General features: G+C 52.6%; 3 protein-coding genes and 1 long non-coding RNA gene across 9 annotated transcripts; all 4 read right to left on the bottom strand.

The window, feature by feature from the left end:
• Positions 1-5,882: 5,882 nt before the first annotated feature.
• On the bottom strand, positions 5,883-13,821 carry AQP6 (aquaporin 6). 4 transcript variants are annotated; one of them, XM_077954162.1, is made up of 7 exons: positions 13,655-13,821; positions 12,569-12,770; positions 10,250-10,554; positions 9,568-10,160; positions 8,604-8,762; positions 8,260-8,340; positions 5,883-7,565 (listed from the first exon to the last, which is right to left on the bottom strand). In XM_077954162.1, exons 4-7 carry the CDS (start codon positions 9,967-9,969, stop codon positions 7,353-7,355), a joined length of 855 nt encoding a protein of 284 aa, XP_077810288.1. In that variant the 5' UTR covers positions 9,970-10,160; positions 10,250-10,554; positions 12,569-12,770; positions 13,655-13,821; the 3' UTR covers positions 5,883-7,352. The 4 variants fall into 4 exon arrangements, with proteins under 4 accessions (XP_077810288.1, XP_015007172.1, XP_077810287.1 ...); XM_015151686.3 differs by lacking the exons at positions 12,569-12,770; positions 13,655-13,821 and adding an exon at positions 8,103-8,184; XM_077954161.1 differs by lacking the exons at positions 10,250-10,554; positions 12,569-12,770; positions 13,655-13,821 and having other exon boundaries at positions 5,883-6,757; positions 9,568-10,223.
• Positions 13,822-17,437: 3,616 nt separating this feature from the next.
• AQP5 (aquaporin 5) lies at positions 17,438-21,235 on the bottom strand. The gene is made up of 4 exons (XM_015151684.3): positions 20,723-21,235; positions 19,453-19,617; positions 18,918-19,001; positions 17,438-18,117 (listed from the first exon to the last, which is right to left on the bottom strand). The coding sequence occupies exons 1-4, from the start codon at positions 21,083-21,085 to the stop codon at positions 17,932-17,934; spliced, it is 798 nt and encodes a 265-aa protein (XP_015007170.2). The 5' UTR covers positions 21,086-21,235; the 3' UTR covers positions 17,438-17,931.
• A 3,231-nt stretch (positions 21,236-24,466) lies between these two features.
• On the bottom strand, positions 24,467-33,737 carry AQP2 (aquaporin 2). 3 transcript variants are annotated; one of them, XM_015151628.3, is made up of 4 exons: positions 32,097-33,737; positions 28,828-29,118; positions 28,548-28,628; positions 24,467-27,852 (listed from the first exon to the last, which is right to left on the bottom strand). In XM_015151628.3, the coding sequence occupies exons 1-4, from the start codon at positions 32,454-32,456 to the stop codon at positions 27,643-27,645; spliced, it is 942 nt and encodes a 313-aa protein (XP_015007114.1). In that variant the 5' UTR covers positions 32,457-33,737; the 3' UTR covers positions 24,467-27,642.
• A 2,780-nt stretch (positions 33,738-36,517) lies between these two features.
• Positions 36,518-38,915, bottom strand: LOC144332866 (uncharacterized). Its single transcript, XR_013401063.1, has 4 exons — positions 38,824-38,915; positions 38,579-38,646; positions 37,301-37,389; positions 36,518-36,653 (listed from the first exon to the last, which is right to left on the bottom strand). It is a non-coding gene; the product is annotated as an uncharacterized LOC144332866 (long non-coding RNA).
• Between the last annotated feature and the right edge of the window lie 11,613 nt (positions 38,916-50,528).

Genomic DNA, 50,528 nt, shown 5'->3' with positions numbered 1-50,528 from the left:
CCCTGGTCTGAAAGGAAGTTACAGTATAGGAAAAGCAGAGAAATCAAGGCTCAGTCCAAGACACATAGCATGAAGAAGCAGAAAAGCAATGTGTGGGGCAGCATCAAGATTGGACCCAGTCATGACCCCAGAGCCATCAGGGGAAAGCCACTGTGAATCAGTGATGACCTGACCAAAATAACAGTACATCCTGGGGGATGCCAGGCTGCTTTAACACATGAGAGATGAGAGGTTTTAGACATTCTGTTTTGGCTGGGTTTTGGGAGTGTATGCTGCAATCCTTTGACCATCTTACTCATCAAGTCTAGAATATCAGAGGAAGGTCTTTCCTCTTTTGAAACTGAAAGGCCATGATTTGGGGGAAAAAGGAAGCCTGTCTCATAGGACAGATAGTAAAGATAAGGAATATATTGCCCTGAAATTAGAAGTAGACTAAACATATCATTTTGTTTAAGGAGATATTCCTGTTAGAGGCAGATGTTCGAATAACTATGAAGTCAAGTGTTCAGTGCCGGGATAGAGGTGGTGCAGAGTGCTGGGGGAGCTCACAGAGCTTTAAGGTCCTGACATGAGAGCTAGGACTTGGGCTGTGCCAGGCAGCTAGGGAGGGACAGAGCGTATTTCCAGACAGAGAAAGCCCCTCCAGCCTGCTGCTTCAGAACCAAACGCCCCTAACTGCCATCCTGGCCTCTTCCCTCACTACAGGCTGGGCCCTTGTTCCCGGATCAAACCCAGGGTTGGGATGCTTATTTTCGTGGCCCAATAATGAGACGCAGGTGAACTGGGAGAGAAGGGAGTTTTCTGTAACCGGTTACGGGGAGAAGGCCTGGAAATTGTCACCATACCGACTCAAAATTACAAAATTTTCCACAACTTATATACCTTCTAAGCTAGATGTCTGTCTGTAAGTGTGCATTCATCTAAAGACATAACTTCTTTTAATCTACAACTGGGATCTGAGTCCTGAAGACCTTCTTCCGGAACCTCAGTAAATTTACTTAATCTAAATGGGTCCAGGTGATGGGGTGATTACCCTTCTCTCCTGCTAAATCATGGAGGTTTGGGGAGTTCCTTCAGACCCCCAATGAACTTGTTTAATCCTAAACAGGTCCTGTTAAGAATTCCTTCGTTATTTTGTCATGCTTTAAGGCCTAGGAAAGGCCTAGGCAAAACTCTTTTTTTTTCTTTTTGAGACGGGGTTTCGCTCTTGTTGCCCAGCCTGGAGTGCAGTGGTACGATCTCAGCTAACCGAAACCTCTGCCTCCCGGGTTCAAACGAGTCTCCTGCCTCAGCCTCCCAAGTAACTGGGATTACAGGCGCTTGCCACCATGCCTGGCTAATTTTTTGTATTTTTAGTAGAGATGGGGTTTCACCATGTTAGCCAGGATGGTCTCGATCTCCTGACCTTGTGATCCGCCCGCCTCGGGCTCCCAAAGTGTTGGGATTACAGGCGTGAGCCACCACTCCCAGCAACCTAGGCAAAACTCTTGGCGGCCTTTTGTTATATTCCAGCCTTTGTATAAGGGCACTGCCTCTCTTAGCTTTTAATATTTAACCACTCAGTGAGTACCGAAACAGTTGTTATGGAGGCCTGCGTTAGTGAGACCTGGCCTGCCACACCCTGGCCTGGCTGGAGCTTGTTTCATCTGTCCATGGGGGTGGAGCGGGAGTTATTTGCCCCTGCGTCTGTCTCTGGCCTCCTCCACCTGCAGCTCTGGCAATAGCTGCCGCTTTATGGGTTTTAATCAGAGCTCTGAAACATTGTTTTTCATTTCCCCCTTTTCCGCTAATTAACTGCAGCCTATTAATTAGTGCTATTGGACTCCCCACTCCCATAAACCCCATTCACTAACCATGCTTTGCCTCCCCAGCTTTTGCTAAATACGTGACTGCGCTGTAGTGTAGCTGCCTCTCCCTGAGAAGTGATTACAGATCTTGGCTGAGCTGACCCCCTGCCACAGCTGCCCAGAGAGGTCACAGCTTGGCCGGATGCTTCATCTTGATTAGCCCTTAACTTCTTCCCTCCCTTCTTCCCTCCCCATCTTCCTCTCTGACATTGAGAGGGCCTGCACTAAGCTGTAGGTTAAAATCCCTCTCAGTATAAAGCATTGAGCTCTCTTCTCCTTGGGTCTGTTTCCTGCACTCCCAGGTGTTGCTCCGGGTCACAGAAAACAGCACTGTGGGGCCAGAGGGACTGAGTTGATCCCCTTCCCTGACCTGGTAGAGTCTCCCATCAAAACCCAGATCTGCTTATTTCAGATCACTTGACCTCATTATCGATCACAGTGATTTTGGTCTGTGTTACCCATTTAACTCTCAGCTCTGATGTCAGCTCCCTTTTTGTTTACTTAGCTTTCATGTGAAATTCCAAATCTTCAAAGCTCTGCTTCTTTTCACCTTTTTTCCACTCCAGCCAGACTTCTTACCCCCATTCCCGGAGTCTCCCAACTCTCCCAGTGTGATCACTTCAGTGCTCCACTTCTCCGTTATGATAGGCCCTTATTTCTCACTCTCCTCCTTTTTTTTTTTTTTTTTTTGAGACTGAGTCTTGCTCTGTCGCCCAGGCTGGAGTGCAGCGGTATGATCTCAACTCACTGCAACCTCTGCCTCCAAGGTTCAGGCAATTCTCCTGCCTCAGCCTCCCAAGTAGCTGGGATTACAGGCGTGTGCCACCACGCCCGGTTCATTTTTGTATTTTTAGTAGAGATGGGGTTTCACCTTGTTGGTCAGGCTGGTCTCAAACTCCTGACCTCAAGTGATCCACCTACCTTGGCCTCCCAAAGTGCTGGGATTACAGTTGTGAACCACAGAGCCCGGCCTCTTTCTTGTGTTTAATTCTGATGTTTTAATTATTGACCCTTCTTCTGTCATTCCCCCTTTCCTCCAAATACACACATACACTCTCTCCTCTAGTCCCCCCTCAGCTCACGCTAAGCCTGGGTTATGGGAAGGATGTGATCCCTTCTTTAGTAATAGCCCAGGCTTCATTAGAAACTGCAGGGGAAGTAGCTGAACTTATGGAAGACAGAATGCAATCTACCACGATGATGATGGTGGTAAAAATAGCTACCACTGATTGAGATCTGACTGCACGTCAGGCATGGTGCGAAACACACACATATCTCATGTAGTTCTTCCAGCTCCCTTTTGACTGTACTCCATCCTCCAGATGAGGAAAGTGAGGCTCAGGATCCTTAAGTAACTTGCCCAAGTTCACACAGCTGCTAAGTGCCTGAGCCTATATTTAAACTCTGTTAACCCCTAGTCTACGTTTATGCAGTTTTGTTTTTTTTTTTTAACTTTGGTCTGCACAATCCTTTAGGTGAAAGTTATTTTCTTTCAATGTAAAAGCGCCCAGATCATGGTGTGACTCTGCTATTCCTTCAGTCCTAGGAGACCAAATGTGGCTCAGAGCCTGACCCCTTCCTGGCCTTTTCCCCCTTGCACAGTATGGCCCCAGATGAGGCCTGTCCTCTTTATATCTGGAGGTAGTAGGTTGAAGATGAGCAGTGGGGGTGGGAAGTGGAGAGGGGCTTCCCGCCAGCCAATCGGGACGCGACCGCCCAGACTCCCAGCGCAGCATCATCTGCTCCTGCTAAGACAATCATCAACATAAAAGGCTAATTGTATTAATCACCAAGGCACCCGGCCTGAGTCCCCCTCCCTTTTGGGAGAATTATGAATTGCAATTGCAGATGGCTCCACTGATTGAAGGCAGTGCTCAGCAGGGAGAAGGGTCAGATCAGATTACACACCATTAATTAAAAACTTCCGTGACAAACAGGAGGAAGGGAATGCACACCAAGGGCTGGCCTGGTTGGGTCTCTGTCCTCCCCACGTCCCCTGCCCCCACCCAGGCCCAGGGGCTATGCCAATGAAGCCTGCTTCCCCCAGCTGGAGCCACTGAGATTCAGCTCTCCAAAGGCCAGCCCTTCCCTCATTCAAACAGATGGCCTGCTGTCCTATTAAAGGGCTCCAGAGAAGGGGAAGCGAACCTTTGGTTACTTATTTCCACATCTAACCTTGGATGCTCTTCAGAGGCTAACCTAATTCCCCACTTCTCAGGAACCTTGTTTCCTCCTGCTCTGTCCTGACAGAGAACTGCTTTGAAGAACTGTTAGTGAAAATAGCCCCTTGACTTTCTCTTCAGGCAACCCCTCATATTTTGACCTGTAAGTTCCTGGGACAGACGTTGTGAAGCCTGCTCTGAAATTGTGGGTGGAACAGCAAATATCTGGCGATGCACCCTCTCCCCAGCCCAAACCTGGAAGCATAGGCTTCTCAGCTGCTGTCATACTGGCTTATCTGGAACTGTAACTCCTGAAATTTTCTCCTCTTGATCTATTACTGCCTCCCCTCCTCCCCAACTGCCCAGCCTTATTCATTCATCAAACTTATATTGAGCACCCAGTGTGTGCTTGGCTCTGGGGACAAAAAGCAGTGATCATTTGTCAAGGAGCTTAAGAGCCTACGGTAGGAGCTCCACACCCCCATCCCCTTCAACCCTCCAGTTCCTGTTTCCTTCCTTCCTGGGGCTGCAGCTTATATGAGCCCCCCAGGAGCTCTGTTTTGGAAGATTCTAAACTGGGAGTGGGGAGACCTTAAGTGTTTGTGCTCCTGAACTGGCTGACCTTGAGCAAGTCAATCATGTCCTCCGTGTACACATACGCTCTCATACATGCATACATACAGACGCCCAGCTCTCCCTGCTCATAAAAGGACATAGGCAGCCTTGGGCTCTGAGAGATTGTGAACACGGATGAGTGGGGCCCAGCTTGGAGAGATATGAGTAGCATCTGCATTGATATTACAGAATGCTGAGCACAGCTACGGGGGCCATGAGCACCAGGGATTCAGCTACTGCACTGGTCACAGGCTGGGCCTGTCACGCTGCCCTTGGAAGACTTAGGCAGCCTTTTCCCCATCCCCAGTCCCTCAGGAGATATCATTAAAAAGGATCTATCTTTTGTTTGTATTATAGTTTAATTTTTCATTTTAAATAATAGAGATGGAGTTTCGCTATGCCGCCCAGGATGGTCTCAAACTCCTGGCTTTAAGCAATCCTCCTGCTTGGGCCACCCAACGTGTTGGTGATTACAGGTGTGAGCCGCCACACCTGGCTGTTTTTAATTTTTTGTAGAGGCAGGGTTTTGCCATGTTGTCTAGGCTGGTCTCGAACTCCTGGCCTCAAGCAATCCTCCCACTTTGGCCTCCCAAAGTGTTAGGATTACAGGTGGGAGCCACTGCACCAGGCCAGGACCCATCTTTTTTTTTTTTTTTTTTTTTTTTGTGAGACAGAGTCTTGTTCTGTCACCAGGCTGGAGTGCAGCGGCATGATCTCGGCTCACTGAAACCTCTGCCTTCCAGGTTCAAGTGATTCCCCTGCCTCAGCCTCCCAAGTAGCTGGGACTACAGTCACGTGCCACCATGCCTGGCTAATTTTTTATATTTTAGTAGGGACAGGGTTTCACCATGTTGGCCAGGATGGTCTCTATCTCCTGACCTCGTGATCTCACCCCCCAGCCTCCCAAAGTGCTGGGATTACAGGAGTGAGCCACCGTGCCTGGCCGCCAGGCCCCCATCTTCTATATGAATTTGGCTGCTGCATCTTAGAGTACTGTGGTGATGGGCGTCATAGAGATAAGAACTGATTTTATTGGCTCGCCTCTTCATTCCAGGGCCCTCCCACAGCCCCTCACACCCACAAAGACCCAACCAAGGTCAGCAGACCCAGAGAAGAGGAGACAGGTCCTTGGTTAAGTAGATCCAATGATGTGAGAGAAAACCCAGTCTCTCTTCCCTCAGTCATCTTACTGTCTTTTCCCCTCCTCCCTCTCATTACCAACAGCAATTGTCTTCAAACCCAATAATTACAGTAACAGTAACAATCATCATCATTTATTGGGGTTGTTTTTCTAGCATTTTAACTTCCAAAAAGTATTTTCCAATTTCTTGATTTCACAGCAGTCCCTGGAGGAGGATTGTGTCCACTTTACAGCTGGAGAAGTCGAGATCCAGATAGGACCCCCAAGTTGTGGGCAGAATAAATCTATAGCAGCCTTTAAATATTAAACCAATTGAGACTTTGGTAGTCTTTCAGAGGCACTGAATCTCAAATCTCAGTTTCCTGGGTCCCTCCTGGATTCCTACCACCCTTAGGGCTTATTCAACAGCTTTTTGGGGATCCTGTAATGCTGACAGAGAGGCTGGAGATGGCTTCTTTGACCCAGGTCATGAGTCAATGGCTAGATGGGCACTTCCCTCTAAGGATTGTTCCTGCCTGAGAGTGGGCTGTGGGGTGGGAGCTGGGGCAAGCACCTGGGAGGAGGCTTCCCTGGGAAAGGCCTGCCTGGCTCAAACCTCCCTTCCTCTATCCCACCCCTCTACCAGCCTGAGAAAATGTTCTCTGTGTCAGCTGTTCTCAAGGGTGGGGCCCTCTCCAGAGCATTTGGAGGAGTGAGGAATAAACACCTATTGGGAGAAGACAGGCGCGATGGCTCACGCCTGTAATCCCAGCACTTCGGGAGGCCGAGGTGGGCAGATCGCCTGAGGTCAGGAGATCAAGACCAGCCTGCCAACATGGCGAAACCCCATGTCTACTAAAAATACAAAAAATTAGCTGGGCGTGGTGGCAGGCGCCTGTAATCCCAGCTACTTGGGAGGCTGAGGCAGGAGAATCCCTTGAACCCGGGAGGTAGAGGTTGCAGTGAGCCGAGATCACACCACTGTACTCCAGCCTGGGCAACAGATCAAGATTCTGTCTCAAAACAAACAAATAAAGATCTATTGGTAGAGCAGTCTCTGTCCTCAGGAAGCCCCCAGTCTGAAGGAGGAAATATAGCCCCCAAAATCACACCCAAGGGCAGAGAAATCCCCCCAGAAGCTCAGAGGCTGTCCCAGGGCCTGATTCCTCCAGAAGAGCCTGTCCCCTCAGGACCAAGGGTTTCCTGGGTGGGTACGAAGCTGGGGTTCCCTGAGGTCCCTATAGCTCCAATGTCTAAGCAGAGTGGCTGTCTGGGCTCCCATTCCTTTCTCCCCCAAGACTCGAGCATCTGGGGGTTCAGGACTCCCACAGGGTCCAATGGGTGAGAGGAGGGAAGGGCGGTCCTAAGTCCCCTGCCTTCCTCTGTTCTGTCCCACTGAGAGGCACGGAAGCCCTACGGAGAGGGAATGGGACAAATTCACTCCCAGATTCTACCTAGAAATGTAATGCCAGGGACAGGGCTTGTCCCCTCTGGCCCACCTGGTCAGGACAAGAGGTCAAGCCTCCCCCTCCCACCACCCCCAGGGAGAACCTCCATGCAGGCCCTGCAAGGCAGGAAGCCCAAGGGCGCAGCCAGGCCTCGGCTGTTTCACACACTCTCCATCTCCACGGCTCCCGAACTGGGTTGGGATTCCTTCTTCGGGGGTTCCGCCCCTGCCCCTGTCCCTGTCCCTGTCCCCACCTCTGCAGTGCCTGTGAGGATAGCCAGCCGCTGGGCCAGGGTCTTGGTGTCGGGGAACAGGATGAAGTTGTAGATTAGTGAGGCCAGGAGGGCTCCCATCAGGGGCCCCACCCAGAAGACCTGAGGAGAAGGATGTCGTCACCCCACCCAGGAACTATCAGGACCACAGGGTGGCTCTGGGACCGCTGCCTGCTTCCCTAGTGCCAACTTGATCTCCCAGGTCTCCCTCAACTGTCTGTAAGGTGCTAAATTTGAGAACCACAAGTCATGCTTCCCAAGCCCACAACGTAAGGGGACCTTGCCCCTTGCTCTCCCTGCCCTCCCTGGGGCTGAGCCCAGGCTCTGCAGCCATGGCTGGGGCCTGGGGCCAGTCTCCTTACCCACCCCCACCTCTTTCCTCTCGCTTCCCCCATTTTAGCCATGAGTCCTGGCTATTGCTGTTTCTGTCTCTGCTGGTGTGTGTCTATTTCTGTTTGTCTTTATCTTTATCCAAGTTTGAAAATTGGTCCAGCTGGAGAAAGTGAATAAGGAAACAGCCAGGACTTAAAAGTCTGGGCCAAGGCTGCAGCTCCTGCCCTGGCCCATTTCTTGCCAGTCTACTGGGTATCCCGGGCGACTGAAGCTGAAAAGAATGGAAGTCCCAGCCAGGACACTCACCCTGGCCTTCTGAGCTTAGGGAAGGCTGCACTTCAGGCTCAGAAAGGTCTGGGGCCCCCATCACCCCGTCTGTGTGGACCTGCTGCGAGTGAAAACCACCATCTATCGCCAGCTAAGGCTCTCTCCCTTCCCCAGGGCTGCTGGCAGAGGGGCTCACCCAGTGGACTGTGAACTTCCCAATGATGACAGCAGGGCCGAAGGAGCGGGCCGGGTTCATGGAGCAGCCAGTGAAGTGGATCTGGGGAGCAAGTACAGGGTCAGGGTGGGAGAAGGTTTAAGGCAGGCCTGAGAGGGGACCATTTCTCAGTCCTGGTTCAGAGCCTTAGCCGCAGCCACAGCCTCTGTAGTGCCACATCCTGGGCCTAGAGTGCAGGGGGTACCACTTTGGCTCCAAGGCACGAGGGGCTCATGGAGGGACACTGCCTAGCCTTCAGGGCTCCACAGTTTCCCCAGGGACGGACCCGGTATGTGCATGTGCACAGTGTCCCCTCTGCTCCTTACCCCAATGAGGTGGCCCAGTGCCACAGAGATCCCAATCATGGTGGCCGGGGAGCCCGATGTCTGACGGCTGTCAGTGGAAGCGAAGACACAGAGCACCAGCTGCAGGGTCAGAAGCAGCTCCACTGCCACCGCCTGGCCAGTTGAAACACTGTTCCGGACCTGGGCAGAGGGAGTTACTCTGGACCAGACGTGGGCTCTGCCCACGGACAGGCAGAGAAACCCCTGCCACTGGGCCTGGTCTCCTCAGCTGGAAGTGGGTGACACCTCACTGCTGCCCAGCTTCAGGACTTCAGGAGGTCTGTGCAGAGGACTCCATATCTGCTGTGGACCCTTGCTCCCTGTAGAAGTGAGTGGCACTCCTCCCACCCCACCAGTGGGTTGGTTGGGGCCAGTGGTTCAGGAGGCTTGCTTGAGAGCAGACTGGCAGCAGGTGTGGAAGGAGATTTGAGGGAAGAAGGTGGAACACAGATGGTTAGGAAATGGGGAAGGGGGGAGTGAGGCAGGCCTTGAGGTGGAGGGAAGAACTTGGGAGCAATTGGAGAGCAGAGGACGTGGGTGGAGTCTGGGAGAAAAATGAAGTCCTCTCTCCCCCCGAAAGTCCTCCCCAAAGTCAAGGCGAAGATGCAGAAAGCTTATTTTGCTTTCTCTCAGGCTTTCTCTCTGCCCACAGTCCCCACACTCCCTTGGCCGCGTCTACCCTTAAATGCCTGGTCCTTCTATTCCTTCTCCTTTATGTGGCTTCTTCCTTCTCCACCTGTTCTTCGTGCCACTATCCCATTTCTATTCTGCCTAGACTGAGGTCAAAGTGTCAGTCCTCTGGGTCCTGGGGCCCAGCCTGGGGGGACGTGGAGCCTGCAGCTGACTTGTTTCCTCCTCTGCTCCCTCGCCTCTGTCCTGCCTCCGCCTGCACCACCTGTGCACATTCCCACCTCCTGGCCCTCCAGGTGCCCCTCCCTGCACCTACCACGTTGATCCCAAGGGTCTCTCGGATGTCTCCCGGCATGACTCCATAAAGCAGAGCAGCCCCCACCGTGGCCCCCACCAGCTGGGCAGCCACATAGGCCACAGCACGGGGCAGAGAGATGTGGGAGCCTACGAGGAAGGCCAGCGTCACGGCGGGGTTGGCGTGGGCCCCGCTGGCCTTCCAGGTGACCTGCACAGCCATGGCGGTGACCAGGTTGAAGGTGATGGCAATCTGCAGCACGGAGGGAAGTGCTGTGGGCCAGCGCATGACGGAGCCCACACCAAAGAATACATACAGCCCCGTGGCCAGGAACTCTGCAAACAGCGCCCTGCTGATGGCTTTCCAAAGCCTGCATGCCAACACGTTGGCCCAGCCACATCCCCCTGGATCCACTGCATCCATATCCTGGTGCCTTGGCTGTTCCTTGCTTTGCTCTGAGGCCTCTTGTCTCTTCCTCTGGTCTCTGATCTCCTTTGTCTCTTCTGGTCTTCTGTCTCTGGCTGACCTTGGCTTTTGCTCTCTGTGGAGGCTTCTGTGACCCCCACCTGCAGCTCCTCCACCACGCTCTTGTCCCCAGGAATGGGCTGGTCAGACTGGCAGGGAGCAGATGGATGGGGTTATGCGTGTGTAGAGGGGTGGAATGAGGGGTGTTGCTCATATGCCTGCTCCAGCCTGCGCTTACCTGATGGCGTGGGATGTGGGGGCTGTCTCTGGGCACTGAGCTAGAACCTCCTAGGACGATTTCCAGGGCAGGTTGGGCCTGACTCGTGTTGTAGACAGTCCAGGGTCTGGCCTGAGGGTCGCAGGTTCAGGGCAGCGGGGGTCATGGGATTTCAGACTGTTTATGTTCCAATGCCAGCTTAGATACAGCAAGATCACTCAGATCCCCGGCCTGCTTCAGGGGGTCCTGTGCATTCCCAGGTCCTGTTCGTCTGGCCCCCTCCATATCTAGGCTTTGCTTCCAAATGGGCTGACACCACACCATGCCTGTAAACCCAGAAAGTAAATCCTCTCCTCCACTCCCACCTATACCCGCACTCACAGAATGCAAATGTGAATAGAGTCCACTTTACCAAGGACACTGTGGACACTGCGGCCTGTGGGGTTGCAGAGGGGCAGGTGGAGAAGGGGTTTATTCCACAGCGACTCAAACCACATCAGATCACAAGGCCATGGGCACCTCTGCTGTCCACCGGTGGGAATTTCCACTGGCCCTTCACTCACTTCCTCCTGCCTCCCTGTCCTCCCCCGGCGCTCCCCTCCCTTCTCAGCCCCTCCCTCTCTGCTCTCCTCCTCTCAGGAGCCAAACAGATTTTACTCCTTTCTCACACAAGGCAGCTTAACCATTTTTTTGTGGCTACACTGGCCCTACGGTCACCCATGCCCTAGGCTTTCCCCTTTTAACCCTAGCAGATAGCAAGGTATTTTCTCAAACAAAAGTGTTCTTCCCTAAGAAGAGTCTGCCAAGCTACTGAAATAACAGTCTTCCCCTCTTAACCACAGCTGGGTGTCCTGACCTCATCCCTGGCATATCTACCTGCCCACAGATGTACCCTGGTTGTTCTCAGGCTCCTCAAATGCAGCCTGTCTTCAGATGTGATCTTCCTGTCTCCTGGTACCCCCACCCTCAACCCCCATGTTCTCCTCTTGTTTTCTCCAGCTCAGCTGGTGGCATCTGGGAAGCATCCTTGACCCTTTTCTCCCTCCTTCCCCCATCCAGGAAAAGCATCAAGTCCTGTTGATTTTGAATCCTAAATATCTCCTGACTGTGCCCTCTTTTTGCCACTCCTGCCGCCCTGCAGCCTTTAACCAGTCTCTCTGTCTGCTCCCTTGCTCCGTTCCAATCAATTTTCCATACTGCAGCCCAAGTGCTAAAATGCAAATCTGATCATGCTGCTCCCCTGCTAAAATCCTTTCCAAGCCTCCCATCCCTTTGGAAGCTCTGTGCCTGCCTTCAGGGACCCTGCAGCTCTACCTCACCTCTCCCCATTCCGTTACCCTCTGGTTTCACCAAATGCACACTCTTGCTGGCCTCTGATTGGAGAAAGCTCTCTCCTCTTCTTGGAGATCCCTTGCACTCCCTTTGCTTGGGTAACTCCCATCCCAAAGGTTTAGCTTTGACATCGCTTGCTCCTTTCCTGGGTGGGGACCCTTCTGCGTGCTCCCACCACACCTAAGCATTCTCCTACACTGCAGTCACCACAGGGTGCTGTCATGGTGTGAATGTGTCTCCCCAGTGAGGCAAGGCAGGAAGTTCTTTGCGGGGCAGGAACCAAGTTTTGTTCACCCCTGAATGTAGTGTCTTGCACAGAGATTGGCATAGTAAATGCCCAAGAAATATTTGTTGAATGAATGAATAAATGAATGAACAAAACTTCTTGACTTCCCAGGGCAGATGACTATGTCTGCTCCATTTCAGCCTCATACTCATACCTTCCCCCACCGGGGACTGATCCCTCTGATATCGTCCAGAGAAACATCTCAACTCTGGACCACAGGCTCTGTTCCTCCCCAATCCCTGTCTGAGTCCCAGTAACATCCCTCACCCATTCCCTTCTGTTCTCCCTGCTGTCTCGACTTCACCCTGTCCTCTCCAGGGAACTCCTGGGCATCTCACCCTGAGCAGGCTCTTGCCAGCACCCCATGGTCCTGGCTCCCTGTCCTCTCCACCCCGTCCCTGCTGCGTGTCTCTGTTCTCACCCTCTTCCATGCCTTTCTGTCCTCCATCTGCGCTGCTGAGCACTGCTGGAGAAACTCGCCCAGCCGTGCGGACTGCTGCCATGACAAGTTCATGGTCTCTGGCCCCAGTAGGGATTGCAGCTCTGCTCAGCAATCCTTCCACAGCTCTCCCCCCATTCTTTAAACCTCCCCTACTCTCTTCAAGTACTCGGCTCACTCTGGCTTTCTCTCAGCAGAGCACCCACCCTTGCCTCCCACCCTACCTAGAAAGCCAAGCTACCAGGCCAGACTTCTTCCCATCCTCCCTCCCAGTCAAACTCACCTGCAGCCACCCCGTGTCCTTGCCAGCTGCCCTGTGGCCTTGAAGTAGAGGCAGCCCTTCTCTGGTGTACAATTTGGGGTCGGGGGACCCTCCTTGGACTTCTGGCTCCCTTTGAGTGACTGGGACCCTCTCTTGGCCATTCCCAGTCTCACCTGTGGCTTTCAGGCTTCCCCTTCTCTTGACTTCTTCCCTATAAATGTGCCTGCGTAGTCGCGGAGCAGTGGAAGGTCATGGTTTGGAGTCAAGGTTCCAGTCACATATCAACTGCACAACAGCTCCCAGCCCCCGGCTACTGAAACCGCTCTGGCAAAGGCCAGCATGATTTCCTCTCCAGCCCACTGTGGCTGCCGTCCATCTCCTTCCTGACGCCTTTTTCCCTGCCTTTGAGGCACATCTCCTGGCTGTCCTCCCACCTGTGTGAGGGCATCTCTGCCTCCATGGCTGGCTCCTCTTCTGCTGATCCTTAGGCCCAGGCCTTGTCTACTCCTGGCCAATGGCCCCTCACTCCTGATGAATGTGCCTGGGCAGCCCTGTTCCCACCTGTGACTTCCACACCCTGCAGATACTGTCGACTCTCAACACTGCCTCTGGCCCAGATCTTTCTCCTGAACTCCAGACCCACTCACCTCTCACTGGACCCTCCGGCCTGCTTCTGCTCACCCCACTGTCACTCAGTTGCCCAGGCCAGAACACAGGAATCATCCGATGCTTCCCCTTCCCCCAGCCCGCAGCAAACAGGTTCCTGGTACCAGGTTCCTGGTAGCTCTTTCTCACATTTGACACCTCTTTCCATCCCCACTTGCCACTGGCCCAGTGCAGCCCTTATCATCTCTCCAGGATGACTGCATTAACCTCCTTCCTGAGCTCTCAGACTACACTACATATCTGTGCCCTTCCACACCACTCTCCTTTCCACTCACTGTCAGAGAGATCCTTCCAAAATGCAAAGCTCATCACGTTACTCCTCTGCTCAAAAGCTTTCAATGGCTCCCCATTGCCTCAGAATCAGGTCTGAATACCCATGTTTAACATGCAAGGAAGCCTCCCCTCCCACGGCCCACCCTGCACCCTTTACTCCAAACAGACCAGACATAGTTCCCCAGAACGAGCCCTTTGCTATGGAGTTTGGATGCCTCTCCTTTTTGTCTCTCAAGACTTTGCTCAAGTACAGTTCTTCTGTGAAGCCTGCCCTGATTTCCCTCTCCAGCAGAATCAGGGCAAGCTTCTTAGAGAAGCAGGACTTGAGCAAAGCCAGGGGCTGTTGTAGCCTCTGCCTCCTCAATGCCTCCACTGTTCCAGCAGACTTCCATCCCTGGCTGGCATAGAGGAGTCATTCAATAAACGTTCAGGGGATGACAGGGCATGGCTGTGGGGGCAGTGTGGGCACTGTTCCTCCCTGGCACGGAAGGTTCCCTGGCTGGGGGCTGTCCCAGGGTAGTTCAAGGGCACTTGTCTGCTTCCCTCACCTCAAGCAGGGCCAGTAGAGGGCTTGGTGGACAGGCACTTACCAGTCCTTTCATCTGACCTAGCCTCAGTTTCTGCCCTTGTTAAATGGGCGCCAAGTGGCAGTAACGCTGACCTGAGAGCTGCTGATGAGGCCAGTGAAAGGACTGTGAACACTGCCATGTTTATTGCACCCTAAGCAGTTGCTTAACCTCAAGATCCTCATTTATACAATGGGGATGATGCTAATAATGCCCTCCTCCCTGTGTGTAGTTAGGAGTAAATGTGCTGATACCTAGGAGAGGGCCTCTGAGTCAGAAAATGTGAATGATTAGGATTGTAACTTCCCCGCTCCCTGCTGTGAGATAGCTGTGGGGATGGGGCTGCAAGGCCGCTCCAAGACAGGCACCTCAGCACCTGCCCTGGGCCCTGGAGCCTGAAAGCGCTAAGTGCAGCAGCAGCCCTTGTCCCCAGCTAGCCTGGGGCTGAGTCTCATGACCTCTGCCGGGCCTGGGACAAGGTCCTTTACCTCCTGAGGCCAGGTGGGCATTGACCAGGGCTTGCTCCAGGCCTGGCTTCCTGTCCTAGACAGCACCTGCCCAGACCCAGCCAGCACTGGGCTCTAGTGCCAAGCTTTAAGCTCACTCATGCTCAAAAACCTTTTGCCGAGGTTCCATATCTGGCTGCCTGGGGCTGCCTGTCAATGCAGCTCTGACTGAGGTCCTACCAGAGATTGGGGAAAGTAAGGGGGGTGAAGGGGAGGGGAAGGAAGAAGGTACCGGGAGAGAAAAGGAGGGAGAACACAAACTGATGGGGAGGGAATTCAAGGTGGCTTCCCGTGCCTCATCTCACTGATCCCCACAAAACCTGGAAAGGTCAGGAGGTCTGATGTCCTCATTCACACGTGACGGAGGAGGAAGCTGAGGCCAAGAGGAGCGGAGAGACCTGGTCCTCCCAGTCGTCCTTCCTCCTGTCCACCCATCTCAACAACCAGCCCCCTCTGTCCGCTCTCCACCTCTCCTCCGGGTCCTCTTCCATCTCTCCCCATATCACCTTGTTCACCTCCCAGCTGGTGAGAACTGCTAGCCCCTGGGGAGAGGAATAGGGGGAGAAAAGGGAAGGGAGCCTCCCACAGGAGAATCCAGACTCTCCCCAGGTTCCGTCTTTAGGTGCAGCAGAGGTGACGGGGCCTGTGTGTGCTTGTGTTGGACGGCGCGCAGGTGTGCCTCTGAGAACTGGTGGAGCCAGGCTCATAGGTGTGGGCCTGCGGTGGCCCTGTGAGCGAATGCTGGAGGAGGGCTGATGTGGCTTTGCACACTCGAGTGAGCGTGCAGAGGGAAGGAGATGTACACACCCAGAAGATGCAGCCCTCAGGCACGACTGAAGGTCAGTGTGTGGCCGCGAGCCCCGGTCTGTGTGGGGTGTGTGCGTGCGCGCGTGTGCACGGGACTTTGTGAGCCGGCAGACCTGTCGCGCCTGCAAGATCCGACACGCAGGCACAGCGACCCCTGCTGGCCACACCGCCCCAACCACGGCACTTGTCAGCCCCAAGCCCCTAGCTGGACACTTGCTCGAGGGCCAGGCGAGGCAACCTGCAGGAAGCTCAGGGCCGGTAGCCCCCTCTGACTGGGTGCCTCACCCACCCCCGCGGGTCTGTCTCCCAAGGGTCCACTGTCCACCCTGCCGTGGTCCCCATTGGGTTGGTGGAAGAGCCCAGCCTCCTGGTCATGGCTGTGTCTGTACCTGAGTCTCCTGAAGACTGAGCGGGGAAGGGTCCCCCTCTCTTCTGCGCCTCACCCGGATAGTGGGGCGGGGGTGCATTGGGATAGGCTGCCTCAAGGTGGCTCCAGGGGACTCAAGCATGAGGGACTCCCTGTGTCCTCCACCCCACCCCCATCTGGCTAGAACCCAGACCCAGGACTTGTGGACGAGGAAGCGCCACCCTGTGGATTCGGTGGACGACGTCTCCCCCTACTGGCCAGAGCTGGCTCTTGCAGCCCGGCTCCCCCAGCCTGGGGCAGGTTGGAAGAAGTGGGAAGGGACACGGTGGGTGGGGGCTGCTCCTTCCCTGGGCTCTCGGGGTTCTCATGCACTACCACGTGGTGTTTACTTTAAGCCTATGGGGCGGGCATGAGTGGCTGACCTCTCACTTGTAGATGCTTAGACCTTAAGTGTGGAGGAGGCTGGGTGTCTGCCGCTCCTCACCCCAGCGCCTGGGACTGCCTCTCAATGGCCAAGATCTACGGTTTCCCCCATCCCTTCTCAGTCCATCTTCTGGCCCCGCTGGACAGGTGCTTAGGTCCAGACACCCCCAGGAGGGCAGAAGTATGTGGCTGGGGCCCCAGACTAGGCAGGTACGTGTGGGTGTCTATTCACACCACTTTACTGAGCACTCACTCCAAGGCGCCTGACCGTTTGTACAAGCGTTTTACCTCCAGGCATGGTCTCATTCTCATTTTCTCCTCACAACAGCACGTGAGGTCGGGAAAAGCACCCCTGTTTTGCAGAGAAGGTCCTTAAAGCTCAGAGAGCTTATTTTGCCCCAAGTTCCGCGGCCAGATTGGAATTCGGGTAGTTACTGACTCCGGGCTGGGCTCTGTGCGGAGCTGTTCACTGCATGACCTCCGCCTTTTCCTCACAGAAAGCTGACCGGTCCCGGGCATCTCATGCCCTCATCCAGTCCCCACAACTATCTTGTGAGGAAAGTGATATTTTATCCCCATTTTACAGATGAAGAGATGGAGGCTCTGAGAGTTTAAGGAGATTACCCAAGGAGTGTCAGTGACAGTGGGACAACAGCAGGCTAGGGCAGAGCTCAGGCCCAGAGGAGAGGACGGTGGGGACACTGGTGGGCCGAGGCATGAGAGAGAAGCCCTGGAAAAGGGGGCTGGGCCACATGTGGCTTTTGGGGGGATCGGGGAGCTGCTTCCTCTGGGCACAGGCTCCCAGGAGGGCACCTTTTTGAAACATCAAGGTGCAGAGAAAGGAGCCCAGGGCTGTGATGGAACCTGGCTGGTCACCCCCTTGCCATCTCGAGGGGCTGCGGTTGGCTCACTCCTCCTCCACCCTGCCTGTCACACCCTGGCACTCCCCTCAAGTGCCAGCCAAACCCTCCTCAAGTGGCAGGGACTTGACATGGCTGAGGGGGAGGGGTGGAGGGTGACTGCAGTGAGGACGCCTCCTTCCTGGCCTCTAGCTCTATTTTGATATTCGGTCTTCTCTCTCTCGGTCTCTCCCTGCTCTGTTCCCATCTCTCTGATTCTCTGGGCCTCCCATGGCCTCAGCCTCCCTTTCTTCCCACAGAGCACTTGTCCTGGGGTCCCCTGGTACCCCATGGAGATCGTGGTGGAGGATGTGGGATGACAAAGAGGAGAAGCAATGGGCCAGAGTGTCTCAAGGCACTCTGGGGACAGACAGAGGCGGAACTTGAGTATCAGAGATTTATTGGGTAGCCCCCACTCCAAACACCAGCAGCCCCACGCATGCATCCTCACTAGAAATAAATAAGGCAGCATTCAATGAACCAGTCTGTCTTCTTCCTAAGGAGCTCTGGGGAGGGTCTGCCGCTGCCCACCTAGGGGCTGGGATCCCTTCGGCTCTTGAGCGGGGGTGGGGGATGCAGGCTGCAGGCTCACTCTTTTCTAGCTTGGCCCTTGCAGCCTGTGAGCTTGGCACTGTGTTCACAATCTCTGAAGTCTGTCCCAGAGAGACCCATCCCCAGCAGACCCTAGCCCCTGGCCTCTATCCCAGGAGTTCCACCATAGGTTCCTTCTCCCCTCTCTAACTGTGTAGCCAGGGGGACCGGCACCTCCTCCTCAGCCAAGAGGACCGGTTGTGCAAAAAGGAAGCTTGTGTTAGGTACTTTTTCTTTTTTCCCCCTTGGCTCAGGGGCTGAGGAGCTGGCCCCTGCCTGACACTGGTCAGCGGGCAGTCAGCTCCATGGTCTTCTTCCGCTCCTCCCGCTGCTCCTCCCAGTCCTCGTCAGGCTCATACGTGCCTTTGATGATGTCCACACGCTCACTCAGGCTCAGGGAGTTGGGGAAGAGCAGGTAGAAGTAGAGGATGGCAGCGAGGACCGCCCCCACGATGGGCCCTACCCAGAAGACCTGGTGGAGACAGGGCAGGAGTCAGGGCGTTGAGCCCCAGACCTCGAAGACCAGATGCCCCCCACCCCACAGAGGACAGACCCATGGACCCTGAGAGGGGACAGACACACAGACTTTCAGACCTTCAGGAAGAAAGACTTCCTCCCACCACGGGGACGGATATACTGACACACCACTCCCAGGGAAAGAGGCATGGACCACAGACACCCAGACCCTCAAAGAAGGCAAACAGATTCCCAGAGGGACAGGCCCCCTCCAACCACACCCGAAAGAGAAACAAATAAACCTTCAGAGGGGACACGTGGGTCCTCAGAGAGAGAGATGAACAGAGCACCTCTCCCCTCCACATAGGGATAGAAACAGACCCTGGAGAGAGTGACCATGAGCTCTCAAAGGAGGGACAGACAGACTGTCCACAGGGACAGACCCATAGGAAGACTCTCCCAACCCCCTCAACAGGGGCAGATAAATAAAACATCAGAGAGGACCAGCACACAGACACCCAGAGCAACAGACACCAAATCCTCAAAGGAATTGACACAGAGCCCCCCTGCACCTCCAGCCTCTTCCCTAAGGGGACAGATACTTATACTCCCTGTCCCCAGGGGTTCAGGCCATACAAAGCCATCTCTGCCCCTGTGGCTGAATCCCATCCCCTTTCTCTCTCAGCCACCGCTCCCTGGCCCACCCCCAAGCTCTGGGCCCACAGAATCCAGAAGATTCTGTGGTGAGCTCTGAGCTGCCACTGCTGGGTCTCCAGGCCCTCATCTCCAGGGAGCCAGGGGAGGGGACAGACTCACCCAGTGAGCGGGGCTGAACCGATTCATGACCACTGCAGGGCCAAAAGAACGTGCTGGGTTCATGGAGCAGCCAGTGAAGTAGATCTGGATAGAGACAGGGCGGTGGAGAGAAAGGCAACATCCCAGTCCACTCCCACAGAACCTGGACTCTCCCAAGGTTACACTGCAGTCCAGGGGCTCAGCCAGGTCTCAAACTCAGGTCTCCTGATTGCTGGGCTGGCAACCCCTCCCTCCAAGGATCCCAGCTGCCCGGTTAACCATGGACCCTTAACTCTGCCCTCTTCTCTTCTCTGCTCTGAGGTTGGGTTTGATTCCTGTCCCATCCCACCTCCTACTTACTCCCATCTTTCCTCAGCCCAGAGGTTCTGGGGGGATCAATTCTGGGGCCCAGTAGGGCCAGAGTCCAGCAGCCCTAAATCCAGGTCTTAAACTCTGCTGGACTCATCAATCTGAAGTGGGCTCCGCTCTGGGGCTCCATTATTTGCCTTGAGTGCCTGCCCCACCCTCACCACAGCCCAGTGTCAGTACTGCTCACCCCGACAAGGTGGCCCAGGGTGACAGACAGGCCAATGGACAGGGCTGGGGAGCCCACAGGGCTGGTGCGACGGGAGTCAGTGGAGGCGAAGATGCAGAGTGCCAGCTGGAAGGTCAGAATCAGCTCCACCACCATGGCCTGGCCCTGCGTTGTGTTGTTGTTGAGCTGCAAGGGGATGGCGGGTTAGGAGCCTGGCCACCTTCTGGCAGTATAGCCAGGGGCTCTGGGAGCAGGGCTTTTGGCATTCAGGGACACTTAGAGCAGCTTGACACCTGGAAGCCAAGCCCCGTGGACATCACCCCAGCGAAATCATTTGTTAAAGACACTACATTTCACAGTTTGCACAGGCTTGAAGCTCAGGCCTGTAGCCAAAGGGCAGAGTGTCAGGGGAGCTTTTCCTGGACATGGTCCTATCAATGGCTCTGCCCAACCCCCAGCCCCCATAAGCTGGCATTTACCCTCCATCCTGTGGGCAGCTGCCCAGTTTGCCTGCTTCACACCCCATCCCCGCCTCCTGCCCGTGTCTGGCCCCGTGCCAGTGCCAACCTTAAACCCGTCTCTCCAGTGCGGCTGACTCACGGCTTGACAATGGCCAAGCAAATCCTTCTCTGTGTTTGATTAATGAACCCAGTTTGCATGGGGTTGGGGGCTGACTCTGGGGCTGCAGGAGATGGGAGGGAGGCAGGGATGTGGGGTTGCGGGGAGGAGCACAGGTTGGGGAAAGCGGAAACCAATACTCAACGGAGACTGCTCTGCACTGGCACCACGTTAGGGGGTTCCTATCTATGGTTTCTAAATGTGAGCCCCTTGACACCTGCTGTGGCAGGCACTACCATCCCCATGGAGGGGCTGAGAACAATGAAGCACAGACAGGCCAGGGTCACCCAAAGCCGGGATGACAGTCCGCTTCTCTCTGGTGGTTCTACTCAAACGCTCCCCTGAGGAGATGGGAGAGGTGAGGGGCCCAGGAGGAAGGTGGGGCTCAAAGGTGAGACAGGAGGCGGCAGAAGTTTCTGGCAGGAAAGGAGGGGCAGCAGGCATTGGAGAGAGACCAGGGTGGGCCAGCATGTGGTGGGGGGCAGAGGAGGTGGGCAGGAAGGGGGCGCACATCAGCCTGGAGAGTCGCCTTCCTGGCCTCTGGAGGCTCTTGCCTTCCTGGTGAAGGGTGTGGGCTGGACCACTCTATGACACCCCTTTTTCCAGGTGAGGTAAGAGGCCTGGTCCTGAGCCCACCCCAGGGTCGCGACTCCCATCCCCCCAGGGCACTCACCGCGTTGATGGCCAGATTGCCCCGGGCATTGAGCGGTGCCACACCGTAGAGAATGCCGGCCCCGGCAATGGCGCCCACCAGCTGGGCCGCCACGTAGAAGAAAGCCCGGAGCAGCGAGATCTGGTTGCCCACCAAGAGGGCCAGGGTGATGGCAGGGTTGATGTGGCCGCCGCTCACGGGTCCCAGGGCCTGGGCCAGCGTGCCTATGGCCAGGCCAAAGGCCAGCGCGATCTGCAGGATGGTGGGCAGCGCCGACGGCCACTTGAGGGCCGAGCCCAGGCCGAAGAAGACGAAGATGAGGGTGGCCAAGAACTCGGCGAACACAGCCTTGAGGAAGGCCACGGAGCACACCTCCTTCTTCATGGTGGCCGCGGGGACCCGGCGGCGGCGGCCGCGGCGGGGGGCGCCCGTTGGGTCGCAGGCGGCTGACGAGGTGGAGGCGGCGGGGACGGGGGCCTGGCTGGGTGGCGCCGCGCTCTGTCCCGCACCCACTGCGAGGCTGGCGGCCTGGCGCGGGCCCTGCTGGGGCGCGCTATATAGGGGGCGGGGGGCCGGGCGCGGGGCCGGCGCGGGGGGGGAGGGGGCGGCTCCCACGCTCAGGGGCCAGCGCTGCGCACGGGTTGGGAGGCTCCCGGCCGCCGCTGGCCCGCCGCTCCCCGCCGCCCAGCGCAACCTCGGCGCGACCCCCGCCCCCCGGGCCGGGCAGCCGCCTGCCCGTCCGGGCCACGTGACCCAGGCGGCGGTGTAGACGGGCCCCGTGTCCCGGACCCCGCGCATGATGCGCCCAGGTTGGCTCCCGCGCTCCTCGGTGCCGTGCGCTCCGGACTCCCTGGGAGACGGGGCTCGGTCCCGGCGCTTAGCTCCTACCTCAGGGCGTCTAGCTCCGCCGGCCTTTACCGCGCTCCGCGCGCGGGCTTCCCCTTTTCTTCTCTTCGGGCTTTTGGTCCAGCTCCTCCTTTTCCTCCTGCGACCGGAGCATCCTGACCCGCCTTACCCCCGGCTGGGTCGGAGTGATGCTCGTCCCGCAGGTCGGCGCCGCTCACCTCCCTCACTGCCGGCGGCGGGGGCGGGCGGCCGGGCTGGGTCCTGCAGGGCGGTCCGGCCGGCCGTCGTGGGCCGCTCCCGGCCTGGGCCGGGCGAGCTTCTGGGCTTGGAAGGCTGGCGTTTTGGGAAAAGTGGGCACCGTGCCAGCCTGCCCCGATGCTTTGCAATCCTCGACGCCCGGTAGCTGGGCAGTACCTGCACTAGGCAATGGACCCCTGGAGGCGCCCTCTCCCAGGCCGGGTTCCCCTTGTCGTCTTGACGGGAGGGGGGTGTGAGGCGAGGCCTTGAGACTATGGGAGTGGGAGAGCAGGGAGGGTAGAGGCGCACCACTGACCTCCCAAGCGCGGTCTTGGCGTCTCCCCTCTTCCTGCTAGAAGCCCCTCACCCCGGATCTAAGACTCTCCTTCTCTTCCTCCACCTCCCCTCGGTCTCCTTCAAACCCTCACTTGGTCTTGGTCTCTCTCCCCTCGAAATCTGTTTCTGCCAGTCAGTCTTTGCAAAATCCTGTTTCTCTTTTTGTCTCTGTCTTTAGTCTCTGTTCCTCTACCTCTGCCAGCCTCTTCCTCTCGGTCTCTCTCCGTAGGTCTCTTTCTCATTTCAGTCTCTCTGTTTTCCACCTCTCCCTCTCTCTGTCTCTCTCACACCTTCTCATTTTCTGTTTTTCCTTCCTGCCTTTTGCTGTCTTAGTGTCTCTGTCTCTTTCTCTCTATTCATTTATCTCATCCTGCAGTTTCTGTCTCCTGGCTATTTTCACCTTTCCTCTGCCTCTTAGTTTCTGTGCCTTTTTTTGTTTCTGTCTGTTTCTACCTCATTTTCCATGTCTCTGTCTTACATGTGGTCTTTTTCAGTTTCCCCAAAGTCAAGTTTTTCTACCCCTGGTCTGGGTGACACTTTCTTCCAGTTCCCATCTCCCTTCCCTCTGAGCTTATAGCCCCTCTGTGACCTGCTACCTCCTTCCATACCACCCCCTCCCTCTTCCCACCCACTCCAGGTCGGGCATGTGGGAATGAGGCTGGAGGGCTCTCCAGGGCTTAGAGGAGGGGGAAGACCCCTAGGATCCCGGGAGAGGAGCTGCATTAAAGACCTCCATCCCCATGTGTGTTAGAGAAGCCCTTAGCACAGTGCTTGGCACAGAATAAGGCTTAGTAAAGTCTCCTTACATTGTGACTGTTAATTTTGAAAGCCCCTTGAGGGTTTAGTGTGGTGCTAAGCTTGGGGGAAGGGTCCAGTGGGAGGGTACAGAGGGAGTAGAGAACAGGTGCCTCCCCTGTCAGTCAGGCAGGGCTGAGGGGAGGAGCCTGCAGGAATGCTAAGGACTTGGAAGAGTGGGCTCTGGGCTCCGTGGCAGCTAAGATGCCAAAGAAAACAAGGGCCAAAGAAACCCCGCTATTGTTCCTGCCCAGTTCTGGCATTTCCTGCTGGAGCAGCTCCTCCCCCAAGTCTCTCCTCTTAAGGCCAGAGGTCCGTTTGTCCTTTCTTCCATGAGTCCCAGCGCTCTGTCCCCAGCCAATCATGCCAGTTGTATGCAGGATTTTCTTCTGGGTCTGGGGGTTGGGCTGGACAATGGCCCTGATGACCCCAGAGATCATTGGGGGCCAGGCTCCTTCGCTGCTGAACTTGCCTCCAGTTTGCACCCTTCCACTTGCTTTCTCATCTCTCAAGTGCTCACAAGTGCTCACAAGAGGCTAGGTTACCAGGGGAAGCTCCAACCTGAAGATTTGAGCTAATGAAGGACTGTAAAGGCCAAGACCTTGTTCTTGCCATTTTAGAGATTCAGAATATGATCTACAAAGTTAGAGATTATAATTGGCCTCCACTGTGTGATTTCATTCCAAGCTACCCATGAAGAAACCCAGACTCAGAGGTCACTTGCCTAGGGTCACACAGTGACCTGAGATAGGAACTACAGGTCGCCATGCAGACTTGGTCACCAGAAGTGGGCCTGGTGAAGCCAAAGAAGGAGACTTCATCTGTCAAGGTTACTCACATTGGGCAGCTGATTCTGTTTCCCAGGCCTGCGTCTGAGGCCCCTCCATCTCTCTTTTTTTTTTTTTTTTTTTTTTTTTGAGACTGAGTCTGGCTCTGTCGCCCAGGCTGGAGTGCAGTGGCCGGATCTCAGCTCACTGCAAGCTCCGCCTCCCGGGTTTACGCCATTCTCCTGCCTCAGCCTCCGGAGTAGCTGGGACCACAGGCGCCCGCCACCTCGCCCGGCTAGTTTTTTGTATTTTTTAGTAGAGACGGGGTTTCACCGTGTTAGCCAGGATGGTCTCGATCTCCTGACCTTGTGATCCGCCCGTCTCAGCCTCTCAAAGTGCTGGGATTACAGGCTTGAGCCACCGTGCCCGGCTATGGCCCCTCCATCTCTCTAACCACTAGAGTCCCTCTGTCCCCAAGTCATCACAATAAACTCCTATTATGGCTTGGAATTATCTTTGCTCAAGCACTCAGGCCCTGCCCTGCCACCTCCAGAGGAATGCCCGGGACCTTTCTTAGTTGAGAGATGGGTCTCCCCATTGGTGGCAGGGGGAATTTGAATGTCTCAGGGAGAGCCCTTCCCCTCCTCCCCTGATATGGGGACCTCTGAGTTCCCTGGGAGAACTTGAGGGCTGGGGTAGAAATGGTAGGGAGTTCTGCCTGTCTTCTGGTACCTTGGACTGTATTTGTATTGACCACTGCCACGTTGTGGAAGAACACTACTTATTGGCAAATGAGCATTTATTGAGTGCTTATTATATGCAGAGCAGTTGAAGGAAGGTAGATAGGAGAATGCCATCTAAGAACTGAAAGCAGCCCTGTCCCCAAAGGGCTTACAGTCTAGCTAGGAGGCATCATATATATACAACATCACAGCTTAAAGATACAAAACAACATTGAAGCACCATTTGCAGGTGCAACATCATTTGGCACAAAGTGGGAGTATGGGACAGCTCACAACCTTCTCTGTGCCCAGCTTGGGGACCTGGAGGTCTGTCCACCTGTCTCCACGCTGCCCTGCCTGTATGGTTTGGTGTGAGTAATCTCTGTTCTCTGACTAACCAGGTGCTCTTCAAGGGCAGAAACCAGCCCCACGTTCTTTGTCCTGTCTACCTTGCTGCCCTCGCCAAGGTTCTCTGTCCACTGCAAGACAGTGGGTTGGGCTGGAAAGGTCCAGCCATGTGTTCTGGCTTCTGCAAGGGCCTCCCAGGAGGAGCCTAGGATTTGCCTCAGTGGAAAAATCATGGGATTTTGCGTAAAAAGCTCTGAGTTCAAGTCTTGGCTCCACTATACACTACCTGTGAGACTTTAGACCAGTCTCTTAGCCTTGGTTTCTGAACCTGTAAAATGGGAAGAACAATATTTGCTCTACCTTTGTCACAGGGTTGGGAGATAATCACAGGGGACGATAAGGGGAAGCTTTGGAAATAGCAAAACCCTTTATGGCTGGGGGCCTTTGTCCTTCCCTAACCTATCAGAAGTTTGAGGAAGATTAGATGAACCCTTGCATGCAAGGCACCCAGCACAGCAGCTGGTACACAAGAGATGCCAGGAACTGCCAATTTCCCTTCACTCCTGGAGTTCCATCACTTGGAATCCTTTTTTGACCTCTGACCCCAATGGGCAATAGAAGCTGGAAGTGGTAGGGATTTCACATTTAGTTTTGGGGGAGATGCAATCCAAGAAGTGAAACAGACATAGAGATAAATTCTTGGCTTCTTCTAGAGGAGTTTGTTGGGGTAGGTGGGGTGGGGACGAGGTGCCTGAGACACATCCATGATGGGCTCATAGCTCACTGCCTTGCTGCCTTTGAACCTCTAGAGCAAGGACACTCAGGTGCCAGGAGGACAGCTGTGGAGGTCACTTCGGTTTCTGACCCCCCCACTCTTCTGGTAGTGAGGCCAAGTGGCTGTCACTAGCTATTGGGGGTTTGGGAGAGTCCTCTCCATAGCACCTATGGCCTGGGGCAGCCTTTTTTGGACCTCAAAGAGAGCTTTGGTCAAGGAAGACAGTAAAGAGCATAGATCAGAGGGGACACAATTACAGAGATGTTCCTTATACACTGTCTTTCTTGGATGGAAGCAGAAGGGAGAAAGAGGCTAGAGACTCAGTGCCTGGTGCACAGTGGGTGCTTGGTGCAGTGTGAGCTAGATATAGACAGAAGTCTTGAAGGCATGGAGGCCACAGAGAGCATGAGGGTGGGGGGTTCAAGGTATGACCCACATATTACTTATACAGCAGGCTGGAGAGGGAAGGAGAGAATGGATGGGGCTGGGTGGTGGGAGGAAGGAGGTGGGAGAAAAGATAGGGCACACATGCAGGGTAAGGAGAGGTTAAGAGGCTGGACCAGGATGGGGCCAGCCCCAAACCCATCTCCTTCTGCCTGGATCTTGCAGGCTCCCAGGACTCTCCTTTGCTTTGGCCATCAGTGAAAGGAGGTAAGGGATGTTGAGCATCAAACTCCTTCTGCATCCTTCCCCCAGGAAGCAGAAATAATGAAAATGATTCTAGTAATGCGTGTTAATGGTATTAAGAATTACAGTTTACACAGCATCTTTACATGCGTCATCTCACTTAATCCCGGTTAATCTCATTTGAGAACAGTCATACTGGCCTAGAAATTTAGAAGCCTGGGTTCTAAACTCAGATCTGCCTCTGCCTGGAGAAGTCATTTCCTTTCCCTGGTCCTGAGCGCAACAGGCTGCTCTATCCACAATGACTGTTCAGTGGTAGGAGCCAGAAGCAGGGAATCACAGGCTGTGGAGAGGCAGAGAGAGAAGGAACAGAGGTTCCTGGGGCGGAGGAGCTGCTGCCCGAGGACTGGGGAGAATGAGATGGGTGATGAAGGGGTGTTGCCTGGTGCCCATGGTTGCATGCCTGAGTGCCTTGCCCAGCCAGCCATAGGTGTGTGCTGGGCAAGAGGGCTGACTTGGGAAACTGAGTGTCTCCTTTCAAGAAGTGTCTAGTTGCAAATCTCCCCCTCTTCCAAGACAAAGGCCCGGGTCCCACAAAGGGCTTTTGTTTTCTCTGCCGAAGTGGGAGGCTAATCTCTGGATCTGGGGCACCCCTGGAGACGGGGGTCCTGGGCACACACAGCATACACACACGTGAAGGTGTGCACACTCATATGCCTGCTTCCTCTTTGGAGAGGTTCTCCCTCACCACAGAAAGGAAATCTTTGGTCACCAAAGCGCTGGGGCCCAGCGCTGCAGGTAGGGGACATTTTCCAGGAGAAGCCAGATTGCAGCTGGAAATCAAGGCCCTCCCCTTCAGCCCTCTCAAAGTGGCCTCTTTCCCTTTCCCTGAGGATGACTGGCACCCACACTTATCCACTGCAGAAGTGGATTTATTGCAGGTTGGGAAGGAAGGGGTGCAAGGGGAAGTGAGAATTCCCCAGCCGTGCACACTTGCACCAACGTAGGCAAACCTGTTCACACTCAGGGGCATGCACAACCCTGCATGTGAGGACAAAGGAGAACTCGGGGATGAACACACTTGCACACTAATAAAACCAGTTGCACTCTTTCCAGAACCCCCAAGGCAGGGGTCTGTACACTCCCCACCCGGTACCTGGGTGCAGGCTCTCAAGAGTTTCGCTCTTACCACCCACCTGCCTCCCTCCGCAGCTCAGTCCCCCAAGTTCCCAGTTCCCTGCAAAAGGCTGGAGGATCCACTACTGGCTGCTCACAGCCTCGGGGCAGGGGGCCTGCCAGGCTCAGGGCTCCCTCCGGCAGCCTCCTCTACGCTTGCTCACAGCACTGGCCTCGGCGCGCACGTACAGGAAGCAGCTACTCTGCGCTGGGGGGCCAACTTCAGACCTGGGGGAGAGGAGGGACGGGGTGGGCCCTTCTGCTTCGGGCCTCACACGCGTCCATCGGGGCCGTAGAGGCCGCTGACGGCCCTCAGGCCTTGGTGCCCCGTGGGAGGCTCTGCGGCGAGTGCAGCTCCACCGACTGCCGCCGCCGCACCTCGCGCTCCTCCCAGTCGGTGTCCGGCTCCAGGCCCTTCAGCACTGCCAGGCGCTCCGACAGGCTCTTGGCTGGCGGGAACAGCACGTAGTTGTAGAGGAGGGAGCCCAGGATGGCGCCCACCAGGGGTCCGATCCAGAAGACCTGGGGGCGAGCGGAGAGAGTGGCTTGGCACCCGAGCCTACACCGGCACGCGGAGCCCGCAGGCCCCGGTGGCACACTCTGCGGCCGCACCCCTCCTCCCCGCCATTAATCTAGTGAAATGCTTATTTATGTAATTAGCAACGACAACGCCAGCTGCTGGGGAAGCCTTATCAGTGCGAGGTTAAGGGTGCGAATTTTGAAGCCACTGCCTGTGTGTGCATCCTGATTCCACCACTTAGATGCTGTGTGCACTTCAACAAGTTACTTACCATCTCTGTGCCTTTCACTATAAGAATGCCTATCTCCTAGGGTGGTTGTGAAAACTGAATGAGTTAATGTTTGCAAGGCACTCAGAACAAGGCTCACCACATTCTAAGCACTAGATAAGTGCTAAATACTACCACTTGTAGAGTTCTAAGTGCCAGACACTGCATTATCTGGGTTACACCGGTAGCCTCAGTTACTGTTCCCAAGAAGCCAGTGAGGTAAGCTGTTGTCATCCTCATTCACAGTTGTGGAAACTGAGTCTTTGGCATCAGATCTGAGGGGTGGAACCCAAGGCTCCCCAGGACCAGGAGGAGTGTGGAGGGTTTGAGGTACCGCTGCTGAGCCCCAATCCCATGCTATTCCAGCTCTTGTTCTCCCTCTAAAATGGGTTTTTAGGGAAGGGGAGGGCAGTGGGTTTCAGCCATTACCCAGTGGTCATCAAATTTGCCAGTGACGACAGCTGGAGCCAGGGAGCGGGCGGGATTCATAGAGCAGCCGGTGTAGTGGATCTGCAGTTGGAGGAGGGTATCACAGAGAGAAGGCAGGTGAGGACAGGGCAGAAAGTCCTTGTCCCGCACTGCAGTGCTTGACCTCAGCCTAAAGGGAACCCACGTGATGGACAATTAACTTCACGTTTTATTTAAAGAGCTCTGTATTCTTTGGGGGCTGGAGTGATATCTGTCCCTCTGGGGTATCTGGGAGTCAAACCTCTGGGGTGTCTGTTCCTCTTGAGAGTTCTGTGTATGTGTCCCTCTTGGGGTCTCTGTGTCTGTCTCTGGAGTGGTCTGTGTGTCTGTTCCTCCAGGGAGGCTGGAACCTATGGCCATGACCTACCCCCAGGAGGTGGCCCAGGGCCACGGAGAAGCCTATGGAGAGAGCAGGGGTGCCCGGGTTCTCTCCACGGCGCTCATCGGTGGAGGCAAAGATGCAGAGCACCAGCTGCAGCGTCAGGAAGAGCTCCACAGTCACCGCCTGGCCAGCTGTCGTGCTGTTGCTGAGCTGGGGACAAAGAGGCAGGTAGGGGAACACTGAGCACACTCTCCTCTCTGGCTCCATCTTCCTGTCCACCTGCAGTCAAGGCACCAGGGGGGCCTCTGGGCTGGGAACCAGAACACCTGGGCTTGCCAGACACCTTAGCTGGAACAACTGATCCCTTCTTCTTGGGCCCTGGCCCAAAGGCAGCCCATGATCCCCCAGGATGCCCGTGGTTTCCCTGCCAGAGGTAGGAAAACTGACTCTGTAGCCCATTAGATTGGGGGGTGAGGTTGGGATCCTTCAGTGTGAGAGAAAAAGGATGCTGAGATCCAGAATTTCTGTTTCCTGAAGAACAAGAACGGAAGAGGTTTCAACGGCCTCAGGAAGCTTTGGACTGGTTAGCAGGAAGACCTTCCCCTCTCTCTAGACCATCAGACCCTGGTGCAATGAGAGGCCCGTGGTCTGTCTTCCTGAGGTCAAATGGCTCCCAGGGACAGGACTTGGGTCTAGGGGATGGTCCTAGTGTGCCCCTTTCTGCTATGAGTCCGCCATACACCTTTTTCCTTAACCCTTGTCTATTCTCCACTGCCTTTCAGGCCTCAGCTTTGCCCTGTTGGTTTGCTCCCTGCACATCCTATGGAGGTTGGGGTGAGGGCCCCGGAGCTGTGTCGGACAATGCCTCCACACCCATGTAGGTTGCCCATGGTCTCAGCAGACCCTGCCTTGGGTAAGGAGAGAACTCGGGGCTGAGTAAAGAGGTGATTTCATAACTGGGCCACACCCAGCACTGGATTTCTCCTTGGGTTTTGTCACCCTGTGCCCTACGCCCTGCCTTCTGGGACTGGGCACCATGCTGGGTGGAACAGTGACAGCTCTCAGCTCCCACGCTCTTTCTCCAGGCCCTGAACCCCCACCCCTGGGTCCGAGACATCAGGTCAGAACCCTTGGGTCTCTCTAGGGTCTAACCTCAATCCCTTCTGTTGTTGTCCAATGCAGAGTCTCTAGAGGACAGTGAAAAGAGCTTTGGAAGCAGACACTTTAGAGGCCTCTGACTTGCCATGAGACTATTTAATTTGGCCTCAGTTTCTCCTTCTGCGAAATGGGAAAACAAAATGGATTCTGGAGGATGGTGGGAGGACTGGAAATGACTTATTGGTTCTGTGACTTGGATCAATTCACTATTGAGCCTCAATTTGCCACTCACAATAGGGGGGAACCACAGAATTTCCCTTATAGCATTGTACCAATGATGAGATGATAGCTGGCCTGGCACAGGGCAGGTGCATGTCAATGATTAAATTCCTGGTGGCCAGGCTAGCTCTTAGTGTCCTCAAAGGACACATGGGATGGTCTTGAGGATCATCTGGCTCTCTTTAGCCTCAGGGTAAGTTGGTCCCACCACTGCCCCATTACATCCAGGCAGGGTTCTCCCCAGGTCCTCAAGGTAGTAAATGCTGAGAAGTGGCATGGAGGAGTCCTCCCAGACCTTTCTCTTCTGAGGGCCCCAGTCAGTTGTGAAATGATGGAGGAGGAGGACTGCATGTTTCCCATGGCCTCTCACTCCCAGTGCCCTGCTATTACAGAAGAACTTCCTGGTCATGCTCTCAGGAAGTTCCTTTTTCAGTCTAACTGGACCTCTTCTTGCTGTAAACTGAACTAATTTTGTTCTCAGAGGAAAAGAGCCCACTCCTCTGCTTGCCCACCTAGCCTGTCCTTGGCCCCTGGCCCCCAACCTTGTCACAATTTCATCTTTAAAGAACAGAGCCTTGGTGTGGTGGCTCATACCTGTAATCCTAGCACTTTGGGAGGTGGAGACGGGTGGATCACTTGAGGTTAGGAGTTCGAAACCAGCCTTACCAACATGGTGAACCCTGTCTCTACTAAAAATACAAAAATTAGCTGGGTATGGTGGCACATGCCTGTAATCCCAGCTACTCGGGAGGCTGAGGCAAGCGAATGACTTGAGGTGGAGGTTGCAGTGAGCTGAGATTGTACCATTGTACTCCAGCCTGGGCAACAGAATGAGACTCCATCTCAAAAACAAAACAAAACAGAGAAGTTCCCTAACTGGGATACCCCTGTCCCACAAATGAGGAAGGGCTGCCTGTGCAGAGACGCGGGCGGCCACAGAGATTGTGCAGGACTTGTCAGAGACATCAGGACTCTTGTCCAGTGGCCCAGGGATGGAACAGGCCAGGAAATGCTGGAGACTGAGGCACAAAAGAGGCACTTGCTGTCCTGGCTTAGGATGGGGGTACAGAGTGAGAGTTGGTCTGTTGGGAGCACAGGTCGTTCCTCCACACTCATGTCTCTTGGATTCACAGGGCCCACACAGACCTGAGAGGGGAAGGGGGTGGGACATGGGGGAAGGGACTGTGGCACCACCCTCAGCTCCCGAAGGGCCCACGGGGCCCAGTTAGCACCTGTATCATGTAATCAGCAGCCAGCTTATGGGCTCCGGGGACCTCGTCAGGGTTTGGAGAAGGAAGTATGCCCATTGCTGCTTGTAGGGCTATGGTGTGTCTGAGCCTGACCTGTAAGGAGCACCTGCCATAGGGCCTGCAAACCCTCAAAGCAGAAGAAAGGCTGGGCCCCTCTTCTCTCTTGAGGACCCTGTCATGAGCACTCCAAGGCTCCCCGCAGCTTGGAAAGCATGTCTGCTTGGGACACTAACCCCTGCTGAGTTACAGCCTGGTCCTCACTATAACGGAGGCACTGAGTCCAACAGAAACCCAGATGAGGCTTTTCCTGCACGACGGTCAGGGTGGAAGAAGCCTGCAGTCTGTCTGCATCCTGCCTTTGCTCTGGTACCATTGCTCCTTTCATCCTGACCCTCCTATGGTGGCTATGTTCCTGACTCCAGGCTCTGTCTCTCTCTGTCTGTCTGCCTCTGTCTCCATCTCTCTCCCCACCTCACCCAGAGCCCTTCCCTCCCATCTCATCCCTTACAAGGGATTCCCCAGGATCTGCCCCTTGTGGATGGCAAAGTTGTGGCTACTTACAGCATTGACAGCCAGGTCCCCGCGGATGTCTGCTGGCGTGATCTCATGGAGCAGAGCGGCTCCGGCCACAGCCCCCAGCAGCTGGGCAGCCACGTAGAAGGTGGCTCGGAGAAAGGAGACATGGCAGCCCACCAGGCAGGCCACAGTCACGGCTGGATTGATGTGGGCCCCGCTTATGTGGCCCAGAGCCTGTACCAGGGTGCCAATACCCAAGCCAAATGCCATGGCGATCTGTAGCACAGAGGGCAGGGCCTGTGGCCAGTTGAGGGCCGAGCCGAGGCCAAAGAAGACGAAGAGGAGTGTGGCCAGGAACTCTGCAAACACAGCCCTGGAGAAGGCTATGGAGCGGAGCTCCCACATGCTGCGGAGTCCTGCGTGGCTGGCCCGGCCGTCTCAGGGCCAGGAGGCTCTGGGCACTCTCTTTCGCTCTCTACCGCTCTCTTTCTCAAGGCCTCTGGGGAGGCTGGGTTGTGGGCATTTATAGGGTACTTCCATCCCGGATCTGGGCACGTGGTGGGGAGGTGGAGTCGTTGAGGCCAATACCTCTTCTCCATGGCGGCCTCTGCCCCCATGCCCCATCCCAGCCCACCCACGTGCCTATCACCCTATCTTAGCCTTCACAGCTGACTGATGTTCCCCATTTAATGAGCTCCAGATAAGGACTGACGTCCCTGGTTTTCCGTGTTTGTTCCCTTGGTTACCCCAGGGCTGCTGCCCCAGGGCCTCTCCCAGCCCCCACGGGGTCTTGTGAATGGGAACCTCTGGTGGGGATTGTGCCCAGTGCCCCTCTCTCTGACTCGAACTGTTGACCAAGGCAGGGGCAATACCTCACACAAAACTAAGAGTGTGTGAGTGCTGCTCCTTCTGGTAACTGGGAAGTTCTTCTGTCAGACCTCCAATTACTCCTGCTTCACAGGGATGGAAAACAACTGGTTGGCTTGTGACAGATTTCCAGGGCATAAAGGTTTGTGTCTTCTGCGTTTGCATTCTTGCAGCTAATCACCCATAAATCATTAAGCTTCACCTTCTCCTGGGAGCCCCAGCCAAATAGCAGCTCCTAGAGCCTGGGGGCACTGGGACCCTGGCCCTCGGTGATGGAGTCAACCTGGGGGCGGCTGAGGAAGCTGAGGGTGTCCATTCTGGCATCAGCCTGTTCCATCTATGTGACTTAACCTTTCTTGTCTTTCTCTGTAAAATGGGAAGAATAAAACTGACCTAGTGGATTGGGGTTTGGATTGAATGAAACAATGTATGTCAAGTGCTCAGAGCAGCGCCTGGTCCACAGTAGGTGGTCAATGAATATCAGCCCTTCCTTACAGTATTATTTACACTTTGAGGAGAACAGGTCTTTGCACACTCATGTGTTGGGGTCCCAGAAGCTGTGACAGGTCCTAGGAACCCCGAGGAGCTTAGGGCCACTCTGGCCACAGGAGAAAGACATTTCTGTGGGGCAGTGAGCTGTGCAGGCTCGGGGCGGCTATGATGGCTGATAAGCAGCTCTCTGGCCTTGGTGCCCACTCAGCCCAGCATCTGGGCAGTGCTGCCTCCTGCTATCAATGCCGCTGTGGCTACTGGGGTCCTGGAAGTGTTCAACTCTAGAAGTTTCCCCAGCCCCACTCACTGGCCCTTCCCTAATCCCTCCAGCCTCGCTCCCCCTCCTGGGGATTCACAGCAGGGTTGGGCTCAGAGTGGGGGCAGAAGGATGGGCTTCTGCACCCTGCCCTAGCTCCTGTCCAGCAGGTCCCTGGGCAAGTCACAGTCCCAGCAACAGAAATCTGGGAGAGATTGGAGACTGGAGTGGACCGCTTTATGTTGTATCATGGGGATGTGGGGTGAGTGTAGGCCCGGGGAGGGGAGTGACTCATCTAGGGTGCTCCAGCAGGTTAGTGGCTGAGCTGGGACTGAGCCTGGTCTGGAGCTTTCTGCCACACCCCACACTACCGAGCCACACTCTGTGCCTCAGTTGCCTTGTCTGGACAATGGGAGTGTAGATGCCTACCCCATAAAGTTGTTTTGAGAATGCAGTAAGATAATGAACGGGAAAGTATTTTGCAACTGAGAATGTATCATACACATATATATGGGGACTCATGACTCCTGCTATTGTGAAGGAGGAGGAGGAGAAAGGCGAAGAGGAAGGGGAGGAAGAAAGAATAAAAATTACCCATACAGAAGGGATGCTCCAAAAGAGCAGGGATTCCTGTGGGGTTTGTTCTCCAGTGTATTTCCAGTGCCTAGCGCCTGGCCTGACACATAGACACCTGGCACCCTAGCACTCTTCCCTCAGCCATCCCTCCCAACTTCAGGCATTCTGGGTCCTCTGGGAGAAGATTGAGGGAGAGGGGGACCCCTATCCCTGTCATATAAAGGGCATCTGGGACCCACCTCCAGACTCTGCACATGGGAAGAGACAAGGACTCAGAGGGGTCTGGCTTGGGTGTGCCTCTGCCCCCACCCAGGGAATATTCCTTCCCCACTGCTGCTACAATCTCCACCTCCCAGTTTCAACCAATTCTCTTGCCTCAGCCTCCTGAGTAGCTGGGATTACAGGCACACGCCACTATGCCCGGCTAATTTTTATATTTCTTTTGGTAGAGATGGGGTTTCACCATATGGGCCAGGCTGGTCTCCAACTCCTGACCTTGGGATCCACCCGCCTCGACCTCCCAAAGTGCTGGGATTACAGGCATGAGCCACTGCACCTGGCCTACTCCTTTCTTTTGTGGCTTCATGTATCACTTCTCCTGACCTTCGGACATACTGTCCACCCCAACTGGCCAGGTTCAGGACTGAGTCTCAGGGTCCCTGGAAAACCTCTTTGGGCCTCATGTGAACTGAAGCTGTGACAGTGGCTTCTAAATCCACACCCAACCATTTAGTTGCTGTGTGCTCTGGGATGGGCCGCACACCCTTTCTGGTCTCTCCTTCTTTTGTCAAGGTATTCACGATCTTGAGGAGTGGCCCACTGACCCTTGATTCTGGGAAGAACCGCCGCTAACCCGGTCGGGTGAAAATCTCTTGCTTCCCAATACACCAGGATAGGTATGACAGCTTCTCCTTGGAGCCCACAAAGCCCCAACCTGAATTTGCATATGTTTGTGGTGTGTGTGTTGTGTGGTTGTTCAGCCACACAATCATACATTTAGAACCTGATGGGATCTTGGAGATCATCTTGCCCATGGATTTTAGTTGCCGTGATAAGAACATGAATTCCAGAGAGAGTGTGACCTGCCGCACAGCTTACAATAGTAGTCAGGACTCACATTCTGATCTGGCCCCTAGTCTGGGAGGACAGGAAGGGGCCAACAGTGACCCAGCTCGTGCCTGTGTTTGCATTTGCCCTTCATGCCAGGGAGGAAGAAGGTGTTCCCATCAAAGCTGGTGGGGCTTGGCTGTGCTTCTGGCTGGCAGCTCTGCTCCCCTGAAGGGATGGCTGCATTTTTTCTAAAATGGCCACTATGCTGTGTCTTAGGAAATCTATTCATCTATCATGCACTATTAATTAGAACATGACAAAAATTGCTGATGAATTCACAGCAATGTGAATGTGCTTAATGCCACTGAACTGTGCACTTAAAAATGGTTAAGATGAGGGCCAGGCGCAGTGGCTCATGCCTATAATCCCAGCACTTTGGGAGGCTGAGGTGGGCAGATCACCTGAGGTCGGAAGTTTGAGACCAGCCTGACTAACATGGAGAAACCCCATCTCTACTAAAAATACAAAATTAGCCGGGTGTGGTGGCACATGCCTGTAATCCCAGCTACTCAGGAGGCTGAGGCAGGAGAATCACTTGAACCCAGGAGGCAGGAGTTGCAGTGATCCGAGGTCGTGCCATTGCACTCCAGCCTGGGCAACAAGAGTGAAAATTAGTGTCAAAAAAAAAAAGGTTAAGATGGTAAATTTTATGTTATGCGTATTTATATATATATATATATATATATATATATATATATATATATATATATATTTTTTTTTTTTTTTTTTTTTTTTGAGACGGAGTCTCGCTGTGTCGCCCAGGCTGGAGTGCAGTGGCGCGATCTCGGCTCACTGCAAGCTCCGCCTCCCGGGTTCACGCCATTCTCCTGCCTCAGCCTCCGAGTAGCTGGGACTACAGGCGCCCGCCACCACGCCCAGCTAGTTTTTTGTATTTTTAGTAGAGATGGGGTTTCACTGTGTTAGCCAGGATGGTCTCGATCTCCTGACCTCGTGATCCACCCGCCTCAGCCTCCCAAAGTGCTGGGATTACAGGCTTGAGCCACCGCGCCCGGCCTGTTATGCATATTTTATAGGCTGGGCTTGGTGGCTCATGCCTGTAATCCCAGCACTTTGGAAGGCCAAGGTGGGCAGATCACTTGAGCCCAGGAGTTTGAGACCAGCCTGGCAACGTGGTGAAACTCTGTCTTTACAAAAAAATACTCACAAAAAGTTAGCTAGACATGGTGGTGTGCACCTGTAGTCCCGGCTGAGGTGGGAGGATTGCTTGAGCCTGGGAGGCAGAAATTGCAGTGAGCTGAGATTGCGCCACTGCACGCCAGCCTGGGCGGAAGGGTGAGACACTGTATCTCAAAAAACAAAAAACAAACAAACAAAAAAGATACTTTAGATTTATTTAGATATCAGTCTTTAAAGTCAAAATTGCTCTTTTGCATGCATAAAAGGAAATTATAGGTAAAACAAATTGGGCTAAAATAGTCTCCAAATTTCTTCACATTCAGAGTCCAATTTTCCTGAAACCCTCTTTGACTCAGAGTCCTTGATTTTCTGCATGGTATCACCTTCTGTGCCATCAGGAGCACTGGCAATGTTCCATTCTTTAAAAGATTGTCCACTATTGTTTCCAGCATTTATTTTCAAGCTTCAGCTACTCATTCTGCAAGCTTTATTGCTGGTATTTTCTAGCTTCATGTGTGACTAGCAATCATTTTGCCCTTTTCTCAGTAATAAAACAACACAACAGTTCCATTTATTTACGGGGCTCTTCCTTTCTTAGGTCTCATAAAACACTTGGCTGCTGTTTTGCAAGAAAATATGAAATTGTGGTCATTCTGCCATGATAACTGCTTCACTAATATCAAATTCTTGCTACACTCTTCTGTTTGCCCGCCTTTCTGCATACACAATAACTGTGTTTAAATGCTAAACCACAGTGTAACCTTTTTGAAGACATTTTAAACAGCAATTAAGCTGAAGGCGCCGAACTCACCTGACCAAGTTTAGGTATGCGCAAGCAATGACGGCCACTCCCAGCTGCCACACAGCAGAAGAGCTCTTATGATGAGAAACGAGATACACCTTAGAATTGGTGAAACATGGCAGTTACAAGATTAAACCCATATGCAATGCCCATTCTGCCATGCATTGTTCTAGACATTCTTGGATATATCAGCTCACTTAAACCCTCACAACCATCTTAGGAGCTAAATATTGTCATCCTGTTTTTTAAAGATGAGGAAAAGAGGCAGAGAGAGGTCAAGTAACTTTCCTGAGATTTCACAGCTAGTAAGTGGGAAGGCAGAATTAGAACTCCAGTAACCTGGCTTTGAGAGAACTTTTTTGATTGTAAAGGTGAGTCCCTAAGTCACTCCCTGAAATAATCAAGATGGGAACGCGGTGGGAAAGAGTGCTTAAGTTCTTTGAATAATAAAGACACGGATTAGGGTGTTGTTTGCTGGTGGCTTGAAAGAGGAGACGGGGGCGGTGGAAAAGAGGAGGTGGAAGGAGGGTGTCTGGGAGCTGGGCCTGGTTGAGCCGTGGCTGTGGCCGTGGCCGGTGAGGACGCCCCCTGCTGGAGCACTGTGATGGAATTCGGAGCAGCGCTGTCTGACAGTTGACATGAGGTGTGTTTCCTGCTCTGAGTCACAAATGCCCTCTACTCTCCCTGAAAGGTCGGTAAAAGTGGGTCACACAGCAGGCCTGTGAGTCTGGTGCTTTGGGGACTGAGGGAGAAGGGAACGGGTAGATCCACAGTCGGGACAAAGTGGGATGGAGTGAAGAGAGCAGTCCCTGGCTGCGGCTGGCAGGAGAGGAGGGTGGGAGTCGTGGCTGGGGCCTCAGACAGCCTCCGAAGGATGGAGGGCATTGGATCCTTGCAGCTCTGAGACACAGCGTGAGCCATTTGATTTCTGTGTAGGGTTTCCAGATAAAATACAGGACATCCAGGTAAATTTGAATTTCAGATAAAAAACAAATGATTTTGTTAGTATAAGCATATTCCAAGCGATGTTTGGGACATACATACTAATACTAAAAACATATTCTTTCACTGGAGGTCTGCAGACATCTGGGTTACAAACTAAATCTTCACAAGGACTTTTGGGAATCAGTTCTATGAGACCTATTTTACACAGGAGGAAACTGAGGAACAAAGAGATGAGACAAGTTGCCCATCATCACAAGGCTAGTACGTGACAGAAACAAGCTATGAATATAGAAATTCAAGCCTTTTCTTGACAATAGGCTGACTTCCTCCTCCAAACCCTACCTCAAAGCCCAGGTGGTCGTGACGGTTGAGGCCCAGGGGGAGGCAGGGAAGGTCACAGGTCCAGGCTCCTGGGGAGACACAAAGACAGCTTCCTGCCATTTCCCTCCTGCCCATGGGGTGAGACCCAGGGATGAAGAAGATGGGAGCTTGCTAACCTCCCATGGCTACCCATTGCCCTCGAGACAAAGCCAGACCTTGAACTTGGCATGTCCTCCTTCTAGCCCTTTCATCTCTGAGCCTGATACCTATTGTTTCTTCTCTTTGGAATCCGTGTCACCACCATTTCTCATGGCTAACTCTTCCTCAAACTCTAGGCCAGTGGCTTTGTGATTGAGACCTGCAGTGAGAAATACATTTAATATCCTAACTAATAAACATGATCTCTCAGACAGACAGATAGTTAGATAACTGAAACTAACATTTCACAAAACAGTATTTCCTAAATGTGATATTGTAAATTCCTCTCTATTTCACTAACAAGTAATTCAGGTCACAACTACTAAACTGATTGTAAGACCCACGAATGGGTTGCCACTCACAGTTTGAAAGACGCTGGTGGAGGTTCTGGCTGAAAACTTGCTTTTCCATTGGGAGAGGCTTCCTGTAGCCCGTAACACACAGTCCCGGGGGCGTCTGCCCAGGGTTTGCCTTTTGTGTTGCTCACAGATGTGACCCTCTGCTCAACGTCGGGCTTCTCCTCTGGACTGTGAACTCCTAGAGGGCAGGGTCCATTTCTGGATTTGCTCACTATGGCACCGCAGTGCCTAGCACAGGCCCTGGCCCTTTAGAGGTGCTCAGTATATGTTTGTCAAGTGAATCAATGAGCAAACTGCCAGCCCTTATGCCCCCCTAAGCCCACTTGCACCCTGCCCCACACCTGCTGTGTTGCAGCCACGTGGTGGTCCTCAGGGACCTGGTTCAGGGGAGAGGTTGATTCTTGGAGCTTGGATGGAGAGAGGGAGCGTGTGCATGTGTGAATCGGTGGGATAAGGGGCCAGGAGCAAGTCTGCCCACATTTGACAAAGATTAGATGTGGGCGGCTAGGGTCAGGGAAGCCTTTCTAATTACACTGCTTTGTGAAATAGTGAATTCCTACCTGCTTGGAGGGTCCAAGCAGGCTGAGCAAAACGCCAGAAAAGCTTGGCAAGGGTTTGTGCACCAGGGGAAGGGTTGAATAAGCTGACTAATGGGGGTCCTGTCAGCTCTGCTGTGTGGAAGAGTACAGGCTGCAGGCTAATAAAGCTTCCTTATAGGAGGCAGCTGGGAGCCATTGTGGGCACTAGCAGGAGGGGAGAGCAGCTGGGAGGAGGAGTTGCAGGAGGGCATATCTCCTGACACTGCTCCTCCTCTGACCTCTGAATTCCTCCCAGTCCCTGGCTTCCTCCCCCATTACACCTGGAGGGGGCTCTCTGGGCTGCAGGCCCCAGAGCAATGGTGCCTCTGTAGCCTCCCAGCTCCCTGGGCTTCCATGCACACTGTGGGACTCCTTCTCTCAGGGCTGGGGGGCAGTGGAGAAGCTCTTACCAGCTGGTCCTGGAGAGCCGATGTCTGTTTCAGCCCTATAGGGAGAGGGAGGAGCTGTGACTGCCAGGGCCAGGCTGCACTGGGGTCATTACCAGAGAAGGGGGTGGAAATTAGTGATGCCCCGGGACCTTGCTCACAAGGGTCACCCAAACCTGTTTGACTCCCTGCTCAGAGGACCTGCGGCTGAACCGCCCTGGCTCTCCAGTGCCTGCCTCCAGCATTCAGGGACTCAAGTGACTGGGTGACCTGCAGGACCTGGCTCAGCATCTGCACAGGGCCGTGCTCTCTCCCACCCTGCCTCACACCCCCTCCTGCCCCTCCCTAGCCTCAGCCTCTGACAGCCCTGTGCCTATCCTTAAATCCTGCCCTGCCCTTCCTTTGCCACAGCTCTGAGTCAGGCTCACCTTTTTCTCTCAACGATGTGAGAAGTGGTTACAAACCCCATCACGTGAATTAGGGATAGGGAGTCTTAACGAGGTTAAGAGTCCTGTGGCCCCGCCCTGCAGCCCCGTATTTCACCTCCATCATAGCACGGGTCACGCCACCCCAGATGATTTGCTGAAGCTCCGAGGACGAGAGCCAGATCGAATTCGCCTTTGTTGTCCCAACATTTCACACATGATTGGCATGGAGTAGACACTCCAAAAAATGTAAAATGAACGAAAGGTTTGTCCAAGATCAAACAGCTAGGAAGCAGCCAAGCTATAATTCAAACCCAGATCTTCCTGTATCTCAGCCCCACACCCTTCACCCTCCTCCAGGAAGCCTTCTCTGACTTACTCAGTCAAGGCAGCTTTCCCTTCCCCCAACCCCCTCAGAATCCTGGGCATTTGGATGTGTTCCTATCCCCCTCTCCCCTGCACTCTCTGAAGGCAGAAACTTGGGATAGGGTCTCAGCTTGGCTCTGATCCTGCTCCGCCCCCAGAACCAGGAGGAGCTCTATGAGTGTGGGATGCCTGGGCTGAGGGTGGAGGGCCCAGGAAGGAGGGCCTCAGCCAAACCAGTGGTGTCTTCCTGCCTGGGATCACCCACCCTGCCTCATCGTCCCTGCTCATTGGGCCAGGGGCCAGGCTTCCACCTGGGACTGGGCCTGCCAGCTTCTCACAAGGGCCAGCCCAGGCCTTGGTATTCTCTGGGGTGGGTCCAGGTGGGGCATCTAATCCTCTGCTCATTTTGCTGCAATTCAATATCAGCCTCCAATTTGCACGCTCTGCTGCCATCCTTCCTTCCTCCTCTGGCTGCACTGTGTATTTTCCACGGCTCTTCTGAAGGCCTCTTGGGTACCCTTGGGCTGACCTCACCCCCAGGCCTTCTCAAGGCTGGGTGTTGGCCTTGGGATGGAGGGACCACCATCCCCACGGCGGGAGCAAGGCCTGCGTGACCAGCAGCCTGGGGGTGGATTCAGGTTCCACTGTCTAGGCTGCCTGGCTGTGGAATCCACAGCCATCCAGGCTCTCAGAGCTTCCGTATAAACATATGTAAAATTACCTGCACATGGCAGGTGTTAAAAGAATAGGGGTTGAGGCTTCCCCAAGGGCTGAGGGCCCCATATCTCTGGGAAGTCCTTTACCATGTCTAACCATGCACCTCTGGCTACAAAATCGGCCCATTCTCCTCTGGTTCTACTTGATGGATGTCTGTTTTCTTGAGATTTTAGCACACTTGAGGCAGTTCATTGTATTTATTTATTCATGCAACAAATATTTATTGAGCACCAGCCATGTGCTGACTGCCAACCATATGCCATTCACTGTTCTAAAATCGAAATATGTCAGGAATTGAAACTGACAAAGATCCCTGGCCTGGTGGGGCTTACAGTACAAAGGAGTTTATTCAGTCTATGGGGCAGTTTACTGGATGATGGCCCGTCTCAGCTTGTTCTCCTCCACTTTAAAGAACCTGAAGAAAAAAAGATGAAAAGAAATTGTAAATATTGAAAAATAACAGTGTGAACTCTCAGACGTCATCTTTACCCCTGTCTTACCACCGCTGCTTGAATTTAAGAAATGCAATTAGAACTATGGGCTATTACTTAAAAAGTTAAACACAGAGTTAACATGTGATCCCACAATCCCACTCCTAGAATCAAAATCAGGTGTTCAAACAGTAACTTGTACACACATGTTCGTAGCAACATTATTCACAATAGCCAAAATGTAGAAATGATTTAAATGTCCATCAATACATAAATGGATAAACAAATTGTACTATAGCCACACCATGAAATATTATTCGTTCATAAAAAGGAAGGAAATACTGATGCTTGCTACAACACGAATGAACCTGAAAAACATTATATGGGTTTTTTTTTGTTTTTTGTGGTTTTTTTGAGACGGAGTTTCGCTCTTGTTGCCCAGGCTGGAGTGCAATGGTATGATCAGGGTAGGGGTCACCACTCTTCACCCTTATTTTCTAGAGCTCCACCAGCCCAGAGCACATGCTCAATAACCGTTTCCTTTAACCAAACCCTCTGTCGCACCTGTCACATTGTTCCAAAATTGTTGCTCTTTCAAGAAGCCTACCCAGATGGACTAGCGGGCAAAAATTTCTTCCTCCCAAGGTGACACCACTGGCCTCACCCCTCAATCCACTTTACATCTCACTGTGCAAAGACCCACCACCTGCCTTGAAGACAGTGAAAATGGATCAGATGCTGGATTGATGGGCTGTTCGTCTTTGGACATTCAGTTATCTGCCCCGGGCATGTCTAAATATCCAACTGAGGCTTCTAGGTGTCTTGATATCAAGTTCCAAATTCTCAGCAGACTCATTGCATGCCCCCCCTGCCCACCTCATCACTCTAGGGAATTTCTGGCTACTTCATTCCTCCAGAGGTGACCTCTTGGGTCCCCTGCACACCCTCATACTGCCCAGAATGCTGCATGGAGACTGTCCCAGCTGCGACATCCCTGCCTGGGACACCCTCATTCCATAGAGCTCTGGCCCCTTCCTCTGCATCCATCCATGAGTTCCCTTCTCCAAGAAGAAATCTTTTTTTTTTTTTTTTTGAGATAGAGTCTCGCTCTGTTGTCCAGGTTGGAGTACAGTGGGGTGATCTCAGCTCACTGCAACCTCTGCCTCCTGGGTTCAAGTGATTCTCCTGCCTCAGCCTCCTGAGTAGCTGGGATTACAGACGCATGCCACCATGCCCGGCTAATTTTTGTATTTTTAGTAGAGATGGGGTTTCGCCATGTTGGCCAAGCAGGTCTCGAACTCCTGACCTTAGGTGATCTGCCTGCCTCGGCCTCCCAAAATGCTGGGATTACAAGTGTGAGCCACCGCGCCTGGCTGAGAAGCTCTCCTTGACCAAGTCCTTTCCCCCTAAGCTTTCTCCCTCCCTGTTCTCAGCTCTAGTCAGATTCTGACTTATTCTGGGTGTGGTTCTGGCTCCCAATCAGGGGATTTAACATCCTCAAGCAGACTTCACCCTATCCTAGGATCATGGACAGAAATGGAAACAGGACTAGAAAGCAGAGAACTCTCGGGGGTGCACAGAGGGGAGTGAGGCCCTGGAGCCTGAACTCTGGGCAGCCAGGACTGCAGGAGGAGGAGTCCCTGGGGGCCAGGTCACATTCCTATAGAGCCCCCCGAGGTTCTCTCCCTGGACTGGAGGGAGCTTCATGGAGCTGTAGGGAGCAGTGGTCAAGTGTTCTACTGACTCAAGTTCCATCAGCAGTTTCCCAATAGTCCCCCGGAGCAACACGAGACAGCCCTGGGTCCTCTGGGACTCCAGCAATGGGCTGGGCAGGGGGCCTGCTGGGGTGAAGGGCATAGGATGGGGTTGAGGGTCTAGATTAAGGGAGGGGTTTCACACCCCACAACTCTGCAGTCAATTTCAAAGAGAGCTGGGTTACCCCAGACCTTTGACTTATCAGAACTGGAAAGAAAGTTAGTGATTGTCTGTCTTTTCAGTGGTTCCTGGGCCCAGGGCCCAGGGCCCAGGGCTGCACAATAGTTTAAGTGTTCTCAAACTATTTGCTATATTTCACTGGGTACACTAGGCTCTGAATACTTCCCTGATATGAGGCTACAGTCAAGTAACTCAGCCAGAAAGAGCCTCTGCTTTTGACTGGAATTCTGTCCACCCAGGGGCACCACTTGCTATCTGCTGCAAATCTGAGTCTGCTCCATGAGTCCTTCTCCTAGTTAATAAGAAATGGGGAAACAAATTAATCTTCACTTTGTTCCATCAGAAACTTTTCTTTCTTTCTTTCTTTCTTTCTTTCTTTCTTTCTTTCTCTCTTTCTTTCTTTCTTTCTTTCTCTCTCTCTTTCTTTCTTTCTTTCCTTCCTTCCTTTCTCTCTCTCTCTTTCTTTCTTTCTTCTTTCTTTTCTTTCTCTTTCTTTCTTTCTTTTTTTTTTTTTGAAATCTTGGTTCACCACAACCTCTGCCTCCCAGGTTAAAACGATTCTCCTGCCTCAGTCTCCTGAGTAGCTGGAATTACAGGCATGCACCACCATGCCTGGCTGAGTTTTGTAGTTTTAGTAGAGACAGGGTTTCACCATGTTGGCCAGGCTGGTCTCGAACTACTGACCTCATGATCTGCCCATCTTGGCCTCCCAAAGTGCTGGGGTTACAGGCGTGAGCACCGCGCCTGGCCTAGAAACATTTTTCAAAGCATGACATCCACAGCAGCAATGGAGGTGGGGATAGATAAAAGACAGTGTCTCTTCTGGTGAAAAGGTAGGAACTGATTCACCCCAACCCTGCAGGGGATGTAGCCGGGGTCCAGAGAGGGAAAGAGGTTTTCCCAAGGCTGCACAGCAAACCATGGATACATATCAAATGTGAGCACAAGTCCCTGACTCCTGGACCAGAGCACTTTCTACCAGGCCACCTGCCTTCCCCACTCTCCCAGGGACCACAGAGACCCTCATACATGTGATTTACTCCATTCTACATTTGTAGTTTCCTATTCCTCATGAGAGCGGTCTTTCAATATCCCCTTGCCTTCTCTCTCCAGAGTTTTTGACCACCTGTTTGTTCAAGAGTAAGTGCCAAAAGAGTCCATACTATATGATTCCATTTGTATAAAGTACAAAACCAGAAGAAATTGATCTGTGCTGTTACAAGCCAGGACAGTGGTCACCCTTGGAGAAGGTGGCACCGGGAGGGGGAAGGAGAGTGTGGGTGTTGGCCATGCTCTGTTTCTGGACCAGGGTTCTGGTTACACAGATGTGTTCAGTGGGTGGAAATGCATCAGGTTGCACACTAATGACATGTGCATTTTAAAGTACGTTTGTATACTTCAATTAAAATTTTTAAAAAGTTAAATTTAAATGATCAATAAATACACATCTTAAATGATGGAAGACAGCAGCTTGGGCCTGTTTCTAAGCAATGTGTTGACTATTGGACAGAATTACACCACCATCAGCCATCCACAGTGCCGTGGAGGCCCTCCCTCCCCACAGCTGCAGCTTGGCCGGTCAGTCAAAGGCCCCAGCACAGGGAGGTGGAAAATTCTGCATCTTGCAATACCCAAGCCTTATCAGGACCAGTAATCTCTGGCCCAGTCACACGGAGCCTCCTGGGATTTGAGCCGCAGTTGCAGTGAGTAAGGACCCTGAGGGGAATGTCCAATCTGGTGACAGGGAGAAGGCCTGCACTGGTAGTAAGGCAGGCAAGAGACAGCAGATATTAAATGCCCTCCTGGGCAAAGGACAGCTGCAACCCAGGGCCTGGTGGACCTTGGAACTGTGAGCTGACTCAGGTGGACACAATGACATCTTTCAGACAGTTTCGTCCTGGCCCAGTTCTTGGGTGAAGAATGCAGCTGAGTGTATGAGTGTGTATTGGTATATGTGCCTGTGAACATGCCTTCATTCTAGCTGTTCCTTCTGCCTGGAACACTTTATCCAACTGCCTGAAACCCTCTAGCCTTGTCTCTACCTGGTCAAATCCTAGGCATGCTTCAAGGCTCAGTTCAAATGTGTGATGTGGCCTGAGGCCTGACACCTCCTTGCCTCCCAGGCAGAATGAATCCTTTACTCCTCCTCTGGACCCACCATATGACCTAGCACTCGCCCCACCAATCAGAATAGTAGGGTGTGCTGCCTCCAATTCTGGACTGTGCCGTCCCTGAGGACAGGGGTTATGACACTCCAGCTCTCTTGTCGGGCTTGTTTAAGGGAATATATAAGTGCATATATCTCTGGGAGCATATATTAGAATCAATTAGGACTATCCCTCTAAACAAAGAAAATCATTAGCAGATTAATTAAGAGTCCTGTTCAGAGTGCTAATTCAAAGGCTAAATATCTTTTAACTTAAGCAGGATCCAATGTTTGATAAGACCTGTTACTGGGTTACAGTATTGATTGAGGCTGAGCCTTGGCTGTGGAATGCCTGAGTATGCAATTCACACATAATTCCTCAAGTGATTTGGGCACATTTTTCTCTTATTGACGAGCATTATAATGACTATAATAAACCAAAGAAACCTCCGGTGAAACAACACATGACTATGCTTGTCAATAAAGGTGTAACCATTAGTTTAATGAATGCATTTCCCAAGTGCTTCTTTGTTAAGGATGTTTGCCTAGGTTCTGACCAGAATAGAAATGGTGTGAATGACGCAATAGCATTCATTTAGTTATCCACTCATTCATTCATTTACCAAATCCTCAGCCCCACCATAGTCCTAGGCTCCATGCCAGGGGCCATAGGAAATTCTTTCTTTCTTTCTTTCTTTCTTTCTTTCTTTCTTTCTTTCTTTCTTTCTTTCTTTCTTTCTTTCTTTCTTTCTTTCTTTCTCTTTCTTTCTTTCTTTCTTTCTTTCTTTCTTTCTCTCTCTCTTTCTTTTCTTTCTTTCTTTCTTTTCTTTCTTTCTTTCTTTCTCCTCCCTCCCTCCCTCCCTCCCTCCCTCCCTCCCTCCCTTCCTTCCTTCCTTCCTTCCTTCCTTCCTTCCTTCCTTCCTTCCTTCCTTCCTTCCTTCCTTCCTTTCTTTGGTGGAGTTTCGCTCTTGTCGCTCAGGCTGTCCCCCAGAGTAGAGTGCAATGGTGTGATCTTGGCTCACTGCAACCTCTACCTCCCGGGTTCAGGTGATTCTCCTGCCTCAGCCTCCTGAGTAGCTGGGACTACAGGTATGCACCACCATGCCTGGCTAATTTTGTATTTTTAGTAGAGATGGGGTTTCACCATGTTGGCCAGGCTAGTCTCGAACCCCTGACCTCAGGTGATCCACCCACTTCAGCCTCCCAAAGTGCTGGGGTTACAGGTGTGAGCCACCGCACCTGGCCTGGGGAATACTTTCAAGTGAACAAGACCCCTGCCCTCAACGAACTTACTTTCCAATAAGATTGGAGATCCCAGCAGCCTCATTTGAATACAAGACACTATAAGAGGAATACTAACAAAATGTTCAGAGGAAGGCATATTCCAAATGGTGAGCCTGGGGAAAGTTCCCTAGAGGACATAGCAATTGGCTTGGAATGACTTGAATATGCAGGATTTTGTTAATAGCAACATATTTTTTCCCTTCTATGAAAGGAATTCATGCTTTAGAATGGCCAAAGCAATCTTGAAAAAGGAGAATGAAGTTGTAGGAATCACACTTTTTGATTTTAAAACTTTTTTTATAGCAGGGTCCTGGGGTCACACCTGGTTCTGCCACTTTCCAACTATGTGAATTTATTTTTATTTTTAATTTAATTTTTTTGAGACAGGGTCTTGCTATGTTGCTCAGGCTGGTCTCAAACTCCTGGGCTCAAGAGATCCTCCCACCTCAGCCTCCTAAGTAGCTGAGATTAGAGATGTGCACCACTACACCGGCTCCTGATTTTAAAACTTACTACAAAGCTACATTCGTACTCTGTATCAAGCATCAAGACTGTGTGTAACTGGCATAAGGATAGATATCATAGATCAATGGAATAGAATTGATAGTCTAGAAATAAACCCATATATTTATGGGCAATTGATTTTCAACAAAGGTGCCAGGGCAATGGGAGAAAAGAGAAATAGTAGTCTTTTCAACAAATGATCCTGGAAAACTGCATATCTACATAACAGTGAATCTGGACCCCTAAACAAAAATTAACTAAAAATGATCAAAGACCTAAATGTAAGAGGCAAAACTTAAAACTCTCTGAAAACACAGCCAAACCTGCTGACTCAGGCCTGTAATCCCTACGCTTTGGGAGGCTGAGGCAGGAGGATCACTTGAGGCCAGGAGTTCAGGACCAACCTGGGCAACATAGTGAGACGCCATCTCTACAAAAATTAAATAAATAAAAATAATAAAACTCTCAGAAAACATAGAGGTAAGTCTATTTTACCTTTAATTAGGCAAATTAGGCAATTCAGACATCCAAAGCATAAGTTAAAAAAGATAAATTGGACTTCGTCAAAATTTAAAACTTTTGTGCTTCAGAAGACACCATCAAGAAAATGAAAAAACAACTGATAGAATGGGAGACAATATTAGCAAATCATATGTCTGATAAAGATCTAGTTTCCAAAATATCTAAGGAACTCATACAACTCAAAAATAAAAGGCAACTCAATTTAAAAATGGGCAAAAGATGTGAATAGACATTTTTCCAAAATATAGATACAAATAGCTAATAATAAGAAGCATGTAAAAATATGTTCAACATCATTAGTCATTAGGAAAATGCAAATAAGAACCACAATAGGATACTACTTCACACCCACTATCATGGCTATAACAAAAACAGACACTAACAAATGTTGACAGGGATGTGAAGAAATCGCAACCCTCATATATTGCTGGTGGAGATGTAAAATTGTGCAGCTGCTGTGGAAAGCAATGTGGTATTTTCTCAAAAAGCTAAATATAGAATTGCTGTACTGCACTTCCAGTACTAGGGTACGCACCCCAAAGAACTGAAAACAGATGCCCAAGCAGATCACTGTATGCCAGTTTTCATAGCAGCACTATTCACAGTGGCCAAACGGGAGAAACAACTCAAGTGTCCACCAACAGAAAAATGGATAAACACTGTGGTATGTCCATACAATGGAATATTATTTAGCTTTAAGAAGGAGGAAATTCTGACACATGTTATAACGTAGAAGAACCTTGAAGACATTATGCTAAGTGAAATAAGCCAATCACAAAAGGTCACATATTTCATGTTTCCATTTATATGAAATATCCTGAGTAAGGCAAATACACAGAGATAGTAAGTAGAGTTATGGTTGCAGGGGCCAGGGAGAGGAACAACAGGAAATAATTGCTAATGGGTGTGGGGTTTGTTTTGGAGGTGATGAAAATATTCTGGAATTAGGTAGTGGTGATGGTTGCACAATTTTGTGAATATACTAAAGACCACTGAATTACATTTTAAAAGGGTACATTTGTGGTCGGGCGTGGTGGCTCATGCTTGTAATCCCAGCACTTTGGGAGACTGAGGTGGGTGGATCACCTGAGGTCAGGAGTTCGAGACCAGCCTGGCCAACACGGTGAAACCCCGTCCCTATCAAAAATACAAAAATTAGCCAGGCATGGTGACACACACCTGTAAATCCCAGCTACTTAGGAGGCTGAGGCAGGAAAATCACTTGAACCCAGGAGGCGGAGGTTGCAGTGAGCCAAGATCGTGCCACTGCACTTCAGCCTGGGTGACAAGAGTAAGACTGTCTCAAAAAAAAAAAAGAAAAAGGAGTAAATTTTACATTATATGAATCTTGTCCCAGTGCGATGGTTTGGATATTTGACCCTTCCAAATCTCATGCTGAAATTCGATCCCCTCTGGTCTGAAGAAAAGATACTAAAAAGAAAAAAAAATTTTTTTTTTTAAAGAAATTTGATCTCCAGTATTGGAGGTGAGGCCTAATGGGAGATGTTTGAGTCATGGTGGCAGATCCCTCATGAATGGCTTGGTGAGGTAAAGCGGAGAGTTCTTCCTCTATCAGTTCCTCCTAGAGCTGCTTGTTAAAAAGGGCCTGGTTCTCTCCTCTCAGTTGCTCTCTCCCCATGCGATCTCCAGATACACCAGCTCCCGTTTGCCTTCCCGCATGACTGGAAGCAGGCTGAGGCCCTCACCAGAAGTAGATGCTGGCGCCATGATTCTTGTTACACCTGCAGAACCATGAGCCAGATTAACCTCTTTTCTTTATAAATTACCCAGCCTCAGGTATTCGTTTATAGCAACACAAAATGGACTAAGACAGTCAATAAAAAAGTAATTCATGGTTACCATGGTAAATTTGGAAACAAACATTTTTAAAAAGAAGAGAAATTGGCTGGGCGCGGTGGCTCACACCTGTAATTGCAGCACTTTGGGAGGCTGAGGCAGCTGGTACACTCGAACTCAGGAGTTCAAGACCATCCTGGGCAACATGGCGAAAGCCCTGTCTCTACCAAACAAAAAAAAATTAGAAAAATTAGCTGGGCATGGTGGTGTGGGCCGATAGTCCCAGCTACTCAGGAGGCTGAGGCTGGAGGATCACTTGAGCT

This window comes from Macaca mulatta, chromosome 11, assembly GCF_049350105.2.
Source record: "Macaca mulatta isolate MMU2019108-1 chromosome 11, T2T-MMU8v2.0, whole genome shotgun sequence".
In the NCBI taxonomy this organism is placed as follows: domain Eukaryota; kingdom Metazoa; phylum Chordata; class Mammalia; order Primates; family Cercopithecidae; genus Macaca; species Macaca mulatta.
Note: the sequence above shows the minus strand (reverse complement) of the source record. Positions and strands in the feature narration are given on the sequence as shown.

Bases quoted from the DNA above. Each gene is read 5' to 3' on its own strand.
- AQP2 (XM_015151628.3), bottom strand. From the start codon at position 32,456: ATGTGGGAGCTCCGCTCCATAGCCTTCTCCAGGGCTGTGTTTGCAGAG. The intron at 28,629-28,827 runs GTTTGACTCCCA...CTCCAACTGCAG, and splicing joins GAGGAACAGACACCCCAGAG to ATCCACTACACCGGCTGCTC. The intron at 27,853-28,547 runs GTAATGGCTGAA...GCTCGCCCCCAG, and splicing joins GCAAATTTGATGACCACTGG to GTCTTCTGGATCGGACCCCT.
- AQP6 (XM_015151686.3), bottom strand. From the start codon at position 9,969: ATGGATGCAGTGGATCCAGGGGGATGTGGCTGGGCCAACGTGTTGGCA. The intron at 8,763-9,567 runs GTAGGTGCAGGG...CCCTCTGCCCAG, and splicing joins AGACCCTTGGGATCAACGTG to GTCCGGAACAGTGTTTCAAC. The intron at 7,566-8,102 runs GTGAGTGTCCTG...CCTTCTCCTCAG, and splicing joins CCTAAGCTCAGAAGGCCAGG to GTCTTCTGGGTGGGGCCCCT.
- AQP5 (XM_015151684.3), bottom strand. From the start codon at position 21,085: ATGAAGAAGGAGGTGTGCTCCGTGGCCTTCCTCAAGGCTGTGTTCGCC. The intron at 19,002-19,452 runs GTGAGCAGTACT...GTCTCTATCCAG, and splicing joins CCCTGGGCCACCTTGTCGGG to ATCTACTTCACTGGCTGCTC. The intron at 18,118-18,917 runs GTGAGTCTGTCC...TGTCTCCACCAG, and splicing joins GGTTCAGCCCCGCTCACTGG to GTCTTCTGGGTAGGGCCCAT.